Source organism: Lepus europaeus, unplaced genomic scaffold, assembly GCF_033115175.1.
Source record: "Lepus europaeus isolate LE1 unplaced genomic scaffold, mLepTim1.pri SCAFFOLD_536, whole genome shotgun sequence".
NCBI lineage: Eukaryota > Metazoa > Chordata > Mammalia > Lagomorpha > Leporidae > Lepus > Lepus europaeus.
The window spans coordinates 1-58000 of record NW_026909413.1 but is presented as its reverse complement, the minus strand read 5'-3'; the positions used below and the strand labels follow the sequence as shown (position 1 = coordinate 58000).

Sequence of the window (58000 nt, the reverse complement as noted above, 5' to 3'; positions counted from 1 at the left end):
CTCCCTTCTCCCGCTCCCTCTCCCCTTCCATTTGCATCAAGATTCATTTTCAATTCTCTTTATATACAGAAAATCAATTTAGTATAAAGATTTCAACAGTTTGCACCCACATAGAAACACAAAGTGAAACATACTGTTTGAGTACTAGTTATAGTATTAAATTAAAATGTACAGCACATTAAGGACAGAAATCCCACATGAGGAGCAAGTGCACAGTGGATCCTGTTGTTGACCCAACAAATGGACACTCTAGTTTATGGCGCCAGTAACCACCCTAGGCTGTCGTCATGAGTTGCCAAGGCTATGGAAGCCTTCCAAGTTTGCCGACTCTGATCATATTTAGACAAGGTCATAAAAGACAGGGTGAGGATAGTAACCAATGATCCTAAGAGTGGCATTTACCAGGTTTGAACAATTATACAGCATTAAGTGGGGAAGAGGACCATCAGTACACACAGGTTGGGAGTAGAGCCATTGGTGGTAGAGTAGAGGTTATGATTACAAAGGAATGAGGCCCAAGTGTGCTAGACAGGGTCTAGAACAAAGGGCAGAGTCATTATTAGAGGAGCTAAGAAAGGTGCTGTCTAAGCTACAATTAAGTTTTCTGACTGAGAGGCAAATAGAACCTGATAGAAGGGGCTTGATAATAATCTGGTGGGCTTTAGGCCTTGTAAGTTAAGAGGCCCAGACCTATCTATCTCTTCACATGGGGTATATCCTAAGGGAGGTGTGAACCTCCTAGGGGAAGGCACTCTGTTGACTTTCATTACTTGGCTGGGCTAGGAGGAGAGCTGGCCAGGTAAAGGCAGGGGGCATCTCTAACAAGAAATTTACAGTTCTGCCTGCAATGTTGCTGACCCTACTTGACCATACCCTCAGTTGCAGTGGTCACTTTGGAAGTTGGGCTGAGTGAAAGGCTTTTCAGCTTAGAGCCAATAAGATCTGTGGCTCTGACCTGGGCATCCTTCGACTCCAGGGCAGGTCAATTTCCAGTGATCCAACTTTTGGCAGAGCTGCCAGCGCTCTTCACAAGCTGGCTTCTGCTGAAGCCCAGGCTTACCACATTGAAAGTCACTGCAGTGGACTGGCCTGTTGGGTCTCCTTGAAGGCAGATCACTGTACAGATCAGCCATTAATAGGCCTGCCACCCATTGCTTCTGATGCCTAGCTTTCTTTTCTTCCTGGTTTGTGTTAATGCAGACCAGAGGATGCAAGTCAAGGGAGTGCCCGTGTCCCATCTCTAATCTTCGGTGGCCTGAACTACAAGACTATAGTCACAGGCACGTTCTGTAGTAGTTTTTCTAAGGTAGACATGAGGAAAATTATATTCTCACTTTAAAACTTTCTTTCCCTTTGCTCTGAAAGGGAGGTTTGTTCTACTTACTGTATACTTCGCTGATGGCGAAGTGAATCTAGCTATGAGATTATTATTTAAGTTCTTATTTTGGCTATGCTATTACAGAAAAATGTTAGCCATCTCTTTTATAAGGTCTAAAGATTAAATTGCGTGTCCTACAGATTCCTTCATAATGGAATTAGTTTCTTACCTTGAGAAGAATAGAGAAATGAAAGAACAAGTTGGGCTTAGAATAGAGAAATGAGGGAGCAAGTCCTAGATCGCTTGCTGACAATAGCAATATCACATGAATACTTAGCAAACCATTTCAACCACTGGATAACAACTTAAGAAAACATTTACCAGAAGATCCAATGCCTTCTATAAATTTTAAGAATCATGTATTTGAAAGCATCTCTTAAATATCTAACATGGTGTAGTTTGTTTAACCAGTAAACTTAAGCACAACCATATAAAATGTTTTTAGTTTCTTTCTACCAACAAGTATAAAACATATGATACATAGATTCAGGTCACACAAATTAAAATGTATCTTTGATTGATTTTAGCAGCTTAAATTTATGGACAATCTTATCTATAAGCCATTTAAAATAAAACTCTTAATAAAATTTCCCCATGTGGACATACAATATGTACACACATATAACATAGCATAATAGACCAATATAACAATTTTAATAACAGCTTTTAAAATCTTTAACTCTTTTTGTAGATTGCCAATTGATTTGAATTGCTTTTTCTTTTTAGTAACCTCAGTTAACCATACTTTCTCTCAGTTGGTACTGTTAATACATTGTTGGCTTCATCTGTTTACAGAGCCATCCCAAAGTACTGAATACAATAGAAGTGGCTGGAAAAAGTCCATAGGAACCTATAGGAGGACAGCTAAACACAGAACCAACAAGGCTTTAGTTTTATGAGCAGCAAATCATATATAACTGTGGATGACAAAAGACTTTAAGTCGCCAGGTTTAAAATTATAAACTCATCAACCAACAAGAGGCACTTGCTTACTTCACAGTATTTTTGAAAGCACTTGTAGGATTTTACAAGTATTTAACCCTTTATGCCTCTGGGGCTTTCTCATTAAGATAACTATCATGTCTAGTAACACAAGATCATTAGACTTTTTAATTCTCAATCATTTGTATTAATAGCATTTTCCATTATAGAAACTTAAAGTTTGGTACCACATCACATCTTGACAGTCATTCTAATATAATCCAAATAGCCTGATTAGTTGGCGTCTCTATAAGATGAGAGACATAGGTCCTTCGATTTTTCAGTTGGGCCCAAACTGGAAAAACCAAAGTCCAGGATTTACTGGAAATTTTAGAGTCCAGATTGTATGAAACTTTCATTTTTTTGAATGCCTGTCAAGAATGCCAAGAAGGCTCAAAATCCAAAATATCTGGTTGAAATAAGATTCCTTAAAATCATGACATAACATAGACCAAATTTGATCATTGTTACAGGTGATTATTCAAATCTTTGAAAATAAGCACATATTTAAATAACTCATAGCTCTCACTAAAAATTCAGCTGTTTTTGAACAATTAGAATTTAACAGACATCAAGAGAACATGGTAGATTACTTTAACACATTGCTTTAACAGAGCATCAGAGTTTAATTCTATGTCAAAGAGAAATTGAGCTTCCTGGGATCTTTTGCTGTGAGGTTTCCTTCCTTTACCTTCTTTCATATTGGTGACCGTGTTTCTGTGTTTCTGTGTGTAACACATATTTAAGCATCTTTTGCAGGGCAGGACGACTGGCAACAAATTCTTTCAGTTTCTGTTTGCTATGAAAAGTCTTAATTTCACCTTCATTCACAAATGAGAGCTTTGCAGGATATAATATTCTGGGCTGGCAGTTTTTCTCTCTTAGTACCTGGGCTATGTCTCACCATTCCCTTCTAGCTTGTAGGGTTTCTGATGAGAAGTCAGCTGTGAGTCTAATTGGAGATCCTCTAAGAGTAATCTGGAGTTTCTCTCTTGCAATTTTAGGATCTTTTCTTTGTGTTTCACTGTGGTGAGTTTGATTACGATGTGTCGTGGTGAGGATCTCTTTTGGTCATGTTTATTAGGGGTTCTATAAGCTTCCTGTACTAAGATGCCTCTGTCCTTCTCCAAACCTGGGAAATTTTCTGCTAGTATCTCACTGAAAATGCCTTCTAATCCTTTCTCCCTCTCCATGCCTTCAGGAACTCCTAGAACCCGAATGTTAGGTTTTTTAATAGCATCCTGTAGATTCCCGACAATATTTTTTAGATTTCTAATTTCTTCTTCTTTTCTTTGGTTTGACTGTTTCCTTTCCTGTTCTCTGTCTTCTAAGTCTGATATTCTCTCTTCTGCTTCGCCCATTCTGTTTTTAAGGCTCTCTAATGTGTTTGTCATTTGATCTATTGAATTCTTCATTTCATTATGATTTCTCGTCACTATCACAGTTTCTTGTTCCACTAGTTGTTTCATTTCATTTTGATTCCTCCTTAATATTTCATTTTCACGAGAGAGATTTTCTGTCTTGTCCATTAAGGATTTCTGTAGTTCAAGAATTTGTTTTTGAGAACTTCTTAATGTTCTTATCAATTTTTTGATATCCGCTTCTTGCATTTCTTCGATCTCATCATCTTCATAATCTTGAATTGGGGTGTCTTTTTCATTTGGGGGCATCATAGTGTCTTCCTTGTTCTTGTTAGCTTGGTTTTTGCGTTTGTTGTTTGGCATGTTGGAGATATTTGGTTTCTTCACTGTGGTGTTTTTTTCTTGTTACACTATGGCTCTATATTAAGTGGACTGTCTGCTTTCGGTGGAGCCTTAGAGGCTTGAGATGAGTGTGGACTGAGAGCTGTGTTTGGTTCCTCAGGGTTGAGGGTGTGTCAAAGATGACACTCCCAGGTTAGGTGTGGTAAATCTCTCTTTCTTTCTTTCTTTTTTGATTCAAAAGGGAAGTAATTCCACACAGCTGAATGTAATTGGAGGTAGTTAGCAGGCAAATGATATACCCACAGGAGCCAGAGATCAGAAGCTCTTTCCCAAGGACCACACAGGGAATCTGTGCTGCCCTCAGTGTGGGCTCCAATTCTCCTGCAGTCTCCCACTGGGTTGTCAAGTTAGATGCTAATATCCTGTTATTTCACCCCTCCCCCCAGAGTCAGGTTTTTCTGTAAGGCTCAGGGCCGGTGCAGACCTGAGGTCACCTTGCTTATGACGTATGTCAAAATGGCGCCTGCTCTTTTTCTTGCTTGCCTTTGAGAGGTGAGCGGAGAGAGAGAAACTTGTGTCCGTATCGGTCACTTTTTTTTTTCCTCTCTCTCTTCTAGTTAGCCTGGTGAACTTTTCCCCACGGAGTTTCAAGCCTCGTTCCCTCTAGTCTCCTCTTTCTGCTTTCCTGATGGTGTCTCGGGCTATTGATGTTCGGCTCACCTCGCGTTCCAGCGCTGGTGTGTTGAGTCTGCCGCTGGTGTCCCGAACTTGGGCTCCCACGCTCTCCACGCAGGTCCACTGTGAATCACTAGTTCCGGAAGAGTTTCCTCTGCTGTTTCTTCCCCTACTCTTCCTTGACCCTGCAGTATCTCCACTTTTATTAAAGTGTCTCTCCCCCGGACTAATAGTGTGCTACCTTCCTATTCCGGCATCTTGCCGCTCTCCTTTTTAAAGAAATTTTTAAAAAATTTATCTATGGCCATGAAATTCTAATGAGAATCCATATAATTCATAGTAGCAAAGATTATGAGTCTGTCATGGGTATCTATACATTCAACTACCTACCAATAATTTAGATCTAAAAGTACTATAAATCAACAAATCTTCTGAGCCAGAAGATTTTGTTCTCTAGGAATACAGAGGGCCAGCAATCTACTGCAGTAAAAAGAAATAATATTTGAGGGAGATAATTCCTCCCTCACAATTGTCAAGACAAGTATAAGGTTTAGTACTCAATTTACTACAGTTTTAAGAGCAAGTATTGTAATAACAGGTTTTAATAAAACTTAATCAGCTAACATATATAGAACAGAAATATTTATTTTATGAGTTAGAAATTTTAGTGTCCAAAAATTGATTTTCTTTTACATTTAATATTTGTTATTAGTTATGCAAATTGTGATACAGCTTAGATACACTTTTTTTTACTTTTGTGTCTGTGTATGTTCAAATATCAGTTAAACTATTAGTCAAGGGTAGGAATTTGGTGTTGTGATTAAGATGCTGCTAGGGATGATGGCATTCTGTATTGCAGTGCCTGGATTTGAGTGGTCGCTCCACTTCCAGTGCACAGACTTAGAGGCAGCACACACTTGGAAGCAGCAGGTGATGGCTCAACTACTTGGATTCCTGCCAACCATGATGAAGACATGGACTGAGTTCCATGCCCCTGGCTTTAGCTTGGACCACTCCTCTGATTGCTGTGGGCCTTCCAATGGATGGAAGATTCTCTCTCTCTCTCTCACTCTCTCTTTCTCTCTTTGTGTGTGTGTGTGTGTTTCAAATAAATTTGGAAAAAGAAATAAATGTGAATATATACCTGTAAATGTATGTAAAAGTATTGCACTTGCAAACTGGTCCTACAGAAAGAATCTACATGGAATGATACTAAGACACGTTGGAGTCATTTCTTGACTCTTATATCCCTTTCAGCCATCTTTTTTAAAACTTTGTTTAAAATTTCCTGAAGTAAATAGAATAGACAGTATTTCCACCTCGCTTCATATTTTAGATTATCTTGGAAGACAAATTCTTTAATTTTGCTTTGTTCTTTTCTGCAGTGATATATTTGTTTGCTAGTTCTAGGATATCATTCTAATTCTAAAGAACTATCATTAATATGAAAGAATGAGAAAATTTCTGATCACTTCTTCCCTAATCACAATCCCAATGTGAGTACTTCCCTACTCACAATCCTGACGTCCTATTGAAAATAGGACAATTTTGACTTTTTTTCTATAAAAAGTTAAAAACACATCACCTAGCATTATAGATAACCTAAATTAAATAGTCTGCCTGAGATAACTATTAAAGTACAACATTAAAAAAAATTTCCTTATTAAAATTTCCCTGCTCATAGAATATATTTCAGACAAAACATCATCTTCCTCTGGAATTTCACTACCTTATACATTATGTGAAAAAAAATTATTAACATCAAAAATGCTATGTTTAAAAAACAACTTTTCAACATTTTTATTGATAACTTTCGAAAAGTCTCATGATACTATTTCAAGGGCATAATAGACCAGTTCATTTGGTTAAATAATTTTACATCATCAATTTGAAATAACACTGATATTGCTATAAAATCAAAAGACTGAAACTATGTTGGAATGATAAAACGCTTAAGCTGTATCTATATGAAGTTCCAAAAGTTAAATGCCATGAGGTAAAATATTGTTTTCAAGATGGATTAGAATATCCAAGGACCACTGGAATAATTGCAAAAGAAATATACATAATGGAAATATCAAAAAGAGAAAAAAAGAATGAGCATAAAAAGTATTTGAAGTAATAATAGTTGGGATTTTTTCAAAATTAATAATAAACACCAATCTATAGAAACAAAACTAAAAGAACATTTAATGAAATAGATACCAGAGATATAATGTCTAAACTGGGAAAAAAATTCAAAAAAGACAAAGTCTTGTTGAAAACCAGGGGAGGGAGTGCCTACATGTGGAAAAATAGAATAAGAATTACATAATACCTCTATTCAGAAACTATTCAGGCAAGAAGAGGGTGAACTGAAATATTTTAAATGCTGAAAGAAAAAACCAGCCAACCCAGAATTCTGCATCCAATGAACAACTCTTTATCTACAAATTTGACAAAAAAAGATGAAAAAATTCCTTAGAAGGCACAGTATATCAAAACTGACATAAGGAAGAAACAGACTGGGTAGACCTATAGTTATTAAATCATTTTGAAGGCTAATAATCTTCCTTTTAAAAGTTCTAAGCATAAGGTAGATATTGTGGCAACAGCAGGTTAAGCTGCTTGGAATGCCCACAACTTTTATTGAAGTGCCAGTATATGTCTTGACTACTCAGCTTCTAATCTACCTTCCTCATATTGTGTTTAGGAGGCAGCAAACGATGGATGAAGCATTTGGGTCCCTGCCACCCAGGTGTGTGACCCACTTGAGTTCCCAGATCCTGTCTGTGACCTGACCCACCTCCACTCGTTGTGACGATTTGGAGAGTGAACCAGCAGATGGGAGATAGTTCACTTTGTCTCTCTCTGCTATTCTGCCTCTCAAATACATACATACATACATACATGCATACATATTTTTAAAGAAAAGCTCTAAGCCCATTAGTTTCACTGATGAATTCTACCAAACATTTAATATAGAAATAATACCAATTTTCTACTCTCTGTTATATAGAATAGGGTGAAGGAAATATTTTTAACTCATTCCATAAGACAAAAATAAAAGACATTAAAAAACAGGAAACTTATACATCAATGTTTCTACTATTTAATATGGATGCAAAACCCTAATAAAATATTATCAAATAAAATCCAACAATACACACATAAGAGGAATTATATCTAACCATGTGAGATTTATCCCAGTATGCAATCTGTTTAAACATTGAAATTAATTAATGTAGTTCACCCTTTTAATAAAGAAAAAAATCACATAATCATATCAACCGATGTGAAGAATGACTGACAAAATCCAAAACCCGCCAGCGCCACGGCTCAATAAGCTAATCCTCCGCCTGTGGCACTGGCACCCGGGTTCTAGTCCTGGTTGGGGCACCGGATTCTGTCCCGGTTGCTCCTCTTCCAGTCCAGCTCTCTGCTGTGGCCCGGGAGTGCAGTGGAGGATGGCCCAAGTCCTTGGACCCTGCACCTGTATGGGAGACCAGGAAAAGCACCTGGCTCCTGGCTTCAGATCAGCACGGTGCACCAGTAGCAGTGCACCAGCCGCAGCGGCCATTAGGGGGTGAACCAACGGCAAAGGAAGACCTTCTCTGTCTAGCTCTCTCTCACTGTCTAACTCTGCCTGTCCAAAAAAAAAAATCCAAAACCCATTTATGATACAACTCCCAGGAAACAGTAATAGAGGGAACTTTCTCAACTTCATAAAGAACAATTATAGAAAACTAACAGCTGACAGCATACTTAATGCATAGAAACTAGAGGCTTTTTCCCTAAAATAGAGACTAAGGGAAGAATGTTCTGTCTCACTACTCCCATTCTACATTATACTGAAAAGCCTAACTAATGGAAAACACACAAGACAATGAAATACAAAACACACAGGTTGGAAAGAACAAAAATATAAACTATTTTTGATCCTCACAATTGTTTATATAGAAAATCCTAAAGAACTGACAAAAATACTAGAACTCATAAATGATTACCATTACGGTTGTGAAATGCAAGGTTATCACACAAATGCCCATTGCATTCCCAAAAACCAGCAATGAACAATCGTAATTTGATTTTTTTTCTTGACAGGAAGAGTTAGACAGTGAGAGAGAAAGACAGAGAGAAAGGTCTTCCTTCCGTTGGTTCACCCCCCAAATGATCGCTATGGCCAGGGCACTGTGCCAATCCAAAGCCAGGAACCAGGGTGCTTCCTCCTGGTCTCCCATGCAGGAGGAGGGCCCAAGGACTTGGACCATCCTCCACTGCCTTCTCGGGCCACAGCAGAGAGTTGGACTGGAAGAGGAGCAACTGGGACTAGAACCCAGCGCCCATATGGGATACGGGTGCTGCAGGCGGAGGATTAGCCAAGTGAGCCACAGCGCCAGCCCCAGAAATATTTCATGTTAATAAAAGGAAGATTCAGTTAAGATGTCAGTTCCTACCAGTTTGATCAATATATTTCACACAATCCAAAAGAAAATCTCAGCAACTTATATTGCAGACATTGAAAAAAATTGTTCTGAAGTTTATACAGAAATGCATTAGATCCAGATTAGTCAAGTCAATGATGAACAAGAACCAGGTCAGAGGATTCACACTAATTGACTTTAAGAATTGCTGTACAGCTACAATGATGAAGACAGCATGGCATTTTAGCAATAATTGAGAAACAGATCAATGGAACTAAACAACCCAGAAATAGAAACATGCCCACACAAATACCATCCACTGACCTTTGACAAAAGATCAAGTCAATAAGATATAGAAAAAAAAGCCTTTTTCACAAATGCTAGAGCAATGAAATATCCACAAAAAATCAAAAACATAAACAATGTTCTTATAAGTGTAAACCATAAATCTATAAAGTTCTATACAAATAGAAAATAATTTTAGACATCCTTGATTTTGGCAAGGAGCTTTTCGACAACACTGGAAGCATGATCCATGAAAGAACAAATTAGTCAGCGTGGCTTCATTAAAATGTAAAATTTCTGCTTTGTAAAAGATCCTGAAGAAAATAAAATGACAATAAACAGATTGAGAGAAAATACTTGGAAAAGATACATCTTGGGGCCTGTATTTCAACATTCCATATCTGGGTGCTGGCTGTTCACCTTCTCATCTAGGCCTTGGAAAAGCAGTGGATGATGGCCAAGGTACTTGGGCTCTTGCTACCCACATGGCTGACCTGGATGGAAATCCAGGTTCCTGTTTGACCTGGCCCAACCCCACTCTTTAGGGTGATTTGGGAAATGAAACAGTGGGTGGAAGAGTTTCTTCTCTGCCTCTCCTTCTCTGTGACTCTGCTTTTCAAATGATAAGTAAATCTTTAAAAAAAAAAGGTTAAAATATATATCCAAAAAAGGAACTTTATTCAAAACACAGAAAGATATCTAAAAATTCAACAATAAGAAGATTAATAACACATTAAACATGCGGGTGAAAAAATTGACATCTTGCCAAAGAAGATACATTTATGGCAAATAAAAATATGAAAAGCCGCATGCTATTGTGTGTTCTTACATAATTGCAAATTGTGAGACTTAGAGAGTGATCCCATCAGGTACCTATCAAAATGACCAAGATCCAAAACATGGGCAACATGAAATGCTGGTAAGGACGTGGAACAAGAGAGACGTTTATTGCTGGTGAGAATGAAAGTGATACACTTTGGAAAAAGACTTCATTGTAAATGTGTATGCATATTTTTAAAATAAGAATAATTCCCTACATCGTCTAAATATTATCACACTAGGGAAAAGACTAGTTCTAAAGCTCGTCATATTTCCTTAATTTTTAATGTCTGCAGCAGCTGCTTTTTCTCCACCGAGGATCCGATCGAGAACCACGCACTGCAGTTTCTTCTTGCGCCCATAACCTCTACAAATTCAAGAGAAACCTAAGTTCTAAATTTAAGAAAATTGTCGTTTTCGTCTTTTCAATCCGCTGGTCTTTCGAGCGCAGAGGTGCATGGGAATTGTAGTTTTCGATGTAACGGCCCAGCGCTCAGTACAGAGGACAACGCCGGCCCTCACTCTGCGCATGTGCAGACCGCGTACCTGCCCTTGAAAGGGACGTCTCCGCGTTTTGGGGTCCATGTGGGAGCGGAAGCTACACACTTTGGGTGAGGGCCCGGATTCCGGTTACGTGTGGCATGGGTAGCCGCGACAAATGGGTTTACGTGCTGGGGGCGGGAGCGGGAAGTCCGGAGAATCAGGCTTGCTCTTTCCTCCCCGAGTCGGGTTGAATCCTGGGCTGCACCCCGTGCTGCGGCCGGGGTAGCAGGACTTCGGGAACAGGTGAGCAATGCAAGTACATACGTGGGTGGTGCACAGGGTATTACTAGTACTCATGCTGTTATTCTGTGGGATAATAGTCCTCCGAAAACAGTTTGGGACCCGCATTGTGTAGATGGAAGCTGCTGTCGTGAGACCCTTGAGCCCCTCGTGTGTTTTCCTTTACCCTTCACAATGACACTACTAGTCATAAACGTGCCATTTAAAAATAAAATGAAAATGTTGTGAGAGTGGATAACTCAGGATACAAACAAGGAGGTGAGAGAGATAGGGTGCAAGTAGCAGTAGGTTTTCCTGCTTGTCTCTTGCTGTTCCTAATGGTGTAGCTGCCTAAAACCTTTACAGCACTTAGAGTGACCTGGCCTTACACCTCAGCTGATTGTGGACAGCCTCTCATCATGTGATAAATAAATAGTGGAATTATTTGGGTCTCTACAAAGTCTCAGATTGAGCCTGTTGAACTCTCCTTGACTCTTCAGGCTGTGACTGGACGCCAGAGGACTGACAGTCTAGTTCTGTGCTGTCCAATAAAAAGTGCAAAAATCAAATGCAGTTTAGAGCATTTTAGTATCCACGGTAAAAAGAAGAAAAAAACCCAAAACTTATTTTACTTATGTATTTTATTTAACCGAGTACCTCCAAAATATTATCTTATGGCACACGGTGTTTCTATGTGGCTAATGGTTACAGTACTGGATAGCACCTCTTTAGTGAGTTCAAGAAGACTCAGATTTAGAGTGTTAGGTGGTTTCAAGTAATGCAAATTTATTTCTTGGCTTCAGGTTTCAGCCCCTCTAGAGTAAAGCAGCTCTTATAAGGCGGGAAAGAGAGAGTCCTGCAAGAACAGCCCTTCTGACAGAGACCTCTTCCAGGATCCAGAGCAGGAGGAGCAGGTCCTGATTTGCTCCAAGCAGAGGCAGTTCTTGATTCCCTGTGTAGTAGGAGTCAAACCTTGTTAGGTTGTCACATCCAGAAGCCATCACAGAGGGACTGTGGGTGCTGCGGAGTAACCTGCAGAGGCATGTAACCAAAGGTTGAGAGGACTGGGTGGCCGTCAAGCTATATAGACACTTCACTTGAGGACTAATGAGGGCATGATTTCCAGGGAAGACAAAACAGCTGATAAAATCTTAAACAGCATCCAGTTTCTTTCATTCTCTCCACACAAGAATCTGAACTGCTCTCACACCATATCCATTAACACATGTGGCATTAGAGCTCTGCTAATGCTTTTTCCTGAACACAGAGTAACAAAATAATAGTAAAAAACTTTCTATCCTGGAAACCAATACTGGGCCTAAAATGAATGATTTTTGTAGTGTCATCCAGGGCAGAACCAGGGGCTAAGCACAGTGCTGGTCACCTACAAAGGTCTTTTGTTAGAAGTGACAACCAGTTTAGAACAAAAAGTTAAAAAATATATCCCTTACATAAAACATCCCATCTGTATTTCAGAGCTTTCTGTAGAAGTCCTAACTCAGTGTGTAAAAATGGGTAAGACCTTGATTAACAAGCCAGCTTGCATAATTTTCTATTAGTTTCATTGAAGACAAAGGATCATCTCTTGTGTACCTAAACTTGTTCAGCCAGTTCTCTATTTTGTTTTTATGTGTTTGTCAGAAGAGAACAAACTGTTAGTGTATCACCAAAAAACCCAATATACTTAGTGTAAATGAAAGCTTAACCCCAAACAATCTTATCAGAGATGCTCATGTTCAAGCACTATTCCTTCTGCATGGTCCTTCCTGTCCCTTTTCAAGAGTCAAAGGAACATGCCCTCCTTTGAAAGTTGTTTTTGTATCTGAAGTGATGAGAGTTTTAGGCAGGTAAATATAGGATTATAAGGACCAGTTATCTCATGATCCCTTTTCTCTTTCCTTCCTCCAGCTGAATCTTCCCACTTATGTATATTCTTCTAGGGGAAAAAATGAGCACATACCAGGTGAGTTCACCTTTTAATAACCAGTGTGTTTTACAGTAAATTTCATAAGAGTTTCTATGTCAGTATATTTACATGGACAAGTAGAATAGAAATGGACCAGACACATACATAGAAGATACTCTTATAGAAACACACAGGTGACTAGAAGAGCAAGGGTGGCATGCAAGTAGATGCAGGGTTTTATATCTGCATTACAAATTTTACCAAATCAAACTCCAAATTATTTCTGACATTTTTGATAGTCTTAGCAGAATGGCAGACTGGAAATGACATGGGAAAAAGTTAAAAGGTTTACATTGATGAGAAAGATAAAGCAAACCTCTTCCTCATGAGATATAATCATGAACACAAACGTGTTTGTTGTTCTTCAAGTGGTTGTTTAAATTAACTTGCTGAAATAACAGAATGTAACATCTACTTGTTCTTCATAGAAATAGAAAATGTAATGTTAAATGCAAACTTGCTCAGTACTGTTTTTCAAGAACTGAAACACAGTAATTAAATTAGATTTGTTTCCTACGAATCAACTGACTGTCCTGAAAATTACTCTCCATAAACATTTTTCTTTTTGACAGGCAGAGTGGACAGTGAGAGAGAGAGAGACAGAGAGAAAGGTCTCCCTTTGCCATTGGTTCACCCTCCAATGGCCGCCGCAGCTGGCGCACTGCGGCCGGCGCAGCACGCCGATCCGATGGCAGGAGCCAGGTGCTTCTCCTGGTCTCCCATGGGTGCAGGGCCCAAGGACTTGGGCCATCCTCCACTGCACTCCCTGGCCATAGCAGAAAGCTGGCCTGGAAGAAGGGCAACCGGGACAGAATCCAGTGCCCCGACTGGGACTATAACCTGGTGTGCCGGCGCCGCTAGGCAGAGGATTAGCCTAGTGAGCCGCGGCGCCGGCCATAAACATTTTGAGTACCCATGATACTCAGACTGTTCAGCAGATGATCTATAATTCTGGCTTTTTCAAATGTTCCCACAATTTTCATTCAACTTCAAATATCTCTGATGCCTTGATGTCTTTTCACACTTGCCTAGAATCTCCAGTGACCCAAACTAGATTACAATCAAATCAAGTGAATGTTGTCTTGTCCTTTCTTTACTTGACTTTACTATAACACTAGCCTGTACTTCTCACTCTGCCCTTCTGGAAAGTTCTCTGAGAGTGACACTATCAGCCCTTATCTTCTTTTATCATTTCACTTAAATCATCCTGTTTTCATCCTTGGCCCTTTGTCTTCTTTACTTTGACTGATTTCATCCTCTCACTTTTTTTCTACAGCTTTATTGGGTTTCAATTCACCCATTTAAAGTATAAAGTTCAGTGATATTTTTTAGTATATTCACAAATATGGGCAAAAATCATCAGAGTCAAATCTAGAACATTTTTATTTCCGTAAAAAGAAACTATATACTTTAACTAACATTCCATTGTGTTGAAGCTCCAAGAAGTCAATAAACTCCTTCCTTTAGATTTGCTGAACCATTTCATTAGTTCTTGTAGGACAGTTTTCTTGTGATTAATTGTCTATATTTTCCTTCATCTGAGAAGGTATTAATTTCTCTGTTCTTGCTGAATATAGAGGATTGTGGGCTAATAATCCTTTTCTTTCAGCACTTTGAATATGTTATCCCACTGCCTTCTACTTTCTATGCTTTTTCATTAGAAACCATTTTTTAATTTTTATCTTATTTTTTTTAACTTTTATTTAATGAATAAAAATTTCCAGTATACAGCTTATGGATTACAATGACTTCCCCCTCCCATAACTTCCCTCCAACCCGCAACCCTCCCCTCTCCCTCTCCCCTTCCATTTGCATCAAGATTCATTTTCAATTCTCTTTATATACAGAAGATCAATTTAGTATAAAGATTTCAACAGTTTGCACCCACATAGAAACACAAAGTGAAACATACTGTTTGAGTACTAGTTATAGCATTAAATCAAAATGTACAGCACATTAAGGACAGAAATCCCACATGAGGAGCAAGTGCACAGTGGCTCTTGTTGTTGACCCAACAAATTGACACTCTAGTTTATGGCGCCAGTAACCACCCTAGGCTGTCGTCATGAGTTGCCAAGGCTATGGAAGCCTTCCAAGTTTGCCGACTCTGATCATATTTAGACAAGGTCCTAAAAGACAGGGTGAGGATAGTAACCAATGATCCTAAGAGTGGCATTTACCAGGTTTGAACAATTATACAGCATTAAGTGGGGAAGAGGACCATCAGTACACACAGGTTGGGAGTAGAGCCATTGGTGGTAGAGTAGAGGTTATGATTACAAAGGAATGAGGCCCAAGTGTGCTAGACAGGGTCTAGAACAAAGGGCAGAGTCATTATTAGAGGAGCTAAGAAAGGTGCTGTCTAAGCTACAATTAAGTTTTCTGATTGAGAGGCAAATAGAACCTGATAGAAGGGGCTTGATAATAATCTGGTGGGCTTTAGGCCTTGTAAGTTAAGAGGCCCAGGCCTATCTATCTCTTCACATGGGGTATATCCTAAGGGAGGTGTGAACCTCCTAGGGGAAGGCACTCTGTTGACTTTCATTACTTGGCTGGGCTAGGAGGAGAGCTGGCCAGGTAAAGGCAGGTGGCATCTCTAGCAAGAAATTTACAGTTCTGCCTGCAATGTTGCTGACCCTACTTGACCATATCCTCAGCTGCAGTGGTCACTTTGGAAGTTGGGCTGAGTGAAGGGCTTTTCAGCTTAGAGCCAATAAGATCTGTGGCTCTGACCTGGGCATCCTTCGACTCCAGGGCATGTCCATTTCCAGTGATCCAACCCTTGGCAGAGCTGCCAGCGCTCTTCACAAGCTGACTTCTGCTGAAGCCCTGGCTTACCACATTGAAAGCACTGCAGTGGACTGGCCTGTTGGATCTTCTTGAAGGCAGATCACTGTACAGAACAGCCATTAATAGGCCTGCCACCCATTGCTTCTGATGCCTAGCTTTCTTTTCCTCCTGGTTTCTGTTAAAGCAGACCAGAGGATGCAAGTGAAGGGAGTGCCCGTGTCCCATCTCTAATCTTCGGTGGCCTGAACTACAAGTCTATAGTCACAGGCATGTTCTGTAGTAGTTTTTCTAAGGCAGACAATGCCCATGAGGAAAATTATATTCTCACTTTAAAACTTTCTTTCCCTTTGGTCTGAAAGGGAGGTTTTTTCTACTTACTGTATACTTCGCTGATGGCGATGTGAATCTAGCTATGAGATTATTAGTTAAGTTCTTATTTTGGCTATGCTATTACAGAAAAATGTTAGCCATCTCTTTTATAAGGTCTAAAGATTAAATTGTGCGTCCTACAGATTCCTTCATAATAGAATTAGTTTCCTACCTTGAAGAGAATAGAGAAATGAAAGAACAAGTTGGGCTTAGAATAGAGAAATAAGGGAGCAAGTCCTAGATCGCTTGCTGAAAATAGCAATATGACATGAATACTTAGCAAACAGTTAGAAACCATTTTTTAAAAATATGATGTCATTTCTCTCTTGCTGCTTTTAAGAGTATCTGTTTGCCTTTGACTTTTTAACACTTTATCATGTGCCTAATTGTAGTTATCTTAACGCCAAGATTATCCCACTAGAGATTTATTGAGCTTTGTGAGTATATAATCATGTTCATCAAATTTAGGAACTTCTTTTTTTTAATCTAAAGATTTTTTTAAAACTTTTATTTAGTACATATAAATTTCCAAAGTACAGTTTATGGATTACAATGGCTTTCCCCCCTCCCCATAACTTCCCTCCCACTTGTACCCCTTCCATCTCCCGCTCCCTCTCCCATTCCACTTACATCAAGATTCATTTTCAATTATCTTTATATACAGAAGATCGATTTAGTATATATTAAGTAAAGATTTCATCAGTTTGCACCCACACAGAACATAAAGTGTAAAATACTATTTCAGTACTAGTTATAGCATTAATTCACATTGGACAAATAATTAAGGACAGAGATCCCACATGAGGAGTAAGTGCACAGTGACTCCTGTTGTTGACTTAACAATTTGACACTCTTGTTTATGGCGTCTGTAATCTCCCTAGGCTCTAGTCATGAGTTGCCAAAGCTATGGAAGCCTTTAGGGTTCACCAACTTCGATCATATTCAGACAAGGTCACAGTCAAAGTGGAAGTTCTCTCCTCCCTTCAGAGAAAGGTACTTCCTTCTTTCATGGCCCCATTCTTTCCACTGGGATCTCACTCACAGAGATATTTCATTTAGGTCCTCTTTCTTTTTTTTTGCCAGAGTTTCTTGACTTTCCATGCCTAAAATACTCTCATGGGCTCTTCAGCCAGATCCAAATGCCTTAAGGGCTGATTCTGAGGCCAGAGTGCTATTTAGGACATCTGCCATTCTATGAGTCTGCTGTGTATCCCGCTTCCCATGTTGGATCATTCTCTCCCTTTTTAATTCTATCAGTTAGTATTAGCAGACACTAGTCATGTTTGTGTGATTCCTTTGACTCTTAGACCTATCAGTGTGATCAATTCTTAACCATTATTTGCCCACTGCCAGACCTTTTCTCACTCCCTCTCCGATGTGCTCATTATGCTATCCACAGTTCTTTTTTTGACCTTTTTTTCCCAATCTGTTTCTCAGGCTGCATAATCTCACTGACTGTTTTATCTAGTTATTCATCCTTTTAGTACTCAAACCTGTTGACAGATTTTTTTGTTGTATGAGATTTTTTTGTTTCAGTTATTATCCTTTTCAACTCTAAATTTTCTGTTTAGTTCCTTTTTATAATTTCTGTCTGCTAATTGATACCTTTTATTGAATGAAATACTGATCTCATACTGTGCTTTAGCCCTGACATATCATTTCCTCTAAGTCTTTGAGCAATATAAAAGAGCTGAATTAAAGTCCTTGTATAGTTAAGTCTATTGTCTGCTTCTTCAGAAGCAGTGTCTATTGATTACCCTTTCTTTTTCCTGCATGTAGGTTATAATTACTTATTTACTTTTAAAATATTTTTGTTGCAAACTAGATATTTTAAATAAAATCATGTGGCTATAGTCACCATACTGTGCAACAGAATATCAGAACTTATTTATTCTTTTTAATTTTCTTAGATTTATTTTATTTATTTGAAAGACAGCAAGACAGAGAGAAGGAGAGACAGAGAGAAGAGATCTTCCTTCTGCTGGTTCACTCTCCAAATGGCTGCAATGCCCAGGTGGGCTAGATCAAGGCCAGGAGCCAAGAATTCTATCCAGGTCTCCCATGTGGGTGGCAGGGGCCCAAGTGCTTAGGCTATCCTCTTTCCCAGCTGTATTAGCAGGGAGCTGGATTGAAAATGAAGCAACCAGGACTCAAACTGTTACTCTTATATGGGATGCTGGCATCGCAGGTTGTGATGTAACCTGTTGTGCCACAATGCCTGACTTTATTTCCCTTTTCCAACTGTAACAGTATCCTCATTGACCAGAAAGGTTGTTGTTGAATAATTTTTAAAACTAACTCTGTAGAACCTATATTTCTTGTTATTTTTAGTAGCTGAAGTCTCTATAGAAATTTCCTGAAATGCTTGAACCAGTAAGTCTCCTAGTCTATGCTAGGGGGCTTTCTGCAAGTTGGGCATTCCTTCAGCAGTCATCCAGGCAATTTACTACTTTGCTGGCCTTGATTTCCTGCTTACTTCAAACCTTGAGGTCACCCAGAGGTGACAGCTTCAAGCTTTCTCACATCTTTCCTGAGCAAGCTGACAGCTCTGGGCGTTATGTTCAGTGCTGTTCATTTAGGTGGCCATCTACAGTCTCAGGAGTGTATCAGAACTATTCAGAACCTTTATGAATATCTCACTCCTCAGATTTTCCTTTTAGTTTTTTTTTTTGGACAGGCAGAGTGGATAGAGAGACAGAGAGAAAGGTCTTCATTTTCGCCGTTGGTTCACCCTCCAATGGCCGCTGCAGCCGGCGCATCATGCTGATCCGAAGCCAGGAGCCAGGTGCTTTTCCTGGTCTCTCATGCGGGTGCAGGGCCCAAGGACTTGGGCCATCCTCCACTGCCTTCCCGGGCCATAGCAGAGAACTGGCCTGGAAGAGGGGCAACTGGGATAGAATCCAGTGCCCCAACCGGGACTAGAACCCTGTGTGCTGGCGCTGCAAGGCGGAGGATTAGCCTGTTAAGCCACAGCACCGGCCCCTTTTAGTTTTTGATGAGCTGTTTTTTGTTATCCACCACCTCAGGTTGCTGGTTGCTCAGTTAAACAATTACCTTTAAATGTTTTGAACAAATGCCTCTAAGGAATGGGCCTCTTCATACCAAGTGAGCTCTGATTAGTTCAAATAGTCTTATAGGTAAAGTCCTCCAAAGAACCATCATCCACGTCAGATAATGACAGTGTTCTGGGGCTAAAGCTTTGACAGAACCATAACCCAGTTGACTTATTTCACAGTGTGGTTTTTCAAAGCTACCATGCAGTTGGAGAGAGAGGGAAGGGTATAGGACAAGTTAAAATGCCATTGAGGCACTTTGACCATTTTGAGTAGCTATTTTTCTGGTGTATATATGTTCCATAGATTGTACAGGCCTTTAGTTAGCTTCATGTGTTCTGAAAAAGTTGATTCTATAATTATTGTAAATTTTTCACTGATATGTGGGACAGAGAATTTTCTCAGAGACCTGAGCTTCTGCTTGCAAATTGCTGTGAAGCCTTAGGGTACAGCCCAGTTTGACCCCATGCTGGGTTTTGAGGCCAACCCAAGGGCTGGCTGTCTGCCCTCCTTTATGCTGCTGGTGCTTCTGGTAGTGATTGTTTTCCTGGCCTTTACTACTAGAGCACTTCTTCCTGACACATCTTGCTTCCAGAGAAGGAGACGGAGCCGCAGGGCCAGGTTCAGTGCACAGAGATGGCCCGCAGGCATCTGAAGAAGTATATCTGAATATCTCTTGCTCTTGGTGGGCAGGCATAAGAAACAGATGTACCAGAGGGGCCAAATTATGGTCACCTCACCAGCAACCTACTGGCTGGGAGGGTCTGGGGAAGAGATGCGAAGATGACAAGGTTAAACTACAGAACAGCATTTCATATCAGGTAGCAGACCTACATCATTTAAAGGGGTAACTTGTTGAGCTTAATCAGGAGTTTCTTCCACAAGAAGATCAGCTTCAGCACTACAGACAGAAAAGTATTTTCCTTGTGCAGTGGTTAGCATATGAGACTTTTCAGTGTGGACAGCAGGTCAAGGAATTAAGAGCATGATATGAAGAAAAATTAGCAGACCAATTTTTTCAACAAAATCAAGAGACTCACAAAGTTCAAGCAAATGATGGAGAATAATCAGGTATGAATGATCATGTAGTAGCTAAAAATATTCCAAAAGTAGCTGAGAATGAAGAACCCCCAAGTTATACTACATATGGGAAAGAACAAATCAAAGAGGTGGTGATGTGGGATGGCTGGAATAGAAGAGAATGACCTAGTGATGATCTTCCCACTGCTTTAAAGAGGACTTCTATTTCAGTTTCTGAACATGGAACTCATCAAACAATTTCCCATCTTCCAAGTAGACAACCTCTGTCCACAAATTTGGCTGAAGATGCACAGGTGAACCACAGTGCAAACCTTGGTACTCAAAACAGAACCCTTCTAACATTCTTCAGCATTTAACTAGAGGCCCAAACTTGGAGAGTGAACCCAGAATTCTAACAGCTGTACTAAACAGACTTCCAAGGATAAATTTGGTGTCTTCCATAAATTGAAGCAAAACGATGAAGAATGAGAGCTTCAGGTGGACTTTGCAAACTGTGAAAAGCAGCATTTCAATGATGTCCTTTAAATCCTAAGGAAAAACTTAAAAAAACATAAAGTACTGTAAAATGAAATTTCTACTCCATCATTTTTACTTTTTTTAAATAAAGATCAGTTCTATGGGTTGTAAAGATACATTGAGATAGATTTAAGGAATATTTTAATGAATCAATATATCCATGTATATATGTGAACCTTTTCCTATTATATTCTCTAAGTAGACACTTTATTTGTTATGTTACGGTTGAGCCAAAACAGTTAATCTTTGCATTTAAAGCAAACTACTGTGTTTTTCACATTTTATTGAGCCCAATAATTCTTTCCACAAGTAGACAAGCAAGGAAAAATTGTTGTACATTTTATGTTTCACATAGTTTAATCAGAGTGAGAACAGTTACTCAGTTGAAAACTTTTTATGTAGTAATGTATTGTTAGCCCAACAGATGTTCTATATCTATCCCTTATTTCATGATCTTCAAGGAGTTATACCTATAATAATTACATAAAAAAGGGGAAATGGAAAACAAACACTGGACAACATGTGTACAAAATTCCCTCCCTACTCCTGTTATTTTACATGAGTGCTAATGTGTTTTGGCAAATAAGTTTTCAGTTGGGGCCTGCTAAGACATGACAGTATTTATGAGTTATATCTTATATCTTACTTGGTTCTTGAACTTGTGGAATGCAGGATTCATATGTATTTTCAGTTTTTATTTTTTCCTCAAGTAACACCAGTACTGCTTCACTATGGCCATCACTAGCTAATTTTTTTATATTTTCATAGTTCAGACTGGTGAAGATATTTGTGATTGAAATGCCAGATCCTGAAAGGGGCTAAATCTACTTTGAAATGAATCTGCAATCAGGATTTCAAAGCTTTTCTGATCATTTTAGTGATCTTTTATGACTAGACTTTTTCAGAAGTACTACATAAAGAATTTTAGCATGTTTTTATAAATGCACAAATAAATGTAAGTACAGTGAGGTCCCCTACTATTTTATTAAAATAGCTTAAAATTTATAACAAAAACGAATCATTGTCATTAATATGTTAGTTAAGAACACATAAAGCTCATATTTGTTAGACTTACAAAATTATTTAAATGTATTTGCCTTTTATTTAACTCTATTTAATAAAATGTATAAGCTAGCTAATCCCTGTTCTCTGATTTATATCATTTTAAAAATCTTATCCCACCTCCTAAAACAAAAAGTTTTAATCATAAATAGAAATTTAAGATTGTCAACCCTGTTTTTCAGAAGGATGACTGTTAATTGCACACAAACAACATGAAATGCATTTCCCCCTAGTACCAATATTTCAGTCAAAATTCAGACTAACAGTGGCTAAGAGATAGGTCATTCACTTGCTGAGGTGCTCCAATTCTTAAACTTCAGCTTCAAATTAATTAATGACCATGAAAAGATGCAATAATCTACTGTTTTTCCCACATTGTCAAACAATCCATGACTTTATCGTAATTAGAATCAGGCCATATTTAAGAAGTATTATGGTTCACAGAATTTTTTAAATGTAATTAAAGGGAAGTGATATACATCTTTTGGGCCTTAGTGTGAGGAGATGAATCTAAAAATACTCCTAGTTGTACTTCTTTCTATTTAATTTTGTAAAATCTGTACAAAAGAAAATCATGAAATTACCTTAGTTGCTTTGTCATAAAAACCATTTGGTTGTATGGTAGCTATTACATAGCAAAATTTCTTCAATTAACAACTAAGAATTTTTTAAGTTTTATTTATTTATTTGAAAGGCAGAGTTACAGAGAGAATGGAAGAGACAGAGAGAGAGAGAGGTCTTCCATTTACTGGTTCACTCCCCAAATGGCCACAATGGCCAGAGCAAGGCTGAGCCAGGCTAAAGCTAGGAGCCAGGAGCTTCATCCTGCACTACCATTTGGCTGTCAAGGGCCCAAGTACGTGAGCCATTTTATGTTGCATTTCACAGACCATTAGCAAGGAGTTAGATTGGAGCTAGAGCTGCTGCCAGGGGGTTGAATTGGTGGCCATGTGGGTGCTGATGTCACAGGTGGCAGCTTTACTACACTACAACACCAGCACCAGCAGCCTAGACATTTCATAACTGGAGAAATCCCAGACTAATTGATAATATTTTTGACTGTATTAACTATGTGAATCTTTTAAAAAATATTTGTTTATTTGAAAAGCAGAGTTAGAGATGGAGGAGGCAGAGAAAGATCTTCCATCTGTTCACTCCCCATTTGGCCACAACCACTGGGGCTGGGCCAGGCCAAAGCCAAGAGCTTCTTCTAGGTCTCCCATATGGGTGTCAGGGGCCTGGATCAGAAGTAGAGCAGCTGGGACACTTACTGGCACCCATATGGGATGCCAGTGTCACAGAGGATTGCTTAATCTCCTATGCGACAACAACTACCCTATGTGAATCAACATTCTACAATCTGTTTTAGACATACTGTTTTTATGTTTTACTTCTGCCTTAAGCTTTCAGGTTTTCTTGATGTATTTTTTGCCCTAATTTAGTGTTAAGTTGATGGAAATCATCTCTTGCTGGGTTCTGATAAATTAAAAATTGAAAAAGAGGCTGTTTATCTCTTTATGAAAGACAGAATCTTCCATCCACTGGTTCATTCCTCAAATGGTTGCAACAGCCAGGAGCCAGGAACTCCATCCTGGTTGCCCACATGGATGGCAGGGACCCAAGTGCTTGAGCCATTGTCTTCTCTCTTCTAGGTGCATTAGCAGGAAGCTGGATCAGAAGCAGAATACCCAGCACTCAAACCTGAACTCTAGTATGGAGTGTAGGCATCCTAAGTAGCGGCTTAACCTGATGGACCACAACATCCACCCCTGAAGTCATCTGGAATCTTTTCCTTTTATCAGTTTCCAAGTCTACTAGTTTTCATAGAATTTTTCTTTAATTTGTGGCTTGTAATTTTTTCTTCCAGCGTCTTTAATATTCATGATTCCTTGAATGGTGTTTTGCTACTTTTCTTTTCTCAATCCCCTTGTGTTCAAGGAAGTTTCTGTCTCTAATAACTTCAATTTCCACCCAGATGGGCAATGATTCTCAAATTCTGTCCTCATCCTAGAGCTTCCTTCTGCATTCTGAAATAATATTTCCTGGCAATTCTGCCTTATTTTCCAGAGAATCTTAATGTTTCCACATGAACAGTTCTGTCTCACTAAAACTTTAAAAAAAAATGTAAAATGTCATCCTACTTTAAAACATTTTATTTACTTAAAAGGCAGGGTGACAAAGAGAAAGGGAGAGACAAAGAGAGAAAGAGATCTTCCGTTCACTGGTTCACTCTCTCAAATGGCCGCTACAGCCAGGGATAGGCCAGGCTGAAGCCAGGAGCCTCAGACTGAGTCTCCCGTGTCGGTGGCAAGAGTCCAACCAAGTATGTGGGCCATCATCTAGTGCTTTTCCAGGCACATTAGTAGGGAGCTGGATTAGAAGCAGAACTAGGCCGGCACCGTGGCTTAACAGGCTAATCCTCCACCTTGCGGCACTGGCACACCAGGTTCTAGTCCCGGTTGGGGCGCCGGATTCTATCCCGGTTGCCCCTCTTCCAGGCCAGCTCTCTGCTATGGCCCGGGAAGGCCTTGGAGGATGGCCCAAGTCCTTGGACCCTGCACCCGCATGGGAGACCAGGAGAAGCACCTGGCTCCTGGCTTCGGATAAGCGAGATGCGCCGGCCTCAGAAGCCATTGGAGGGTGAACCAACGGTAAAGGAAGACCTTTCTCCCTCCCTCCCTCTCTCTCTCACTGTCTAACTCTGCCTGTCAAAAAAAAAAGAGTACATAGGAAAAGTAGTGATTTTTCAAAGATTTCTAATTCTAAATGTTTGAAATAAATTTGTTGTCACAGGGATTGGTGTCATTTGAGGATGTGAGTGTGGACTTCAGTCAGGAAGAATGGCATAAAATGAACCCTGCTCAGAAGACCCTGTACAGAGATTTCATGCTGGAGACCTACAGCCATCTCGTCTCAGTAGGTAAGCAGACCTTATTACGTGTCTCCTTGTAGAATATATATCCTTTCTTTTTCTGTTAACTTTTTTTAAAAAAATATTATTTATTTATTCGAAAGGTAAAATTCGAGAGAGGGAGAGGCAGAGGCAGAGAGCAAGAAGTCTTCCATCTGCTGATTCACTCCTAAAATGGCCACAAAGGCCAGGGCTGGGCCAGTGCAAAGCCAGGAGTCAAGATCTTTGTCCTAGCATCACACATGGGTGCAGGGGCCCAAGCACTTTTCCAGGCACATTAGCACAGAGCTGGATCAGAAGTGGAGCAGCCAGGACTAGTTCTAGTACCCATATGGGATGCCAGCACTTTAAGCGACAGCTTAACCTGCTATGCCACAATGTTGGCCCCAATATACATCCTTTTTAAAAATTATCATGACATATGGGCCCTTATAGAGATTAATATTGTACTGGCTTTTAATTAAGAGGTGTAAAGTTAAGAGACAAAAATGATGGTTTTATCCCATTGAAAACTTTGCCATGTTTTTGAATCTTCAGAATCCCAAAAGCCCATGAATCTCATCTATATATATTCTCAATTATTCTGTTTATAGGATATTGTGTTACCAAACCTGATGTGATATTCAAATTGGAACAAGGTGAAAAGCTGTGGTCCTTGGAGGACAAATTGCTAAACCAGCAGGAACCAGGTGAGTGAACACTGACAGAAAGAGATCTGGGGTTGTTTGACCTTAGAAGAACACTTTTGTTAGTTTATTTTTTTAATTATTGAAATAGTTATTGAAATATAATGCATGTATCATATAATTCCTTATTTAAAGTATAAAGTTCAGTGACTTGGCATATGCACAAATTTATACAAACATCACCACAGTCAATTTTCATCACTTCAGAAAGAAACCTGTATCTTTCAGTTATCACCCTTCTAACCCCTAGCCTCTCTGGTCCTAAGCAATTACTAATGTCCTTCTGTCTCTACATTTGCCTATTCTGGACATTTCATATAAATGGAATTATATAACATTTGATCATTTATTACTGGTTTCTTTTGCTTAGTTTACAAGATTGATATGTATCAGTACTTCATCCTTTTGTGGCCAGATAATATAACACTGTATGGACATACCACATTTTGTTTGCCTATTCATTAGTGATTTGCCTTTTGGCTGTTGTGATTAAAGCTGATATAAACATTCATTTACATGTTTCTATATGGATATATGTTTTTATTTTTCTTAAGTATATACTTAGGATGAAACTGCTGGGTGATACAGCACCTCTTTGTTTATATCTTTGAGGACCTAATTTTTCTGATTTATACACATCCTCACCATAGTAGGAGATTTTATTCTAACCATTCTTATGGATATGAAGTGGTCCCCTTGTGGTTTTGATTTATATTTCTGTTAGTCTGCTGGAGCTTTCATAATAAAATACCATAAGCTGAGTGGCTTAAACAACAGAAATGTATTTCTTACAGTTGTATAGGCTGAAATTCCAAGATTAAGGTGCCAGTAGGTTGATTTCTGATAAGGCCTCTCTTTTTCTTTTCTTTTTGAAAGATTTTATTTATATATTTGAGAGGCAGAGTTACAGATGGTGAGAGGGAGAGACAGAGAGGAAGGTCCTCCATCCATTGGTTCACTCCCCAAGGGGCTGCAATGGCCAGAGCTGAGCCAATCCAAAGCCAAGAACCAGGATCTTCCTCCAGGTTTCCCATGTAGGTGCAAGGGCCCAAGTGCTTGGGCCATCTCCCACTGCTTTTCCAGGCCATAGCAGGGAGCTGGATCAGAAGAGGAGCAGCTGGGACTAGATCCGGCGCCCATATGGGATGCTGATGCTGCAGGTGGAGGATTAACCTACTGTACCATAGCACCAGCCCCAGGCCTCTTTTTCAATTCTACAGTCACCTTCAGACTGTGCCTTCATATGGCCTTTCCCTTATGCACATGCAGTTGAAGAGAAAGAATATCCTAGTGTTTCTTCCTTTACTTACAAGAACTCCTGTCCTGTAAGATAAAGCCCTACGCTTATGACCTCATTTAAAACCATACTTCCTCATTACACTTGAGGGTTAGGGCAATAACATGAAATTGGGGAGGAGACATAGTTCAGTCCATAAAAATCTACTGGATCAGCCAGTGCCATGGCTCACTTGGCTAGTCCTCTGCCTGCGACACCGGCACCCTGGGTTCTAGTCCCGGTTGGGGTGCTGGATTCTGTCCTGGTTGCTCCTCTTCCAGTCCAGCTCTCTGCTATGGCCCAGGAAGGCAGTGGAGGATGGCCCAAGTGCTTGGGCCCTGCACCTGCATGGGAGACCAGGAGGAAGCACCTGGCTCCTGGCTCCTGGCTCGGATCAGCACAGCACATTGGCCGTAATGGCCATTTGGGGAGTGAACCAATGGAAGGAAGACCTTTTTCTCTGTCTCTCTCTCTCTCACTGTCTACCTCTGCCTGTCAAAAAAGAAAATCTACCTGATCACTTAGGACAGCATTGACCTTTTTATATGCATATTAGCCTTTGTCTATGCTATTAAGCAATCTTGGGAATTTTCAAGTTACATTTTTAAATTATTTATTAAAAGAAAGTAAAATTATCAGAATTATTAGGAATAAAGCATACTTACCGAACATTTTTGTTATGGAGAAATATAAATAAAGGGCATAACATAAAGGTTGACATAATTTACATCAAGTCTATCTTCCAGTCAATGCAAATAATTGGATTAGTTGAAAACAATATCTCTAAATAAGTGACTTAGAAAAATTGTAATGAAAGATGTTGAATTAATAAAATAATTTAGGACTCATGTCCTGTTATTAAGATTTTAACTTAGGGAATAAGTGCATTAAATGAAAAGAGTCCCTTTTAGCTCAAGAGCACAGATTAGAGAAAACGTTTAAGTATTTTAATGACTAAACCGAAAAGTATGTCAGTGTTCATAAAATAATGGAAAGAGAATTGGAAATGAAAAAAAAAAACTGGTGTTAAATTGGAAATGGCATAGAAAATTAATTAATTAAAAAAATTATGTAGGATCTCTGTCTTTAATGTGCTGCACACTGTTATTTAATGCTATAACTAGTACTCCAACAGTATTTTTTTAAATTTTGTGTTGCTATATGGGGGCAAACTGTTGAAATCTTTACCTAATATATACTAAACTGATCTTCTGTATATAAAGAGAATTGAAAATGAATCTTGATGTGAATGGAAGGGGAGAGGGAGCGGGAAAGGGGAGGGTTGCCGGTGGGAGGGAAGTTATGGGAGGGGGGAAGCCATTGTAACCCATAAGCTGTACTTTGGAAATTTGTATTCATTAAATAAAAGTTTAATAAATAAAAAAAATAATGGAACTCTAACGACCTAAAACTCAGTAGAATTAGGAACTCGTACTGTCTCCTCAAATAAGGAACTCATAACTCTGTCTCACCTGAACATTAAATAAACACCCCTACAGAAGGTATTAGTGACATTTTTATTAAAGTGGACCATACATTCCATTGTATGCCATCTGCAAAAAACAAACCTTTCAAGTTCCTACAAAATAATCATACAATATTGAAAATATAAATTTTAAAGAGAGAATCACCACAAATATTACTTGAACATAGTTTGTAAAATCTAGAAATTAATAATTGAGTAAACAAAAACACATGAAAAATTTTCTAAGTTATCTTTTAAACATTGTATAAAAGGAAATCAAAACCAAATTTATGTAATACTTAAGAAATTGTAAATGTAACTGCAAATTAGAAACCTTCAAATGCAGCCAAATTAGTGAGCATTGATTAAGCAGGGACAGTAACAAAAGTACATTGATGAAAACAGAAGACTTTGAAAGTAGAATCAGAAATTATTACATTGTAAACTGAGAAACAGAATGTTCTTAGAATAAAAAATGAGCTGACATTGTTGTGCAGCAGTAAAAGCCACCACCTGCAACACTGGCATCCCATACAGGTGCTGGTTCATTTCTCAGCTGCTCCTCTTCCAAACCAACTCCCTACTGATAGCTTGGGAAAAGCAGTGGAAGATGGCCCAAGTGTTTGAGCCTCTGCTACCCATCCAGGTGGGAAACCCAGATGAACCTCCTGGCTCTGAGCTTCCACCTGGCCCAGCAGTCACCACTGAAACCATCTGGGGAGTGAGCCAGGAGATGGAACATGTCTCTTTCTCTGTCTCTCCCCCTTTCCTTGTAATTCTGAATTTCAAATCAGTAAATGTGTTCAAAAAAGAATAAAAAACAAAAAAAATAGATGACAGACAAAAAAAGGAATCATCTACATATCTATCCTTAAACTATAATCTTGATTAACTTATTAATTAGAATTAGGTTTTGGAATTAGGCAGTTTTCTTATCTTCTTTATTGATTTTAAAATGACCTTTTTAATCCTCACAAAACAAGTATTGAAGCATTTTAAGGGACTATGTTGAATTTATAAATCAAATTAAGGAGAATTGTCATCTTAGAATTTAGAATTTAGTTTCCCAGTCCATAAACAAAATATACCTCCCACTTATTTATGATTTCTTTCATTAATGTCTTGTGGTTTTCAGTATACTATACCAAGGCTTTGGTGCTATGATAAATGATACTGTTTCTCTCATTTCAGATTCCAGTTGATTTGTTCACAGGTGTAAGATTGTTTGTAGACCACATATTCTGCCCTTGTTAAAAATTCTTACTAGGGAGTAAGCATTTGACATAGCAGACCATATTAGAGACCTGCTTCTGATTCCAGCCTCCTACTCATGTATACCTGGGAAGCACCAAGTGATGCCTCAAGTAGTTGAGTCTCTGCTTCCTTTATGGCAGACCTGAGTTGAGTTCTAGGCCCTTGGCTTCAGCCTGGGCCAGTCCTCGGAGCACATCAGAGAATTCACACTGGAGAGAAACCCTTTGAGTGTAATGAATGTGGGAGACCTTTTGCCCATATTTCTGTACTTAGAGCACATCAAAGAATTCACACAGAGGAGAAACCATACAAATGTAATGAGTGTGGGAGATCTTTTACATATAATTCAGCCTTCAGAGCACATCTGAGAACTCACACAGGTGAGAAGCCTTATGAATGCAATAGCTGTGAGAAAACTTTTGCCCACAATTCAGCCCTAAGAGTACATCAGTGAAAACACACAGGACAGAAGCCCTATGAATGTAATGACTGTGAGAAAACATTTGCACATAATTCAACCCTCAGAGCACATCAGAAAATTCACACTAGAGAGAAACTCTATGAATGTGGTGAATGTGGAAAAACATTTTCCCAGAAGACACACATCAAAGAATTCACACAGGGGAGAAACCCTATAAATGTAATTAAAGTGTGGGAAAATTTTCTCACAGAAGTCATACCTCACTGGACATGAGAGAATTCATGCAGGGGGAAAAAACCTTATGAATGTAACATATGTGGGAAAACTTGTGTCTATAAGGCTGCTCTCATAGTGCATCAAAGAATTCACAAAGGGCAGAAACCCTATGAATGTAATGCATGTGGGGAAAATTTCTCCCAAAGAATATACCTTTGTGCACATCAGAGAATTCATTCAGGGGAGAAACCCTATGAATGTAATGTCTGTGGGAAAACTTGAACAGATAATTTGGCCCTCAGGGGACATCACAGAATTCACACAGGGGAGAAACTGTATGAATGTAATGAATGTGGAAAGACTTTCTCAAAGACATCACATCTCAGCGCATCTGAGAACTCGCAGAGGGGAGAAAACCTACAAATGTAATCAATGTGGCAAAACTTTCTCAGAAAAGTCATATATTAGTGCACATTAAAGAATTCACACAGGGGAGAAACCCTATGAGTGTACTATATTTGGAAAAACATTTGCCCATAATTCAACACTCAGAGTACATCAGCGAATTCACACAGCTGTAAAGTCCTATGAATGTAGCGAGTGTGGAAAAACATTCTTCCAGAATTCACACCTTAGTGCACACCAGAGAATTCACACAGGGGAGAAACCTTATGACTGTATGAATGCAGGAAAGCTTTTGCTCAAAATTCAACTCTCAGAATAAACCAGAGAAATCACACAGGAGAGAAAGCTTATGAATGTGACAGATGTGGGAAAGCCTTTGTCCATAAGGCAGCTCTCAGAATACATTGCACCAGATGCACACCAGAGAGAAAACTAATGTGTAAAGAATTTGGGAAGTCCTGAATTAGTTCAAGTGTTATTAGGTAACAGAGAGTGGGGGAATTCATGTCATGAAGATGGATAAATGGTGCTACATAACAAACATGGTAGAATGCACAGTGAAAGAAGCTTGAGCACAGAACTGGATTCTCCATTTTACATCTTTACAAGTTGGTTTTCTTTTTTCCCATGCATTAAGTTTGTAGTCTGTTGAGCTCTTACAGCTGTAGTCTATTAAATGCATATATTTGATCAATTCTTTGTCCAAGTAGGTTGAAATCTTATGCATATATGTCCAAAAACTAGAAGGGATCAACTTATTGTATGTGAGAGACTTAACATGAGGAGAAAACTTTGTATTAACATCTTGAATAGTCAGAAGCCTTCTTTAAAAATCAGGGAGGTCTAGGGGTAGGCCTTGTCATGCAGTGGGTTAAGCCACTGCGTGGGATCCTAGCACCCCATATAATAGCCTGCTCAAGTCCTGTCTGCTTGCAATCCTGCTCCCTTCTAATTCTCCTGGGAAAGCAGCAGAAGATGGCCCAAGTGTTGGGCTGCTTTCTCCTACACAGGAGACCCAGATGGAGTTCCCAGCTCCTGCCTTTGGCCTTGCCTATCCCTGGCCATTGCAGCCATCTGGGGAGTAATCCAGTGGATGGAAAAAATGTTCAATGAATATATCTTTTAAAGAATCAGGTAGGACTCAGGGAGAACAGAAGACTTTATAAAAGTGAGCTGCATTAAACATCAAGTAATTATAGTAAAATTCTATATGTTGTATAAATGACTTTTTTCCACCTGTTTTCAGAAAATAATTTTCTGAGAAGATTTGTCAATCTCAGAATCAGGGATAAAATTACTAAGAACTGATGTACTAAAATAAGTACTTTCATATAATATCAAAAATTCTATATAAAATTACAAGAAAATACTTACAGACAAATTCACTGTAAAAAGTCTTTAAAGTGAAAAAAAATCACTTGAGGGGGTGGAGCCAAGATGGCGGATAGTGCTTTAGTGCTTTAGTGTGCCTTAGTTTGGGAAAATAAAGTTTCATAAAAGTGGAATTACTGTAGCCTCAGGAAAAGACTCCAGAAAAAAACTGCAGAGGAAACGCTTCCGGATCTAGTGGATGTGAAACAGAGGACTTACAGGGAGCCCACTGCATGGAAAACCAACCAAGATGAGCCGAGTGGCGGGAGACGAGCCAGAGCCACAGAATCTTGCCAGCACAGGAACCGGAGAGGGGTAAGACAAAGACCTCAGAAACCCGAGACATTGGGGGGGGGGACAGAGGCCTCTCCCTTCACTCACCAAGCAAAACAAAGAGCACCGCGATTTTACATATGTAAAGCGCAGCCAAACTCAGTAACTTTAGCGAAACTGGAGAACACATTGAGGGCTGCATAAACTCTTTGTGTGGTCCCAGGGGTAGATCAAACGAATACTCACAGAGGCCAGATTTCAACTACCCTCAACTCCACTCCTAACTGAGTCAAAAAAAAAAAAAAAAGAGAGCGAGCGAGCCAGCAAGGAGCAAGTGAGTGAGCAATCTGGGAGAGTGTCTCTTTACACAGCCTTAAACCTGAAGAATCAAGCATAGCTCTCTGGCGGACCGGCTCTCGCGGAGACACAGACCGAGGGAGAACAAGGGGCGAAGGCTCTTAGGAAAATCAGGAATCGGCGGGGAAATGACAGACAGACACACACGTTATGAGTATGCTGCTGCTGCATTTTATTAGCGGGGAAACCAGAGTTTATATAGGGAAGCCTACATTGCTGAAGACAAAAGAGATTCCGAGATTACAAAAACTTGTTAAGGTTAATGGGGTTACATGATTAACTTTACAAGGGACACAGGGAGACATTGTGGTGATGGTTCGCAGACCTACTTTTAAGAAAAGGTAAAGGTCAGGTTACTAGTTAACCTTTTATTATGAGAACCGGGGACAGGGGAGTTATCAGATGGTGGTGCTTGTTAGCCCAAGTCCCATACATCACCTAAGTAAGATTGAATGTAGCTTTCTCATCCCCATGTTGCCTAAACCTTCTGATAACCCGGAATCTAAATCACACCTCAGCTCCCTAAAACTCACACATCAGCTCCCTTTGTTTTATCTTGTCTAGGGTGTGCTGTTTTTTATCAGTGTTTAATGCCTCCTCGTAAATAGCCCTAATGACTGGTGGGCCAAAGTCTAAAATGTTTTTTGTTAATTATTGTGAAATGCTTATTGGCACTATTTGATTCCATTGTTTCTAATCATGGTGCACATGTCCTGACGCACTACGCGGCATAAATCCTAAGTACAAATAAAGCAAGTAAATCATGCATAATAAAAATCATTGTCAATGCTGGGACACATTGCTTCATTAACCAGCAGCAAAACGTGTCTTCCACTTCTTATTACGTGAGCCGAGGGTCTTTACGACTGTTGGCTGCACAGGAACCGCCCGAGGCCCCACTCCACGGAGCTCTAACCTCGACCCTGCAGCCATAGACCCCCAACACCACAACATTTTGCTATGCAGGTGTCACAACAGCTGTGGGCATAGCACATATGGAGACACAGAAGACCTCGAATAGCCAAAGCAATCTTGTACAACAAAAACAAAGCCGGAGGCATCACAATACCAGATTTCAGGACATACTACAGGGCAGTTGGTATCAAAACAGCATGGTACTGGTACAGAAACAGATGGATAGACCAATGGAACAGAATAGAAACACCAGAAATCAATCCAAACATCTACAGCCAACTTATATTTGATCAAAAATCCAAAACTAATCCCTGGAATAAGGACAGTCTATTCAATAAATGGTGCTGGGAAAATTGGATTTCCATGTGCAGAAGCTTGAAGCAAGACCCCTACCTTTCACCTTACACAAAAATTCACTCAACATGGATTAAAGACTTAAATCTACGACCCGAAACCATCAAATTATTAGAGAGCATTGGAGAAACCGTGCAAGATATAGGTACAGGCAAAGACTTCTTGGAAAAGACCCCAGGAGCACAGGCAGTCAAAACCAAAATTAACATTTGGGATTGCATCAAATTGAGAAGTTTCTGTACTTCAAAAGAAACAGTCAGGAAAGTGAAGAGGTAGCTGACAAAATGGGAAAAAATATTTGCAAACTATACTACAGATAAAGGGTTGATAACCAGAATCTACAAAGAAATCAAGAAAATCCACAACAACAGAACAAACAACCCACTGAAGAGATGGGCCAAGGACCTCAATAGACATTTTTCAAAAGAGGAAATCCAAATGGCCGACAGACACATAAAAAAATGTTCAAGATCACTAGCAATCAGAGAAATGCAAGTCAAAACCACAATGAGGTTTCACCTCACCCCAGTGAGAATGGCTCACATTCAGAAATTACCAACAATAGATGCTGGAGAGGATGTGGGGAAACAGGGACACTAACCTACTGTTGGTGGGAATGCAAACTGGTTAAGCCACTATGGAAGTCAGTCTGGAGATTCCTCAGAAACCTGAACATAACCCTACCATACAACCCAGCCATCCCACTCCTTGGAATTTACCCAAAGGAAATTAATTTGGCTAATAAAAAAGCCATCTGCACATTAATGTTTATTGCAGCTCAATTCACAATAGCTAAGACCTGGAACCAACCCAAATGCCCCTCAACAGTAGACTGGATAAAGAAATTATGGGACATGTACCCCATAGAATACTATACAGCAGTAAGGAACAATGAAACCCAGTCATTTGCAACAAGATGGAAGGATCTGGAAAGCATCATGCTGAGTGAATTAAGCCAGTCCCAAAGAGACAAATATCATTTGTTTTCCCTGATCGGCGACAACTGAACACCAAAGGGGAAACCTGTTGAAGTGAAATGGACACTATAAGAAACAATGACCTGATCAGCTCTTGTCCTGACTCTAGATGTACAATGTAATACTTTACCCTTTTTAGTATTTGTTGTTGTTGTTGTTCTTCTAGTACTAGCAGTTGAACTCTGTAATTAACACACAATTATTCTTAGGTGTTTAAATTTTAACTGAAAAGTGATCCCTGTTAAATTTCAGACTGGAAAAAGAGAGGGAGGAGATGCACAATTTGGGACATGCACAATCAGTCTTGCCCCAAATGATGGAGTTAGAAATGTGCCAGGGGATTCCAATACAATCCCATCAAGCTGGCATATACCAATGCCATCTCACTAGTCCAAGTGATCAATTTCAGTTCACATTCGATGGCTTGGATAGGTCTAAAAATCAAAGGGATCACACAAACAAGACAAGTGTCTGCTAATACTAACTGATAGAATCAAAAAGGGAGAGCAAGATCCAGCATGGGAAGTGGGATACACAGCAGACTCATAGAATGGCAGATGTCCTAAACAACACTCTGACCTCAGAATCAGCCCTCAAGGCATTCGGACCTGGCTGAAGAGCCCATGAGAGTATTGCAGGCATGGAAAGCCAAGATACCATGGAAAAGAAAAAAAAAAGAAGATCTAAATGAAAGATCTCTGCGAGTGAGATCCCAGTGGAAAGAACGGGGCCATCAAAGATGGAGGTAACTTTCTCTGAAGGGAGGAGAGAACTTCCACTTTGACTGTGACCCTATCGGAATAAGATCAAAGTCAGCGAACCCTAAAGGCTTCCATAGCCTAGGCAACTCATGACTAGAGCCTAGGGAGATTACTGACGCCATAAACAAGAGTGTCAAATTGTTAAGTCAGCAACAGGAGTCATTGTGTACTTACATCTCATATGGGAGCTGTCCTTAATGTGTTGTCTAATGTGCAGTGATGCTATAACTAGTACTGAAACAGTATTTTTACACTTTGTGTTTCTGCGTGGGTACAAACTGATGAGATCTTTACTAATTATATACTGAATCGATCTTCTGTATATAAACATAATTGGAAATGGAAAAAAAAAAACAAAACCTGGTGTTAAATTGGAAACAACATAGAAAATTAATTGATTTTTAAAAAAATATTATGTAGGATCTCTGTCTTTAATGTGCTGTACACTGTTATTTAATGCTATAACTAGTACTCCAACAGTATTTTTTTTTCACTTTGTGTTGCTATATGGGGGCAAACTGTTGAAATCTTTACCTAATATATACTAAACTGGTCTTTTGTATATAAAGAGAATTGAAAATGAATCATGATGTGAATGGAATGGGAGAGGGAGCGGGAAAGGGGAGGGTTGTGGGTGGGAGGGAAGTTTTGGGAGGGGGAAGCCATTGTAACCCATAAACTGAACTTTGGAAATTTATATTCATTAAATAAAAGTTTAATAAAAAATCACTTGGATTTTGTTGCCAACAATAATAAATGTATGTAAATATTATCTGAGTTATGTGGACAATCTGAGTCTGCTTAAAAAGAGATGATTTATTACAAGTGAGTTCTCACAGGACCCAGCACCAAACTTGCTCTTTGAATATCCATTTCCCATTTCTGAGTGACTATGTTCTTAGGTTCGCTTCCCTCAACTTGATGCTGTCAGATTTTAACTTGTCTACCATGTGTAAATATTAGTCTTGCCCAAGCATTCTTATATATGTAGAGTGTATGTGATTGTGTATGTGTGCGTGTTTGTGTGTATGTTGGTGTTAATTTTTGATAGTGGTGAGTCCCCTAGAAGAAGTTGACCTTGAATGGATCTTGCTGATTTGGAGAGGCAGAGAGAGAAAGAGGAAAGTCAGATATGGGCAGTGGACAGATGAAGTGAAAGTCAGGAAAAAGCCTCAGGAAAAGACTCAAGAAAAAAACTGCAGAGGAAACGCTTCCGGATCTAGTGGATGTGACACAGAGGACCTACAGGGAGCCCACCGCATGGAAACCCAACTGCGGGAGCTGAGCCACAGAATCTCGCCAAGCGCGGGAACGAATGGGAGGTAAGACAAAAACATCAGAAACCAGAGACATTGGTGGGGAAAGGCAGAGGCATCTCTCTTCACTCACCGAGCAAAACAAAGAACAGGCACCATTTTACATATGTAAAGCGCCACCAACGAGTACACAAACTCAGTAACTTTGGAACTTTGGTGAAACTTGAGAACACATTGAGGGCTGCATAAACTCTTTGTGTGGTCCCAGGGGTAGATCAAATGAATACTCACAGAGGCCAGATTTCAACTACCTTCAATTCCACTCACCTGTGCGGAATTACTTCCCAACTGAGTCAAAAAAAAAAAGAGAGAAAGAGAGAGAGAGATCCAGCAAGGAGCAAGCGAGAGAACAATCTAGGTGAGTCACTTTTTGCACAGCCTTAAACCTGAAGAATCAAGCAGAGCTCTCTGGCCACACCCATCACAGCCTCTAAGGATCCATCAAAGCAGACAGCCCACTTAGAGTCATAGTATAACGAGAAAAAAAACACAACAGCCCAAAAAAAAAAAACATAAATTATCTCCAATATGCCAAACAACAAATGTAGAAACCGAGGTAACAAAAGCAAGGAAGACACTATGATGCCCCCAAATGAACAAGACACCCCAATTCAAGATTATAAAGATAATGAGATAGAAGAAATGCAAGAAGCAGATCTCAAAAAATGATAAGAACATTAAGAAGTTCTCAAAAACAAATTCTTGAACTACAGAAATCCTTAATGGACAAGACAGAAAATCTCTCGTGCAAATGAAATATTAAGGAGGAATCAAAATGAACTGAAACAACTAGTAGAACAGGAAACTGAGATAGTGACAAAAAACCACAATGAAATGAAGAACTCAATAGATCAAATGGCAAACACATTAGAGAGCCTTAAAAACAGAATGGGCGAAGCGGAAGAGAGAATATCGGAATTAGAAGACAGAGCACAGGAAAGGAAACAGTCAAATCAAAGAAAAGAAGAAGAAATCAGAAATCTAAAAAATACTGTCAGGAATCTACAGGATAGTATTAAAAAACCCAACATTCGGGTTCTAGGAGTTCCTGAAGGCATGGAAAGGGAGAAAGGATTAGAAGGCCTTTTTAGTGAGATACTAGCAGAAAATTTCCCAGGTTTGGAGAAGGACAGAGACATCCTAGTACAGGAAGCTCATAGAACCCCCAATAAACGTGACCAAAAGAGATCCTCACCACGGCACGTTGTAATCAAACTCACCACAGTGAAACATAAAGAAAAGATCCTAAAATGTGCAAGAGAGAAACTCCAGATTACTCTCAGAGGATCTCCAATTAGACTCACAGCTGACTTCTCATCAGAAACCCTACAAGCTAGGAGAGAATGGCGAGATATAGCCCAGGTACTAAGAGAGAAAAACTGCCAGCCCAGAATATTATTTCCTGTAAATCTCTCATTTATGAATGAAGGTGAAATAAAGACCTTTCACAGCAAACAGAAACTGAAATAATTTGTCTCCACTCGTCCAGCCCTGCAAAAGATGCTTTAAGATGTGTTACATACAGAAACACAGTAACCAATATGAAAGAAGGTAAAGGAAGGAAACCTCACAGCAAAAGATCACAGGAATCTCAAAGCATATATTAGGAAATATCTTTGGCAAATGGCAGGGCAAAGTTACTCCTTCTCAATAGTCACATTGAATGTTAATGGCTTGAACTGTCCAGTTAAAAGACACCGATTGGCTGATTAGGTTAAGGAACAAAACCCATCTTTTTGCTGCTTACAAGAAACTCATCTTTCCAACAATGATGCATACAGACTGAAAGTGAAAGGCTGGAAAAAGATATACCATGCCAACAGAAATGAAAAAAGAGTGGGCGTAGCCATTTTAATATCGGACAACATAAACTTTACCACACAAACTGTTAGGAGAGACAAAGAGGGGCACTATATAATGATTAAGGGATCAACTCCACAGGAAGATATAACAATTATCAATAAATATGCACCTAATTACAGGGCACCAGTTTATTTCAAAGACTTGTTAAGGGACTTAAAGGGAGACTTAGACACCAATACAATAGTACTGGGGGACTTCAATACTCCACTCTCAGAGATAGATCAACAGGACAGAAGATCAACAAGGAGACAATAGATTTAAATGACACTATAGCCCAAATGGATCTAACAGATATCTGCAGAACTTTTCATTCTACACATAAAGAATTTACATTCTTCTCAGCAGTACATGGAACCCTCTCTAGGATTGACCACATACTAGGCCATAAAGCAAGTCTCAGCAAATTCAAAAGAATTAGAATCATACCATGCAGCTTCTCAGACCACAAAGGAATGAAATTGGAAATTAGCAACTCGGGAATCCCCAGAGCATGTGCTAACACATGAAGATTGAACAACATACTCCTGAATGAACAATGGGTCTTAGAAGAAATCAAAAGAGAAATCAAAAATTTTCTGGTAGTAAATCAGGATAAAAGCACATCATACCAAAACCTATGGGATACAACAAAAGCAGTGTAAGAGGAAAGTTTATAGTAATGGGTGCCTACATCAAGAAATTGGAAAGGCACTAAATAGATGAGCTTTCAAGTCATCTCAGGGATCTAGAAAATCTTCAGCAAACCAAACCCAAACCAAGTAGGAGAAGAGAAATTATTAAAATCAAAGAAGAAATCAACAGGATTGAATCCAAAAAAAAAAATTACAAAAAATCATCCAAACGGGGAGCTGTTTTTTTTTAAAAAATAAACAAAATTGACACCCCATTGGCTCAACTAACTAAAAAAAGAGAAGACCCAAATCAATAGGATCAGAGATGAAAATGGAAATGTAACTACCGACACCACAGAAATAAAAAGAATCATCAGAAATTACTACAAGGACTTGTATGCCAGCAAACAGGGAAATCTATCAGAAATGGACAGATTCTTGGACACATACAACCTACCTAAATTGAGCCAGGAAGATATAGAAAACCTAAACAGACCCATAACTGACACAGAAATTGAAACAGTAATAAAGGCCCTCCCAACAAAGAAAAGCCCAGGACCAGATGGATTCACCGCTGAGTTCTACCAGACATTTAGAGAAGAACTAACTCCAATTCTTCTCAAACTATTCAGAGCAATCGCAAAAGAGGGATTCCTCCCAAATTCTTTCTATGAAGCCAGCATCACCTTAATTCCTAAGCCGGGAAAAGATGCAGCATTGAAAGAGAATTACAGACCAATATCCCTGATGAACATAGATGCAAAAATACTCAATAAAATTCTGGCCAATAGAATGCAACAACACATCAGAAAGATCATCCACCCAGACCAAGTGGAATTTATCCCTGGTATGCAGGGATGGTTCAACGTTCACAAACAATCAACGTGATACACCACATTAACAGACTGCAGAAGAAAAACCATATGATTCTCTCAATAGACACAGAGAAAGCATTTGATAAAATACAACACCCTTTCATGATAAAAACTCTAAGCAAACTGGGTATGGAAGGAACATTCCTCAATACAATCAAGCAATATATGAAAAGCCCACGGCCAACATCCTATTGAATGGGGAAAAGTTGGAAGCATTTCCACTGAAATCTGGTACCAGACAGGGATGCCCACTCTCACCACTGATATTCAATATAATTCTGGAGTTGTAGCCAGAGCTACTAGGCAAGAAAAAGAAATTAAAGGGATACAAATTGGGAAGGAAGAACTCAAACTATCCCTCTTTGCAGATGATATGATTCTTTATTTAGGGGACCTAAAGAACTCTACTAAGAGACTACTGGAACTCATCGAAGAGTTTGGCAAAGTAGCAGGATATAAAAGCAATGCACAAAAATCAACAGCCTTTGTATACACAGGCAATGCCATGGCTGAGGAAGAACTGCTAAGATCAATCCCATTCACAATAGCTACAAAAACAATCAAATACCTTGGAATAAACTTAACCAAGGACGTTAAAGATCTCTACGATGAAAACTACAAAACCTTAAAGAAAGAAATATAAGAGGATACCAAAAAATGAAAAAATCTCCCATGCTCATGGAATGGGAGGATCAACATCATCAAAATGTCCATTCTCCCAAAATCAATTTATACATTCAATGCAATACCAATCAAGATACTGAAGACATTGTTCTCAGATCTGGAAAAATTGATGCTGAAATCATATGGGGAGACAGAAGACCTCGAAGAGCCAAAGCAATCCTGTACAACAAAAACAAAGCCGGAGGCATCACAATACCAGATTTCAGGACATACTACAGGGCAGTGGTTATCAAAACAGCATGGTACTGGTACAGAAACAAAGGGATAGACCAATGGAACAGAATAGAAACACCAGAAATCAATCCAAACATCTACAGCCAACTTATATTTGATCCAAGATCCAAAACTAATCCCTGGAATAAGGACAGTCTATTCAATAAATGGTGCTGGGAAAATTGGATTTCCATGTGCAGAAGCTTGAAGCAAGACCCCTACCTTTCACCTTACACAAAAATTCACTCAACATGGATTAAAGACTTAAATCTATGAACCGAAACCATCAAATTATTAGAGAGCATTGGAGAAACCGTGCAAGATATAGGTACTGGCAAAGACTTCTTGGAAAAGAACCTGGAAGCACAGGCAGTCAAAACCAAAATTAACATTTGGGATTGCATCAAATTGAGATGTTTCTGTACTTCAAAAGAAACAGTCAGGAAAGTGAAGAGGCAGCCGACAGAATGGGAAAAAATATTTGCAAACTATACTACAGATAAAGGGTTGATAACCAGAATCTACAAAGAAATCAAGAAAATCCACAACAACAAAACAAACAACCCACTTAAGAGATGGGCCAAGGACCTCAACAGACATTTTTCAAAAGAGGAAATCCAAATGGCCAACAGACACATGAGAAAATGTCCAACATCCCTAGAAATCAGAGAAATGCAAATCAAGACCTCAATGAGGTTTCACCTCACCCTAGTTAGAATGGCTCACATTCAGAAATTACCAACAATAGATGCTGGAGAGGATGTGGGGAAACAGGGACACTAACCTACTGTTGGTGGGAATGCAAACTGGTTAAACCACTATGGAAGTCAGTCTGGAGATTCCTCACAAACCTGAACATAACCCTACCATACAACCCAGCCATCCCACTCCTTGGAATTTACCCAAAGGAAATTAATTTGGCTAATAAAAAAGCCATCTGCACATTAATGTTTATTGCAGCTCAATTCACAATAGCTAAGACCTGGAATCAACTCCAATGCCCCTCAACAGTAGACTGGATAAAGAGATAATGGGACATGTACTCCATAGAATACTATACAGCAGTAGGAAACAATGAAACCCAGTCATTTGCAACAAGATGGAAGGATCTGGAAAGCATCATGCTGAGTGAATTAAGCCAGTCCCAAAGAGACAAATATCATTTGTTTTCCCTGATTGGTGACAACAGAGCACCAAAGGGGAAACCTGTTGAAGTGAAATGGATACTATAAGAAACAATGACCTGATCAGCTCTTATCCTGACTCTAGATGTACAATGTAATACTTTATCCTTTTTAGTATTTGTTGTTGTTGTTGTTGTTCTAGTACTAGTGGTTGAACTCTGTAATTAACACACAATTATTCTTAGGTGTTTATATCTTAACTGAAAAGTGATCCCTGTTAAATATAAGAGTGGAAAAAGAGAAGGAGGAGATTTACAATTTGGGACATGCTCAATCAGACTTGCCCAATGGTGGAGTTATAAATATGCCAGAGGATTCCAATGCAGTCCCCTCAGGGTGGCATGTACCGATACCATCTCACTGGTCCAAGTGATGGGTTTCGGTTCACAATTGATGGCTCTGATAGGTCTGGGAGTCAAAGGGATCACACAGGCAAGACAAGTGTCTGCTAATACTAACTGATAGAATCAAAAAGGGAGAGCAAGATCCAGCATGGGAAGTGGGATACACAGCAGACTCATAGAATGGCAGATGTCCTAAGCAGCACTCTGGCCTCAGAATCAGCCCTTAAGGCATTCGGACCTGGCTGAAGAGCCCATGAGAGTATTGTAGGCATGGAAAGCTTAGAAACCATGGAAAAGAAAAAAAAAAGAAGACCTAAATGGAAGATCTCTGCGAGTGAGATCCCAGTGGAAAGAATGGGGCCATCAAAGAAGGAGGTACCTTTCTCTGAAGGGAGGAGAGTACTTCCATTTTGACTATGACCCTGTTGGAATAAAATCAAAGTCAGCGAATTCTAAAGGCTTCCATAGCCTAGGCAACTCATGACTAGAGCCTAGGGAGATTACTGACGCCATAAACAAGAGTGTCAAATTGTTAAGTCAGCAACAGGAGTCATTGTGTACTTACATCTCATATGGGAGCTGTCCTTAATGTGTTGTCTAATGTGCAGTGATGCTATAACTAGTACTGAAACAGTATTTTTACACTTTGTGTTTCTCTGTGGGTGCAAACTGATGAAATCTTTACTAATTATATACAGAATCGATCTTCTGTATATAAAGATAATTGGAAATGAAAACAAACAAACAAACAAACAAACAAACCTGGTGTTAAATTAGAAATGGCATAGAAAATTCTGCTGTGGCCAGGGAGTGCAGTGGAGGATGGCCCAAGTCCTTGGGCCCTGCACCCCATGGGAGACCAGGATAAGCACCTGGCTCCTGCCATAGGATCAGCGTGGTGCGCCGGCCGCAGCGCGCTACCGCGGCGGCCATTGGAGGGTGAACCAACGGCAAAAGGAAGACCTTTCTCTCTGTCTCTCTCTCACTGTCCACTCTGCCTTTCAAAAATAAAAAAAAAGAAATGGCATAGAAAATTAATTAATTTAAAAAAATATTATGTAGGATCTCTGTCTTTAATGTGCTGTACACTGTTATTTAATGCTATAACTAGTACTCCAACAGTATTTTTTTTCACTTTGTGTTGCTATATGGGGCAAACTGTTGAAATCTTTACTTAATATATACTAAACTGATCTTCTGTATATAAAGAGAATTGAAAATGAATCTTGATGTGAATGAAAGGGGAGAGGGAGCGGGAAAGGGGAGGGTTGCGGGTGGGAGGGAGGTTACTTTGGAAATTTATATTCATTAAATAAAAGTTTAATAAATGAAAAGAAAAAAAAAACCTGAGTCTTGATGGACAGTATCCCTGGACAATAAGAAGTTTTGAAGATGACACAGCTGTGCACTTAACTCTAAGTCAGGCTCATACACTCAGAGAAGACCAGGGTGACAGGACACTGGACACTGCAGCCTTCATGCCAGGCCTAAATAAATGGGCAGAGCAGCAAAGAAACAGGCCCTTGAAGGGAAAAGACAGAATGTGGCACCAAGGTGGCAGCCTAGGGGCAGTGTGGGATGCAGGGCTAAGGAAGTGCTAGGTGAGGGCTGAGCGACTTTCCCAGGAAGACCAGGCCTTGGGAAGCCCTGGGCTCCTCCATGTGTTTTGAGCAGGGGAAAACTCATCGCTGAGGAGCCATGTATCTGATCCCAGGCTGTGGATGGGTCTTAGGTTGTTGCTGCCATGGCCAGGGTGGAACGGGCAAGAGAGGCATATCCTGGAGCCTGAGGCAGGGAGGGGCTGTAGGGGCAGGCACATCTTCTGTTCTTCCTTGTTCACCTCCCGGGTCACAGCAGATGGCAGAGTTGGAAAGAACTGATAGGTGGGGCCACCACCTAACACGGAGGGAAGAAGCCATTTCCCAGAGAGTCTTTGCTCTCCCGGGCTTCCTCAAACCCAGACCAGGTCATTAGGGGCTGTATAGCCAGCTGCCTTGTGATCCAGAGCAGGGGTTAATCCGGGCTACTTCTGTCCCCATCATCATGGGGCCATTGTCTCAACCTCACCCATGAGTGCTGCACTGAGGGCCACAAGAGCACATGAAGGGGTGTGGATTCCTGTCCTGCCAGGCTCACACACCTCATGTAACCTATGTGCCTGCTAGTATGAGTGAGCTGCCCCATGGGGCTGGGCTCTCTGCATTCTTCTACTCTCACCACCAAAACAGCCCAGCAATGTATGGTGGGAAAATTGAGGGACACCTGGGGGTCTTGGAGCATGTGCATCTTGGGCATACAAGTGTAATGCAACAGAAGAACATGTGAGCATCCTAAAGCAGAAGAGAGCTCACCCTCCCCTGTGTGTGCAGTGAGGAGGCAGCCTGAGCTGGAGCCCATGAGTCTGGGCATAAGCTGCTGGGTCCCTAACTTCTGCAGAGCCAGTGGTGACCACAACAGGCCAAGGTGCTGGAAGGGCTGAGCTGCTGCTAAGAGTGACCCCTGCATCCCTCAGGAGTGGGTGTCCTTGCGATTGGCACTATGGGCAGCTGCAGGCTCCTGACCCACATGTGCTGTCCCTGTACTTTTTGTCAGCAGCAGCCGGTGTTACCAGCCTGTGGACCAGGTGCCGGTGCAGAGGATTTCCCAGTGCTTTGTGCCTGAACCTCTTGTCAGTGGCCAGGACAGAGTCCTTGTTCCTGCTCTGGACAGTCTGGGTTCTGACAACTTAGACTCCTACGCTGGTGGCGGTCAGCTGTGCTCCACTGCCCACTGGCAAGGATGACTGCCTGTGCCCGACACCTAAAGCACCATTGAGGAGTAGCAGGAACAGAGCAAGAAGGGACAGCTGGGTCAGCAATGCTGGTATGGGGCCTGTCAAAGGACAGGAGGTTGCACCCCCAGGATTCCCAGTTCAAGTCATTGCAGGGGCAGCAGTGGAGTTGGGGACCTCAGGAAGATGGACAGGCAGGTAGGGGGTTCCCTGTGCCACCTTGTATTCAAATAAAGAGGCCTTCACAGCTGTTCTATAATAAAATTACATCGTAGGAAAAGGAGGAGGGACAGGAAGTACAGGTTTCCTGGGACTTTGGACCTTTCCAGTAAGTGGTAGAAGGCACCTGCACCACTGGTTCATGGCACCCCTCCAAGCCCTGCCATCTCTACCTGGGCCCCAGCCCCACTTCTGGTGCCCTTTAATGAAGCCAGGGCTGACTACCCTGACTGCTCCCACAGCAGAGCACTAATTGTGACTGGTTGGCAGGATTCTGTGATGTCACAGTCACTGAGGACTGCACATCTGGGGTGTGGGGCAACCAGTGGCCAGTAGTGCATCTACTGCCAAACTGACTTGTTGTTGGTAGCATAGGCAAGAGGCCTGCTTGGTAGAAGTGGACGGATTTGCAACAGAGGTCAGTGGGACTTATTCTCTGCTTGTGCTGTAATGTGGGGAAGGTTGTTCCCAAGAGGATGGCACTGGTTTCAACCAACTGTTTTCCATGTGTGATGTCACTGAGCTCTCAGTGGTACCCCTGTATGCACAACATGTACAGTCATCTCAGTCCTCACCATCTGCTGGTCATGAGTTGTGAATGTGCCTTTGTGTGAGTCCATGTTGACAACAGGTCAAAGAGTAGGTGTTCTGATTAGCTGTTATCTATGGTAGGGACAATGAGGCTGGATCTAAGAGCTCCAGAGATGTGGGAGCCACGAATGGGGCAGGCAGACCCCTGTGCTTGTGCTCCCTGGAGGAGCATCCTTCTTAAAAGCAGGGGAGGTGAGACAGGGATTATCCCTGCCTCATCATCCCTAGTCCTTGTGCTCTGTTTGAGTCATCCTCCTAGGACCTGGCCACCAGGTTCTCACCTGTCTGTGGGGCTGTCTCCCCCACCCATGGGGAAGGATCTCAGGGGCAGCACTTCCTGTGGGCTCTCCTGTACTGAGGCACTATCATGTCTGTGTTTGACAGGAAGGATGTGAATGCCCTGAGGATCCAGAGGGCCCAGAATTAGCACTGATCATCGTCCAGTATGAGCAGGGTGCTGGGAAAAGGCAGGTCTCTGCCTTGGGTGTTGTGCTTGTGAGAGCAGGACCCATCCCTCCCTGGAAACTAAGAGGAGGGAGGGTGGCTCAGCTCTCCCAGTGACTGAGCACCCTGGGCTTCTCACATGGGTCCCCTGGTGGCTCAGGGATGCATAGAAGCCGCACTGTTTTAACCTCATGAAGAGGACAATGAGAGCTGTTGCCTCGTCCCAGACAGGCTTGGATTCCTGCAGTGAGTCCTCCACATCCCAGCTCACCCAAGGGCAGAGATTGGTTTTAGAAACCCTCACCATGAGGCAGCACACCTGTCCCCAGGTCCTGCCCTGAGCCAAGCAGCTTTCACAAGTAAGGTAAGCATTTGCTAGAACTGAATGACCCAGCGAGTGACTTAGGACAACAGGCAAGGATGGAGTTGGATGTGGGGCTGGCACTGGGCATTCATTCTGAGGCCTGCTTCTGTTAAGTAGAGGAGGCAGTCTGAGGGTCTGGCCCTGCTCCAGGGGATACAACCTGGACAGAGCTGTGTCCACAGGGTCAGAGCACCAGCCTGGCAGGTGAGCCATTGTCCAGCAGGTGTGTGAATCTCAATGGCTGTGGTAAAGGCTTATTGAGGCTGGGCCTGAGGGACAGCCAGGGGTGTGGCCGCTGGGGTTATGATCCCACAGTACAGACTAGGGTAGGGTGGATTGTAGCTATGGGCCCTCCCCCTAGGTCATTGCAGGGTGGAGTGGGACCTGGGGGCAGAGGCCAGGCTTGAAGACTGTTCCCACAGTGGTCTAGAACAGCAGAGATGCCCTGTGGTTGGAAGGTGGGCTTCAGTGACCAGGAAAGAAGAAGCTCCGGACTGTCTCTGGTCATGTCTCAGCAGTATGCCTTAGAACTGGGATTAGGGGGTTCTGGCTCCACATTGTGACAGAATCGGGAGATAAAGAAGGGACCGACTGATGAAGAGATGGCCACGATCTCGGCTGACAGAGGGGTGAGGTGGGGAGCAGGCACCTCAGGAGGCTGTGCACAGGGGAAGAGGGTGGGTGAGGGGGAATTCTGGGGCAAGGGTGTTGGTCCCAGATGCCATGAACCAGAGTGCAAGCTCACAGAACTAAGCAGCCCTCAGGCAGGCCAGCCAGGCTCAGTTAATTCCAGGGTGACCTTTTTGGAGAGCTGATGTCAGAAGACAGCTTCCTCACCCCTGGGCAGCCTGTCTCTTCTCAGGAGAGCAACCGCACAGTAGCTGCTACACACCCAGGAAGATGTGCCTATGACAGGCCTGGAGACCCCTACTGACAGGGAAGTCATGTGCCTGGCCCTGGGCTCCCTGTGCTCAATGTCACCAGCCCCTTCTAGGTGTCTGCTGGCTTGATGGCCACAGCCTCCTTTCCCTTCTCAATCCCCTGGGCTGAGATGATCTTGTTGGTTTTACCCACTAGGGAGGTAGAAATATCTGATCTTGTCACCTGTCCTCAAGTCTACTGCCCTTGCTTTCCAGTGAGCAAAAGCTGCCTGGGACAGCACCCAGGAGGCAAACGTAAGACCAAATCCTTTCTGTGGGACAGTCATCCTGGAAGCAGAGCTGGGCAGGGGCAACGTGGGTCTCAGCAGTTGTTACATGAAGAGACATAAGATCCTGTACATGCAGAATTTACACAGCCCCTGCTGAAATCTTAACGCACTCATCTGTCCCTAAACTGAGCCACAGCTCTGGGTTCTCTGCCCGTTGACTACCATAACCAATTAACATGATTGTGATTGCCTGACTGTAGCTCAGGGGCTCTGCCCTGAGGACAAGGTGTGCTTGGGTCAGAGTTCAGGGCACTGCTGTACTCCCAGAAGATCTGGGGCTCATGGCTTGTGCCTTTTCCAGTTCCTTCCATTTGAGTGCCCACACATTCCTGAGCTTCATCCAAAGGCCACTCTCAGAGGCCTGCACCTGAAATCACACTATTTCTTTCCTTTTCCAGTGTAAATGTTATGAGTTCTACAGACTCCAAAAGTAGGTGAAAATGCTGAAAAATTATAGCAAATATTGCAGCAGTGAGAAGGTACCATGGAGATGAAGGCCCCTTGGGACCACTGTGAGCAGAGTTGAGATGACTGGTGCTATTGCCGTGCTAGGCACCTCCTGCATCTCAGATGCCCAGAGGAAACTGTCCAGCCCCTAAGTACACAGGTCATCCACACCCCTTTCCCATACGTGAAGGACATGGTAAAAAATCTGATGTCACTGCTGAAGACAGTTCTAGATGCAGGGCCTGGTGCCTGGTATGGAGCAGTCAGTGCACTGCAGAGCCTGTGCCTCTGAGACTTCAGCCCTCTTGTCACTATAGGTCTCACAGATCCCCTGGCTGCTAAGACAGCATGGAGCTCCTGGCTTCCCACTCCTAAGGCCACATCCCATACAGCCTCCTCAGAGAGGGCATGTCACCACCCACCAGAGGTTCCTCTTTCCTCTACTTTCATCATAGATTCTACAAAGGAATCCCTGCCCAGGCTGGAGGGAAGGTGAGGGTCCTGATTTTGGATGTGCACAACAACAAGGCCCAGAATTTGGGCAAATACATGGTATGGCTCTGACTCACCTTAGGGAGCCCAGTCTGCTCAGGCCTTGTCAGGAGTATGTGTCTCCCATGGTGGTGGTGGGGGTCTCTCATTAAGATCTTGGAGGCCTTCTCCCCATCCTGCCTACCTCTCCCTGGACACTCCTCAAGGTCTCTTCCATGTCGCCCCAGACCCAGCTGGGCCTGGACATCTGTGCTTCCTGTCTTTCTCCCTATTTGGCTTACCAGGGCAGCTTGGTGCAAGGCGGGCTGGGAGAAATTGCTAGGTTCATGATGGGCAATGGTCTCTTGGCAGGAGATCACAGTAGTATGTGCTATAGACCCTCCCCATACTCTGTGCTAAGAAGGTCTGCACACACCTGGCCTGCCCTCCCCTAGGCCTGCTCTCACCTGGGCCTGCCCATATCTGGCCCTGCCTTCATGTGGCCCTTGCCATTGCTATTGCCAGGAGTGGCTGGTCCAATTGTCAGACTCAGTTCTCAGCTGCTGCTGGGATTTGTGGGTGCTAAGGCCTGAGTGAGCAGAGGGTTGGCAACTGCAGCTGGCTCTCATATTCACTGGCTACCATCAGGTAGCAGGGCACAACTGGCATGGCCAACTGCGCCCTCCACCAAATCTCAAGTTTGGTGCTGGCCCTGGAGGCTGGACCTGGAGATAGTCATTGCCCAGGATCAGCTCAAAGACAAGGGCAGCTTCTTATGTCTTGATGGGCCCCTCCAGCAGGGGCAGCATTGAGGAGTGTCAGGGCGTGACTTACTCCTGTAGGGCAGGGCCTGGGGTGCCCATGAGGAAGATCTGAGGCCTGATTGGGTCCAGGCTGAGTCTGTGCAGGGAAGTATAGTATGCAGGCAGGGGGTAGTGCACAGGGCACTTACAGAGCCCCTGAATGATGCTGACCACAGGGGGTCCTCAGTGGTCTTCTCCGCCGTGATGCTGGCACATTGTGGGGGGGGTGGTTTGTAGGCACTAAGGTGAGTGAGGACCCATGAACCTCTCTCCTCTTGAGACCCTGAAGGGAATGAGCTTCCTGCAGAGATCTCTCTCACCAGGAAGAGCTGATGTGGATTTGGGATATATGTGTGGCAGAAGGGGTTTTATAGTTTTAAAGGTGGTTCCTCCCTCTTGGACCTGCCCTGCAGGAGATGAAGGAGCAGGCCAGGCTGTGATCAAACCAGATCCAGAAGACTGACTTGGCCATGACATCGACATTTAGAAATTACCTGATGTTCAAAAAAGATATGGAATCAAGTGATGGTATGAGTTGGAAGGGCCCCAGAGGATGGGGAGGAGCAAGAGTCCTGGGGTACGTGGGGTTCCTGGGAGAGACTTGGTTACAACCCTAAGCGCAGTTCATTTAAGACAGAAAATAATGGATCCATGGGCCTCTTTTTTATTATGTATTCTTTACAAAAGACACTTTGGAGAGAATGAAATGAAAAGAAACACAATGAGAGACAATATTAAAAATGATATCTAATAAAAAGTTATATTTCTAGAATATACAAAGAATCCTCAAACTCAATAACAAGAAAGCAGTGGACAGCCTCCCAGCACCCTAGGGATACAGGCTCAGGAGGGACACTTCGTGAAAGCACACACAATTCATCCAATCGACATATGAACACACGCTTAGTACCTAAATCACAATCGGTACCAGTACACAGCTATTAGAAGCGATGAAATGTAACCACTGAGGATACCGGGTGCTCTTGGGAATGTGTGGTGAGCACTACTCTGGTTCATTGCTAGGAGCAGCACACAATGGTCCAGGCACTCAGCAGCACAGCAGGGCGGTTTCTCACAGATAAACACAAGCCTTCCACATTAACCCACAACACACATGTACATTTACCTGACCATTAGAAAACAGGTGCACAGAAAACCCTCATGCAAGAATCAGTGTTGTACTCACAATCAGTGCTCACAATCACAAAACACGGGAAGCAGCCTGGATGATGTTCAGCAGGAAATTGTTAAGTAATCTCTGTTACATCTAAATCTTAGAATAGCATTCAGGACAAGGCACAGGGCTCTGGGCCAACCTGAATGAATCTCAAGTACATCCTGCTAGGAGAGAAGTGTCCCTCAAAGTCTACACGGGCTGCAATCCACCCATAGGACATCTGCAAGGAGCCAAGCCCAGGGCAGAGAACAAGGCATTGGTGGCCACAGGCTTGTAGGATGTGCAGAATTTGGCCACAGAGGGCCCAGAGGAACTGGTAGGCCAGATGAACTTCTCTCTGCATGACTGAACTGGCTCTTGGAAGGCTAACTCTCCATGGCACTGAGACCCGTGGAACCCTGACACTCCCACAACAGGACACTCCCCTGTGCACCTAAAGGAAATGAAATTTCACGCAACTGCACCCCTGAGATTTGTGCGTATCATTGTAGACAGCTCTCACCTAAACAGTAGACTAACATGCAGGTGCCTTGAGGACATCATTGCTTATTTGTCAGAGAATTTCATGGACCCTGCATGTTGCTATCAGATCTTTTAGGCAGAGCTGCACTGAGAGCTTCAGCAGGAAAGCAAGAAGCATAACCTTTGTCTTCTCTCTTCCAGGCGATGGACTTTGTTTGAAATTCTAATGGCCTTTTCTGTGTACAACACTGTCAGTATTCCAGGATAATAATCCCAGGTCCTTTCCCAGGCTGAGTACCCAGGATGTCCCTTTTGAGAGAGTTCCCAGCCTGGGTTGAAGGTGCTTCTCCCAACCAAAACTCAGAGTCAGAAGCCCTAATGACTTCCTTGGACTCAACCTCAAGTTCTGGGAAGAGAGTGAAATCTGTGCTAGTCTCCAAACCTAGGAGCTTAGCAGCATTGGGATGCTCCTTGAAGTACAGGCATTCCACAAATGGAAGGATGAGATGTACAATTTGCTGTAGTCATCAAAGTTGAGTCTGGGTCCTGCTGATGCCATTGCACCCATCAGACATGTGGCAGGTGCCAAGGGCTTGAATACCACTCCACATAGTACCACTGCCATGCTGACCCACTCAGACCTTTCCAATGAGGGGAGCAGGTTCAGAACACCATGGGTGACCCCAGCAAGGCCTGTGTACCCCATCCTTCTGACCTGCCACTGTCAACCTTGCCTGGTGTCCTGGGGGATGGCACTCAGAAAGCCCAGGACTGTATACATAACAGACTCATGGCTCCCTGAACAGGCCCTTGGTAGCACTTCCTGAGTTACTTTCTCCTCACATGAGACCACCAGGACATCATCTGTAGAGCACAGGGATCCAGGGGCTGCCATGGGAATGGAGCCTGGATTTCCATAGCAGACTTACCCATGCTGACATCTTGGGGGTGCATAAGTGTCCTTGCCTCTGGTCTTCCCCTTGCAATCTCTAAGCTTAGACCCTGTAGTATTCTTTCCAAGAATTTTGTTAACTGGTATGGGCTCCAATTCTTGAAGTCCTGATACCCAAGGCATCAGTGAGGCACAGTGTCTGCATTCTCAGTATTAATGGACCCTTCAGGCTGTGACAAGTCCTGCCAGAGAGCCTGGACATCCCACGTGTGATCATCCTAGGTAGGCAGACATCACTAAAAGGTATTCTAGGTTCTTGCAGGTGGTGGACTATAGCCATGGCCTGAGCCATGTGGTGGCCCTATTGTTGATGTGGCTGAATGCAGAAGAGGCTTTTTGGGCCCTGGTCCAGCTTATGGAGAATCACAAGCATGCAATGCATGGTAGGTGGGTGGTAGTGGTGGGTCAAGTGCATATAAGTCCACAGGTGGCCACGAAGCCAAGTGACTGGGCTTTGTCCATCATTTGTTCCAGTAGGATAATCTCTCTTTGGGAGGGTTCCCTAGAAGGAATGGCTGGCAGATACCTCCTATACTGAGCCATACTCCTAATATTCCCATCATCCAAAGGCCCCACATTCTGTATGTGGAAAACTACAGGCCAATGGGTCCTGTCCTTGTCTGGTTACTGATGTCCCTACTGGCCCTTCTGCCTCATTTCTCTCTACCTAGACTACCACCTACAAAGCCACTCCCAAGGAACTTCCTGAAGGCTACATCCCCCTGTCCAGTCACACCCTCCTTACATGCCTCCATGAGGCACCCAGTCTGGCTGTAGTCACCCCAGCAGTCACGAGGGGGCAGCCTGGACTGGACTGGACCCCATATATTATCCCACCTGTACCCAGCTTCAAATGTGGCCCCTCTGCCATGACCAGGTATATTCCCACATGCCCTTGTTAGTATCTCCCCTGACCTGAATTCTTGGGAAGACTCTGCACTATGCATTTGGTTCTCTAGCCTCCCTGGAAGAGGCTCTGATGTGAGTAGGGGAGGGAGCTGATATTCCTCAGGTTTATACAAACTGGGTTCACCAAAACTGGAGAGATTACAGAAACATGTAAAATATCGTACACTATGCATTCCCCTCACTAGAGAAACATTTGGTAAGTAAAGCATCTTCTTGCCTCCTCCCAGGGGCTGGATAAACATGGATGCAGAGGTGGGGAACGGGAGGTACACAAATGTGTCCTTATTCCTTCTTGGGTCGTGTGAGGCCATAGCCTCAACAAGGCTTTCCCTGGTTTTATTAGAGCCTACAGCAGCGTGGGCCTTTGGTTTGCTTTTCCACCACTTGGTCTGCCAGAGTTTGCATAGATTTAAGGGAGACACTCTTTCCATGGAAGAGCGGATTGATGGACATGTGTCCCTTCAGGAATCTGCATGGCTGTGAGAGTAGATGCACCTGCTGCTTGGCTTCCTACACCCTGGAGATTTTACTATAGGACTCAGATTAGTGGGAGTTCTAGGCAGGTCCTAGGCCCTGAGCTCCTCTGTCTCTTCTATAGAAGAAGGAGGAAGTATGCCTTAGGGACTCCACTGCCCACTGGTTTACTCAGTGCCTTGTGGATGTAGTAAGTGTCCTCAGGGACTCATCGCACAGAGAAGTTCTTGCCCTAGTTCCTGGCTCTCCTGCCCTGGTGTCCTGTGGCCCTCAGGAGGACTGAGATCTCGCAGCCCCAGCAGACACAGAAGAGTCCCTGCTGTGTAGACAAGGCAGGCCCTGCCCAGCAGGGGGTGGCCCAAGCTGAGACTGAGTCCTGGGGCCAGCAAGGATGTGACAGGTCCCATCAGGACATGTCTGGAGGCCTGGCAAAGCCCAGAGCCTTCCAGGAAGAGGCAGGAGATCCATAAGGCCCTGAGTGTCACAGGGTGGTGTCAGGGCAACCTGAGAATTGACTCTTTGCCCAGGTCATAGGGGAGTCTGGCATCTCCAGAGTGGTTTCTAAAGTGCACAATGCAGTTTTAGTGGCCTCCAGGGTCCTGGATGTCCTGAACAGACCTCAGTGCTCCTGCATTCTGGGTCTGTGGCACCCTGAGTGGACTAGGATGTGGCCATTACACATGGCCCCACTGACCAATGAAATGAGTCCCCCACCCCCACTCCAAGTAGGAGCTCAGGACTTCTTATTGATGCAGCCTCTGGAAAGTCCCCTTGTGCTAGGGGCAGTGACACTGAACACCCACCCCACTGTGGGCTCTGCAGAGGCCTGGGTCAGTGGAATCCTCCAATGCCTGCTCTCCCCCAGATGCTGTTCCCCATGGCAATAAGAATATGGGATATTTACATCCTGGAAGGTGAGCATGTGCTCACTACCATGGCCTGCACAGCCCTCAAGTTTCATAGAAGTAAATCTTCAGGGCCCACAGAGGCCAGGGTACTGAGAATGGAAGAGCTGGGGGTTCCCTTCATGTCTCTAGTGAGCAGGGCTTGAGGGAAGGACAAGGAGTTTTGCAAGTCCTGTGTCCCCTTGGGGAGAGCGCTGTGAATTGCCCTGTTGAATCCCCACCCCAGCAACCCACAATCCACAGGGAGGAATGGACAGGGATCCTTCCCCAGGAAGGAGCACCTAGAAACCCCTACCAGTGCTATGCTTGACATCCAAGTGTGTCCAAGGTGGGCCTGCAGACTCTGTCCAGTGCAAGGAAAGGGATTGGAGCAGCTGCAGTTGCTGTGTCATCCCTGGGGCCCCTGCCAGCCTGACACCCACAATTATGTCTAGAGTGCTTGCTGAAGATACCTGGGGACAACCTCCAGGAGTTCCTCTGGGTGACCCTGAAGCAGACCTGGGCCCTGGATGAGGATATGACTATCAGGCAGCTCCAGGTCTCCACATGTGAGCTGGGGAAGCTCTAGTGCCTCCTTCCTCCCCAAGGTGGGCCTAGCAAACAGTTGTGAGTAATTGAATTACTCAAGCCCTGGCAGCCCCACTCCAGGGCCTTCACCTCTTCCTCATCCTCCTTGTTTTACCCCTGCTCCACAGTTCTGCTTTAAGAAGCTTCTGATAGCAAGGCCAGGTGGGGCCTTGGGCAACTTCCAGACCCGCTCCTGTTGTGGGGTTCGGGGGTGGTTTGTGGGGATGACAGCCCTCCCACCACAACTCTGGGGGCAGCACTGTGGAGCTATCCTCAAACCCCTGCTTGTGGCCATCACTCCTCAACTGACCTCCACTCTGAGTTCGAGTCCAATCCTGCCTTGAGTTTCCCCACCTGGGACTGGAGCAGGGGTTCTCGGCTCAGTGCACCCAGGAGCCCTAGCACATCTTGACCCCATTCTCCACCAAGATGAAAAATGTCTCTGCCTGCCTCAGGGACCCTTTCCCTATTGACCCAACACAGTTTCTGTGCCTGATTACCACAACTGTCTTCAGACAGAACCCTCATACAGCTGTCTTCAGACAGAACCCTCATAGGACAGGTATGGGCAGGGTTCCTGCCTGTGTGTGGGTAGGTCTAGCGGAAGGTGGGCAGTGGAAGATCCTGTGCTATGAGTGCCAAAGTCAGTTGGGAATTCAATCCTTTGTAGCCATCTGAGGAGAACCTTGAAGCCCCAGGTACTCTGACCCCATTTGTGGGGGCCAAATTTCACCCTAGTGAATAGTGGTGGGCAGAGAGGCAAGGACCCATGGCAGAATCTAGAGTTAGCTGAGTGTAAGAGTTTGCAGTCCTAGCCTTGTGCCATCAGCTTTGAGGGCACATAGAGCAGCAGGAACTGGAGCATCACCCACCTGTGGGCTCTGGCGATGAGTACCCTGTGCTCATCCCCTGCTGGGACTGCCATAAATGACTTGAGAGCCTGGTTCACCATGTGGAAGAGAAATTCATTTGCCAGTGTTATAGAGGCTGGCTGTGGGGACCTCAGTTGTAGGCTATTCAGGCACTGGTGAGGCACAACTCTGCTTCCAACTGTGCCTTCCACTGGGTCATCGCGGGAAGAAGCAGGGAAGGCTGAGCCTCACAGTGGAAAGGGCCAGGGTTGTGCAATCAAGTAGTAGAGGCACAGGGGCAGAGGACACAGGGTATCTCTGTCACCTCTTTATAAAAAGCACTCCTCTGTCCCTGAGGGTCTGACCCAGACTTCATGTCTTCTCAAGACTCTCAGCTCATCACCTTAGTCTCAGTTCTATTCTAGACTTTTAGGAGGGAATCAAGGAACTGGTTATTCAGCCATTCCACTGTTAGGGTACAGGGAAGTCAGGTGGAGTAGGTTATGGAAACACCTCTGGGTCCTGAGTTTGATTCAGATGTCCCCAGAGATGAGTGTGTGAAGCACAAATGGTCAGGACCTGACATCTCTACTGGGCTGTCCCAAGGAGCCAGAGGTGTCTCCAAGTTCCCATGACCCAGGTTGCACAAACACTTCCCTCTGGGGTCAGCAGCCTAGAGATGTCCTTAGCATCATACTGGGTGGTAAGGATCCCAGATCAGGATGGGGCAGGCCACCCTGCAGACCAGAGTGTCTGTGGCAAAGCAAACCATTTCTGTTCTCTTTCAGTAAAGGTGAGTGAGTATTGCACGAGACCCGTGAGGCTGGCACTTGTTTCCCAGAAGCACATTCCTGCACCCATAGCTCTGAAGGACAAGAAGACCACTCAGGACATGGGGATCCTGTGGGAGTAGACCAGGGGTCTAGCTTCCCACCCAGAGGGATACATCCTCTAGAAAGTTCTAGAATCTAAGATTCCTTGAAGAAAGACACAAAGGAGGAGGACAGGAGCTGTGATGGAGGCAGTCCAGAGTTCCCTTGGCCTCGGCTCTTCTATGGGGTCCTCAGTGTATCCACATGTGGCCAGTCCCTCCAAGACGCCAAGGAGTTCATGGGGGAAAGGAGGGCTGTGCCATTGGGCAAGTTTCCCAAATATCAGAATGCCTGTCAAAGATGAAGATTGCCAGCCTCCAGAGCTGGGAAACCAGCACCACCTCCGGACCCCTTCCCCACCTGCCCTGGCATCCCTGGGACCAGGTCCCATGCAGGCTGTTCCAGCCCGGGGCTAGGGCTGAAGACTCCCCACCTGCATGATATTGTCCCTGGAAGTCCCCTGCACTTTAGGGACAGTCTGTGGCTGGGGCCTGCAGGAACCAGCCCTATGCTGAGAGAACAGTACTGGGTGCTGTCTTTTGCTAGAGACCTCCTTGCCTCCCACTGCATGGGGCAACTGGATGTTTGGAGGCTCCTGGAAGAGAGGCCAAGTCCATCATGTTCTCAGCACAGGCTGGGCAGCAGCCTGCCATGTCTCCACACAGCAACTTCTATGTTAGTCTAATCTGCGCAAGATTAGACTCTTCTTGGAGGCTCATTTCCCCCTTCCTGAGCAGCCCTTCCCAGACTCTTCCTGGAGCACAGGACAGAGCAACATTAGTAGTGCTGTGGGTACCCCCAGAATGAAATATGACAGAGCACAGACCCATGATCCAGTGGGCTGTTCCCAACTCCACCCTCAAATCTTTAAGCCTTTATCTCTATTTTTTTAAAAACTTTTATTTCATAGATATAAATTTCCAAAGTACAGTTTATGGATTACAATGGCTTCCCCCTCCCCCATAACTTCCCACCCA

At 42.6% G+C, this 58000-nt stretch overlaps 1 protein-coding gene and 1 pseudogene across 1 annotated transcript; both read left to right on the top strand.

Annotated features, from left to right (window-relative positions):
* Nucleotides 1-19650: 19650 nt before the first annotated feature.
* Nucleotides 19651-20750, top strand: LOC133755501 (protein GOLM2-like; annotated as a pseudogene).
* A 3903-nt stretch (nt 20751-24653) lies between these two features.
* Nucleotides 24654-30756, top strand: LOC133755500 (zinc finger protein 300-like). Its single transcript, XM_062185614.1, has 4 exons — nt 24654-24723; nt 25308-25403; nt 29860-29964; nt 30524-30756. Exons 1-4 carry the CDS (start codon nt 24654-24656, stop codon nt 30754-30756), a joined length of 504 nt encoding a protein of 167 aa, XP_062041598.1.
* Nucleotides 30757-58000: the final 27244 nt, after the last annotated feature.

Coding starts and splice junctions, on each gene's coding strand:
- LOC133755500 (XM_062185614.1), top strand. CDS start 24,654: ATGAACCCTGCTCAGAAGACCCTGTACAGAGATTTCATGCTGGAGACC. Junction 24,724..25,307: donor CAGCCATCTCGTCTCAGTAG/GTAAGCAGACCT, acceptor TTCTGTTTATAG/GATATTGTGTTACCAAACCT. Junction 25,404..29,859: donor GCTAAACCAGCAGGAACCAG/GTGAGTGAACAC, acceptor GAAAACACACAG/GACAGAAGCCCTATGAATGT.